General features: G+C 53.8%; 2 protein-coding genes across 2 annotated transcripts; both read left to right on the top strand.

Moving 5' to 3' along the window:
• Positions 1–20,127: 20,127 nt before the first annotated feature.
• Positions 20,128–22,892, top strand: LOC311165887 (low affinity immunoglobulin gamma Fc region receptor III-like; the record flags this gene model as incomplete). Its single annotated transcript, XM_084227381.1, has 6 exons — positions 20,128–20,168; positions 20,531–20,589; positions 20,678–20,908; positions 21,169–21,426; positions 22,666–22,687; positions 22,775–22,892. 6 exons carry the CDS (start codon positions 20,128–20,130, stop codon positions 22,890–22,892), a joined length of 729 nt encoding a protein of 242 aa, XP_084083507.1.
• Positions 22,893–41,018: 18,126 nt separating this feature from the next.
• On the top strand, positions 41,019–41,963 carry LOC311165870 (olfactory receptor 2AP1-like; the record flags this gene model as incomplete). The annotated part of the gene is made up of 1 exon (XM_084227365.1): positions 41,019–41,963. The coding sequence occupies one exon, from the start codon at positions 41,019–41,021 to the stop codon at positions 41,961–41,963; it is 945 nt and encodes a 314-aa protein (XP_084083491.1).
• Positions 41,964–70,583: the final 28,620 nt, after the last annotated feature.

Here is a 70,583-nt window from a genome sequence, read left to right as displayed (position 1 = left end):
TTCCTGATTCTTCCTGGCAGCTGCAAAGGAAAGAGGGGAGGGGTGACTGTGGGGTCCCCAGGCATCTGATCCCTCTTAGGATTCCTGAACACCCATTGGGCCATCGATTTCTCAGAGGACCCCAGGCATCCCTGAAGTCTCCCAGAATTCATGAACCTCCACAGTGCCCCTGACCAACTAGGCCTCAAGGACCCAAAGGCCAGCAGAGACAGAGACCCCCCAAAGGCCCCCAGGGCTTCTGAACGAACCCCCAAAATCCCTGCAGGACCCTACAGCACCCCCAGTCAAGGTCACCATTTTAGGGCTGTGGGAGGCACATTATGGTTCCCCAACTCTGGGGGATTCTACAGCTCCCTAGGACCCCCGTCCCCCCATTGTCACCCACCCACAGGGTGCCACCGGTGCCAGGCCACAATGACACCCACGAGCAGGAGCAGGAACAAAAGGACTCCACCGACCCCTGCAGCCACTGCAAGAAACAGAGAGGGGGCACATCAGGGTCACCCATCACCTCAGTGGTGCTGCAGTCCCTGGTGAACTTGTGTGTCCCCACCTGTGTCTCTGTGTGTCCATGTGTCCCGTATTGTCACCTCCAGTGCCAGCTCTGGGCTGAGTGCCCGGAACACGCGGTGCCCGTCTGCCTGGTTGGTGGCCATGCACTTGTAGGTGCCTGAATGTCCCACATTGGTGGCCCCAAACTGCACGAGGGGAACCTCGGGCCACCTCCTGCCCGTTGTGCAGCCAGGTGAAGGTGACAGGGGCTGAGCCCATCTGCACTGAGCAGTGCAGAGTAACAGGGTCACCTGCATGCACCGGGTGTGACAGGAGACCGGGGGTGATGGTGGCATTGGCCACAGGCACTGTGGGGAGAGAGACAGGGCTGAGGACACAGGGAGGAGCTGGCAGGTGGTGGAGGGGGATAGGGATGGGGCGGATGGATGTGATGAGAAATTTCAGGGATGGGGTCACACCGCAGAGGGGTGAGGGAGCATAGGGCAGAGGAGAGGAGAGCCAAGAAATGTGTCTGGGAGACATGGAGGTTCCCAGGCAGGGGACCCCAGGAGACAATGGGCGCTCCCCGTGCCCATCCCCGCACTCACTGCGCTCTGGGACAGGGAGCCGGGCGCTGCTCTTCTGCACAGCCCCCCCCTTCAGAGGGCACCTCGCAGCTGTAATTGCCTGAGTGGGAGACAACCAAGGCAGGCACCAAAAGCTGCGGTGACCCTTGCGGGCCCCGCCCCCCCCCCCCAACCTGCCCATCCTGATAGAACAGGAGGGGGAGTGCAAGTGGGAGGCTTGGAGCCACAGGGGGTTGGGGGTGCTGAGGCAGCTAAGACTCAAGGGGGATCGCCTGGTGGGCTTGGGGGACCCTCCAGCACCGGCACCAGAAAGAGTTTAGGGAAGGTGATGAGAGGTGAGGAGTGTGACTCAGAGTGCACTGGGAAGTGGCTTTGGGTTGTCAGGAGATGGGAGTTCCAGCCGTGGGGGTGCTCACCGTGCACTGTCACTGTCACTGCTGCTGAGCCTGACAACCAGGACCTCACCCAGCCCTTGCAGTGGTAGCTGCCACTGTGGTTCAGCTGGAGGGGGGACAGGGACAGCTCGGTCGCATTAAGGGTCCTTGTCAGATTATTCTCATCCTTGAAAAATCGCACCTTGGTGACCGGGCTGTTACACCGGGCACGGCAGCGCAGTGTCACCGTGTCCCCCTTCAGCAGCACCCGTGCTGGCACCTGCAGCACCAGCTCATCTGTGAGACAGGAGGGTCCCATCTTACTGAGGGGCTCGAGATAGGTCAGAGGTGGGTGCCCATGGCACTGAGGACATCTGGGTGCACTGGGATGCACTGGGATGTCCCTGTGTGCAGGGCACAGGCTCCTGGCACATGAGCAGTGTGAAGCCACCCAGGGAGTGGAGCCCATCCAGACCTGTCAGGGGCCACCCAGATCATGTAAGATCCCCCCTCACCATCTAAGACTGTCACAGGTGGGCTGAGCCCACTGCCGGGTCTGTCACACGTGTAGGTGCCACTCTCTGTAACATTGAGGCAGTCGTGTTTCACCGGCCACCAGCGCCGCCCGTTCCTGTACCAGGTGGTGTCACCGGTGCTGCCCGAGCCCTGGCAGGTCAGTGTCACCTGGTCCCACAGCACCGCCGGCCTCCAGGGGGGCTCCACAAGGAGCTGGGTAGTCTGGGCACCTGTGGGTTACAGGGGACACCAGGCTGCCAGGGCCAACGTGGGGCTGGGGACAGCGGGGTGAGGACATGGCATTCTCCAAGGACTCACCAGCGAAGCCAAGGGTCTGGGCTGGAAGGGAGAAGGGACATGGCTGGGTGGGTATGGCACCATGGGGACAGAGGCACAGGGCCACGGAATGTGGAGGCTGTGCCCGAAAGGCCTCAGTTGGGGCACTGATGTGGCACAGATGTCTTTAGGACAGTGACACAGCAGCCAACACATGCTCAGGCATGGGGACTGTGCTGGCACAGGTCACCCCCACCAGCCCCACAGCCACAGCCCCATGGCCCAAGCACATTATACTTGTCCCTGTATCTCTGTGTCCCTGTCCCTGTCCCTGCAGCTTCCCCAGACACAAGGTTCCTTCTGTCACATCCTTGTCCCCACATTCCATCCCCCTCTCCCTGTCCCCCCATCCCGGTTCCACTCTTCCTGTCCTCTTTTCCTGTCTCCAGGGCCAGCCCACAACTCTGGTCACACTGGGCTCCATGCCCTGCTGGCCTTGGGGACCTCAAGGAACCCAGCAGCCCCCCTGTGCACCCTCCTATCCCTGGGGTGTCAGGCCCATGCCCAGGGCACTCACCCCACAGGAGCAGCGCCACCTTCCTGGCCATCCCGGTGTCCCCAGCCATGTGCACTGGCTGTCACTCGCTGCTGTGGCCACCGCTCCCCTGGCTGGCGGCTCTTCGGATGAAGGGGAAGGAAGCGAGGTCACGTCTGTCCCCATGTGGAGGTGGCCCTTGGTGGGGGCAGGGTGGCCACAAGCTGTGGACAGGCTGGGGACATGATGGGAGAGTCTGGGGACATGGTGGGGGCTCAGGGGATGTCAGCAACCAAGGATCGGTGTCCAGGAGAAAGGGGGTCCTCGGGAATTGGGGTATCCATGCCTGGGTGGATTCAGGGATGGGGGTGCTGTGGAAACAAGTTTTTCAAGGATTTGGGGTCATGGCATTTGGGTGCCAGGGTTGGGGGTGCAGGGGGAAAAAGGGGACCCTCGGGAATAGGGATTCTGGAGGAAGAAGCAGCCCATGGGATGGGATCAAGGCAACAGTGGTCCTGGGCAATGGCAGTCCTGGGATGGGGGTCCCCAGGGAAGAGAGAACAAGGCAATGGGGGTCCCAGGGGAATGGGGATGCCAGGATGGGCAGTGGCTGGGTGGGAATAGGGGTCACAGCTCCTTCCCTGGCTGCCTCAGATTTTGGGGTGACTCAGAGCCCAGCACAGCACACCCCCCTGGGGAACCCAGGGCTGTCCTGGGATGCTCTGGGTCTGTGCCCCACACACCCCTGGGTCAGTTCCCCCCATTTCCTGGCTCAGCCCTCCCAGGCATCACTTGATGCCAAATTGTTTGAGACAAAATTATACATCCATAGAATAAAAGCAAAAATCTTTCCCACAGATTTTTTCCCCCAGTAAAGGACACTCAGCAAGAATCTAACAGAGAAGGTATAAAACACTCTGGTTTATAGAATCATTTTAACAGTTCCTCTCCCAACAAGTCACTCACAATGAAAACACAAACAAATCACTATGAAATGAGACTTTTTGGTTCCCTTTAGGAGCCCATTGGTGCATCCCACAGCAGCATTTCCTTGTGGATAACAGAGAGCATGGAATCTCCCTGCATGTCCAACATCTCCATGGGATTGTTCCCTGCCTGCTGGGCAGCAACCCAGGCCATGAAAAAGCCTTTTCTTGAGCCATCTTTAGGAACTCTCCCCATTTTGCTCATTCCCATCCTGAAACTTGATTGACTTCCCATGGAGGAAGGGCAGAAGCTCTGTCCATCCTTGGGACAGTGCACAGGAATCTCTGGAAATGGCCGTGTGTGCCTCAGGGTCTGATTCCCTGGTAAATCCACTCCAGCCTGCTCTGAATTCCCCTGCCTGGGCACTCCCTGCTGCTGTTGTGACACCCCTGTTCCCCAGCCCCTTGTGTGCAGCCCCTGCTCAATATTTCCACACTTTTCCCTCTTTTCTGCTGTGCACATCCAGAATCCAAACCTTCCTTCCAGGAGGTTCCAGAAGGCTGCAGGTTTTGTTCAAGAAGGAGGGTTTAGGCCAGGTTGTGAAGCAGATTGTTGTTGTCTTTGCAGTAGTTTTGTGGTTTTCTCAGCCCCTTCATCAAAAGGACAAATGATCAATTCCTGCATTCCTGGGCTGGTTCCCTCGCAGCTGACCTTGCAGGGGGGGTTTCCAGCCAGCCTTGCTCTGTGCTTCTTGCAGGGCTGAGCAAACCACAGGCAGGCCTTTTCCCCCCACAGAATTCTCACCTCTGCAGCAGCTCTAAAGCTGCCAGAATCAAAGCCAAGGGGGCAGGGGGACCCTCAGGCCCTGGCTGGGCCCCCCACCCTTGCATGGCCACTGGCTTCAAGGAGCAGGAGTTTGGGAGCTCCTTCCTGCCCTGGGCGCCATTCCCAAGCTTCTCTTGATGCCTCAGATCCTGCAGAGGACAAGTAAGGATGGAAAAGTCTCGAACAGGATTTCTCCCAAAACCCAGTAAACCCAAATCATCCCAAGCTCCAGGACAGAAATCCCACGAGGGGAATTTTGGGGAGCAGTAGAGGGATGGGGCGGCCTCAAATAGCTCCAGACCCTTGCAATGTCTCAGCCCTGTTGCAGCTATTTTGGGGCCAAGTCAGCCACTTTTCCATTGGTGAAAATCTACAGTTTTCCATCCCAGTGCTGGGGTGGGGGAGGGCAGGATGGTCCTTGGGGTTTTGAACATAGGGGAGGGTGCACAGTCGGGAAGGTCAGCAGTGTTTCATCTGGCTCCCAGTGGTGAGACCCTGAGGAACAGGGTGTGGGGAGATGGAATGTGGGAAAATAGTGCAGCAGGTAATCTCACACCTGAAGAGTTTCTGCAGAGCCAATTACTATAGATTAGAAACAGTCCCAGCTCTTAACAAGCCATACCTGTATCCAATAAGAGCAAGTGCTACAAAAGAGCAGGTTGGCTAGCTGTGAGGAGAGCTGCAGTTTGCTACTTAGCTGTGAGGAGAGAGCTGTAGCTTGCTGGCTAGCTGTGAAGAGAGCTGCAGTTTGCTTGCTAGTTGAGAAGAGAGATGGTGTTTGTTGGCTGCACTGTGAAGCGAGATGGATGTGTTGACTGTGAAGAAGAGGAGTCAGATGACTGCTGCAAGGACCAGGGACAGGCAGTGCATAGAGGAGCTGCGTTGTGAAATAACTTCAAGGAGGTATGAGGCCATGGAGATATAAAATCCCTTGCGCTATAATGACCCTAGAAGTCATGTTAAGGCAACAACAGGGTGGTTGTTGTGAGTTCTTGGGGGGTCTGTGCCCTCCCCAGCTCACATTCACCCCATGTCACCCCCTACTGTCACCACTGTAGGGGCTTCTCACACAGGGAAAGGTCGTGGAGAGCTGCAGGATGGGGGGGTTGGGTTGCACCTAAAAACGTAAACGGGGAATTGAGGGCTCCCAAACTGGGTGGGGCCATCAAGGGTTGTTGTAGAGGGGACAAGGCACATCCCAGGTTACAACACCCCAGAGGTCACTGTGTCCCACCGGGGAGAGGTGGTGGGCATGGCCCCACCCCAGGAAAAGGGTTCACAGGATTTCCCACCCCTGGGACAGTGACATGCCCCACCAGAATGTGTCACCCCTGGGACAGGTTCCCCCCAGGTCATGTCATCCCCAGAACAGAGACCCCAACAAGAAAGGAACTCCCTGGATGAGCTCCCCCAGAACAGAACCACCCCTCCCTCTGACCCTAAGCACAAATGGCCTCTTCCTTCTGCTGCAGGAAAGATGAAGTGAAAGCATTGGGAGGCACAGCTGGGCACCTGCATCCCCCACAGCAGAGACCTGGAACCTTCAGGAAGCCTCTTGTGGTGCACAAACCCCCAACCATGAGCACCCCAGGGGGCCTGCACTGGACCCTGGTGTCCCCCAAATCTGAGGCACCCAGTGAAGGAGCTGTGACCTCCCGTGCCAAGCCAGCCACTGCCTATCCCTGGGAACCCCACCATGGAATCCCAATTCTTTAAGGTCCCTCCTCCCTGGGACACCCATCCCAGAACTGCCATTCCTCAGGATCTCCATGGTCCTGGATCCACCTTCCCTTCATCCCATCCCATGGGTCACCATTCCATTCCCCCAGGATCCCGACTCTGACAGGCCCCAGCCCAACTGACACCACCATCCCTGGGACCTGCATCCCATGACCCAAAGTCCCTGGGAACCCCATTCCTGGGCCCCCACACATGGGGACCCCCGTTCCCAGGCGCCCCGATCCCCTGGGTCCCCCTCCTCAGGATCCCCATTCTCTGAACCCTCATTCTCTCGGGACATCCCTCCCAGGACCCCATTCCTGGGTTACCTCTTTCACTAGGACACCCAACCTTCACTCCCCACATTCCCTGATTGCCCCAGTCCTGCCCCCACCCTGCCCCCACCAAGGGCCACCTCCACGTGGGGACAGGACGTGGCCTCTCTTCCTTCCCCTTTGGCCAAAGAGCCGCCACCCAGGGGACAGGTGGCCCTGGCAGCGAGGGACAGCCAGCCTGGATGGCCGGGGACACCCAGATGGCGGGAAGGTGATGCTGCTCCTGTGAGGTGAGTGCCCCAGGCATGGGCCTGACACCCCGGGGATGGGCCCTGGTGAGGGAGAGACTTGTGGGGAGGGGGCACAGGGGGGCTGTGGGGTCCCCTGAGGTCCCCAAGGCCAGCAGTGCCAGAGCATGGGCATGGACCCCAGTGTGACCAGAGTTGTGGGGTAGCTGTGGGGACAGGAACAGGGGACAGGAATGTGGCAGCTGGGATGTGGGAATGGGATGCAGGGAGAAGAATGGAGGGAAGGGGATGTGAGGAATGGGATGTAGGGACAGGGATATGGCAAGAGGCACCATGGAGCTGGGGCACCTGTGGGGACAGGGACAGACAGACTGCACCATTCAGATGGGCCATGGGGACTGCTACCATCTGAATGGGATCATGGGCACAGGGCCATGGGGACGTGGCCATGGGGACGTGGCCATGGGGACAGGTGCCATGAGGCTAGTGGGGATGACCTGTGCCATCATCAGGTGTCTGTGGTGTCACCACTTCCTGCCTCCACCTGGGGTAACCACACTGTCCCCATCCCCAGGGAATCCATTCCCAACAGATGTGGCTGTGGGCAGCTGTGACACAGACATGTCCCCTGGCCTCTCCAGACCTGTTGGGGACCATTCCTGAGCCCTTTCTCATGAGAACCAGTGTCCCAAAGGGGACAGTTTGGGGGATAGCCCCCACACCCTGCAACCTGTGTGCCACTGTTCCTGCAAGGCCATCCTCACCCAGCGTTGTCCCTTGTCCCTTCCAGCCCAGACCCTCGGCCTCTCTGGTGAGTCCTCGGGGGATGCCATGGCCCCACCCCACTGTCCCCAGCACTGTGCTGGCTGGTGTCCCCTGTCACCTGCAGGCACCCAAACCCTCCAGCTCCTCATGGAGCCCTCCTGGAGGCCCACAGTGCTGTGTGACTGGGTGGCACTGACCTGCCAGGGCTCTGGGCCACCTGGTGCCACCATCTGGTACAAGGATGGGCAGTGCTGGTGGCCAGAAGGACACGAGCCCTGGCTCATCAGCGAGAGTGGCACCTGCACAAGTGTGACAGACCCGGCACCTGGCTCAGACCCTCTGTGCATGTTCTAAATGGTGAGAGCTCTTTGTGCCCCTACCCTGGCACCTGCGGGTACCTGATAGCTCTGGGTGAGCTCAGCTTCATGGCTCACACCCCTCATGTGACAAGAGCTTGCACACAGGGACATCCCAGAGCATCACTGGAGCATCCCCTGTACACACCAGTGCATCCCAGTGTGATGAGAGCACCGTATTGCAATGGGGACCCCTGGTTCCTTCTGTTGCCATCGGGGCCCTCCTGTCCCACAGCCACCCCAGTGCTGCAGGTGCCAGCGCAGGCACTGCTGGAGGGGGACACGGTGACCCTGAGCTGCCCGGGTCAGGCAGAGGGAGTCAGTCCTTGCAGTGCACTTCCACCACGATGGGAAGGCTCTGGGGAGGTACCTCCATAGGACCGAGCTGCTCCTGCTGCCCCTGCAGCTGCGGCACAGCCGTCGCTACCACTGCAATGTCTGGGGAGGCTCCTGGCCGGAATGGTCACTGTGGGCACAGTCAGCACCAGTGACAGTGACAGAGCACGGTGAGCACCCACACCTCATGCCTCAGCACCCCCACAGCCCCTTCACAGCGGACTCGGGGTCACATCCCCCCTGCCCCATCTCCTTCCCAGAGCTCTCCCCTGTGCCAGTGCTGATGGGTCCACCAAGCCCACCGAGGGGTCCCCCATGACTCCCAGCTGCCTCAGCACCCCCAGCCCCCTGTGGCTCTGTGCCCCCCTCCTGCACGTGTTCTACCGAGACAGGCAGGTGGTGGGGGGCCCCACAGGGGTCCCTGCAGCTGCTGGTGCCCATTGTGGGGTCTCCCATTCAGGGAATTACAGCTGCCAGGTGCACTCTGAGTGGGAGGCAGAAGAGCAGCACCCGGCTCCGCGTCATGGTGCGCAGTGAGTGTGGGGATGGGCACGGGGAGACCTCACTGCCTCCTCGGGTCCCTCAGCCCTGCCTGGAGACCCCCACTACTGCCCGGGTCCCCTATTACTGTCACGGGTCCCCAGTCCTTTCCTCCCTGGGTCCCTGGCTGGGTCCCCCACCCCTCACTGGGTCCTTTCACCTGTCCCTGGGTCGACCTGGCCTCTCTCTTCAGTCCCCCCATGCAGGAAAGGCATTTTGTGCTGTTTTTCTGAGCCGGCAAAGGCTTTCTAAAGATAAGGAAATCCCCATATCTCTCCCGAGGAAGACACCAAGGCCATCACCATGGTGACGTGATGAAGGAGAGAAATTTAGGAGATACGGACTCTGGCTGACTCACAGAATGACGTGGCTCCTTGTTCAACTACTGAGAACTTTGTTTCTCTCCTATGACCAATGGGCAGCGAATGTGTCTGTTAAGTAAATGTAAATATCTTGAAAAACTCTAAATCAGCGGGTTGCTATAATAAATCTTTTATACCCTTCTGGTGCAGTTGTGGTGTTCTGCGCTGTGTCGCGCTCTATCGCGACATCTGGTGGCTGCCCACCGTGATTGCAACTGGACTGTAAAAAAGGGAAAGGAAAAAAACTGAGAAAAAAGTTGAAGGGTACCCTAAAAATGAGCGAAGGCAGGAAGGAGGCTGCGGAGGTCCGGATCTCATTCAGACATCTGATTCGAGGTGTGTGATTGGGAAAGAATATGGGGCATAATTTATTAAATGAGGAAAAGTCTGTTTTGTCCACGTGGAAAACTTCATTAAAAAGGAAAAATGTTGAAGCTTCCGATTATGCTCTTCCTAGTTTACTGATATGGTGTAAATCACAGGACTTGGAGGCTGATGCCAACACTGGCTTCAGTGTCAGGGCATGGAAAAAGGTTGGGAAGAGACTATAGGAAGTGATAAAGGGGGATAAGACAGTTATTGATTTGGCTACTACCTGGAGACTGTTGTATGAGGCATTGAAGGAATGAAAAGCAGAACAAGATAGAGGGGAGGAATTGGAGGAGCAGGAATTAGAACAAGCAACTGAAGTAGAGGAACAGGAGGAAGATGAGGCTGAGCCTGTCCATGCATCTCCTCCTGAGGAGGCTCCTGCAGCTGCTGTGGAGGTTCCCCCAGGGTTTGCTGTCGTGAGAATCAAACAGCAGGCTAAGACAGTTGCTCGGTATTTATCTCCAAAAGACGATGTTAAACCTGTGTATACTTTGCCTGCTCAGCAGTTAGGTGAACTGTGTGCTAAACCAAAGTATCTTATGCCTGCACAGCAATTAGCAAAAAGTAAGTCACAGAAGAAACAAAGTGAAAAACAGGCTGGGTCATTGGCCCCTTTTTCTCTCCCTGGGCTGTCTGCTCCCCCCTCACCCTCCCCTTGGTCGGCTGCTCCCCCCTCACCCTCCCACAGATTGGCTGCTCCCCCCAAGCTTTCCCTTGAGCTGTCCGCCCCTCCTCTGCCCTCCTTCGAGTCATCTCCCTCCTCTCCGTGTTCCCTTGAGCCATCCACCTCTTCTCTCCCCCTCCTCGAGTCCTCTGCCTCTGCTCAATCCCCCATTGAGCCATCTACCGCCCTCCTCCCTCCTGAACTGGTTGGACAAATGCTGTCTTTAACATTGTGTCCTTTCCTGTCTAGTGATAGCTCTGATGACGAATTGCCGGTTATAAGTACACCTAAAAAGACACAGGAATCCGTTTCTGTTAGACCTTGTAGCAGACCCAGGCCTGCTGTTTCTTGGACTCTGCCTCCCTGCCAGGTGGCTGTGACTCCTCGACACCCTTTGCAATTTTGGGAGCATGTGAGAATGAAAGCAGCTGAAGTGGGAGATTGGAATTTGTTAGAGAAAAGAGGTCCACCTAAAAGGATGGAGATGGCTACTGCTGCTTCTTCTGGTGAGCCTGTGGTTTTTCCTGTTTTCAAAGCTGCTCCTAATTTGGGACAAGAAGACAGCCATCAGGTTTTTGCATGGAGGGCTGTAAAGGACCTTCAGTCAAAGGTAGATCAGTATGGTGTTAACTCTTCGTAGGTGATGCAAGTGATTTATATTTTAAATGCTGATGTACTTGCACCTTATGATATTGTTCACCTTGCTATGATTCTGTTTCAGCCAGTGCAGTATGGTGTGTTTCAAGCGACCTGGAAAGAAATGGTAGAAAGAGTAGCATTGGACAATATGGAGTTCCCTCAGCAGGATCCACGTCAGGCTGTGGGAGTTGGTGCCTTGCTGGGCAATGGACTGTTCTCTAACCCGGATTTGCAGGCAAGATGGGACCCCTTGGTTCCCCTCCTCCATCCTGTATGAGGCCGCCACGGCCCCTGAGGGGATGGAGCTCGACCGGGGCACCCCCTGGTGGCCAGGAGTGCTCCCTGCAGTGCCCCCTGCTGGCCGGGAGTGCTCCCTGCAGCGCCCCCTGCTGGCCGGGAGTGCTCCCTGCAGCGCCCCCTGCTGGCCGCGGTATAACTGCCACTAAAACCAACAGCACTGAGCAGGAGGGAAAGTTCTGGGTTTGTGTTGTTTGTTCCGTCCTGGTTTATAAATTTCCGAGTAAAGAGCTGGTATTCCTTTTCCTGCACTTCTGCCTGGAAGCTCCATCATCTTTGAAATGAAAAAATGATTTAGGTATGGGTCTTCTTTGCATTCCAGAGACGTTCCCACTTTCCTTGGCAGATATTTCTCATTTCAATGAGTTGCCAAATCCTGGGTTCCAGCCTGGATGGGACAGATAACCCAACAGGAGACAGGGTCAGGGACTTGGCTACCTCATGCTCTGCCTTTGAACCCTGTTGGGCCACCAAGAGCCCTCTCCCCAGCTGGCACCTCTGGTGAATGAAATGTACTGGGGGAAACGTCTGGGGATGGTTTCTTTTTCTGGGCTTTCCAATGAAATTGTTCCTTTTGTGACCCTTTGGACTCTGAACCTTGTTGCTGTTGTTATTGGTTTTATTCTCTCTCGTTGCTGTTGCAGGAAATTGTTCTTCTCTCAGCTCTTTGCGATCTGTGTGCCCTCACGGGGAGGGAGGGGGCAGTTTTGGTGGCAGCACACACACGAATGGGTGCCCATGGGTGGGGACCCCCAGTGCCCCCCAGTGCCCCCTAGTTCCCCCCAGTTCCCCCCAGTGTCAGAGCACATTACCGTAGATGTCACTGGGTTCCCGTGGTTGCCCCTGGAGTCCCTGCAGTTCCATGTAGGTCACCTGGGGATCCTGGAGTCTGGTGGCATGGGGGAACACTGCGAGGGACATGGGCTGTGGGTTCTGAGTGGGGTGACTCATGGGTGACGTGTCCCTCTGTGTGTGTCCCCCCCATACTCATTCTCAGCCCTCTTGGTGACAACGACGTGGGTGTACAGCACCTCCCCCTCATCTGGGGGGGCCAGGGGATCTGGGGGGCCCTGAGGGAAAAAAGGGGATGTGGGGGAAGGAATGGGAGGTCTTGGGAGTTGGGGTAAAAAAAGGGAAAGTGTGGTTTGAGCCCCCCACTCACCTTTCATGATTATTCCAGGCAGCTGCAAAGGAAAGAGAGAAGGGGTGACTGTGGGGTCACCTCAATTTCTCACAGGACCCCCAAGCATCCATGAATGCTTCCAGAATTCATGAACATCCCCAGTGCTCCCAACAAAATCTGCCTCAAGAACCCAAAACCCAGCAGGGACAGAAACCCCCTTAACACCCCCAGAGCCTCAGAAAGTACCCCCAAAATCCCTGCAGGACCCTCCAGCACCTCCCCAAACTCTACAGCACCCCCAGATATGGTCATAGTTTTGGGGCTCTGGGTGCTACCCTAGCACTGCCCAATTCTGGGGGCCTCTACAGCTCCCTAGACTCCCGTCCCCCTGTTGTCACCCACCCACAGGGTGCCACCAGTTCCAGGCCACAATGACACCCGCAAGCGGAAGCAGGAACAGAAGGGCCCCACCGACTCCTGCAGCCACTGCAAGAAACAGAGGGGGACACATCAGGGTCACCCATCACCCCAGGGGTCCTGCACTCCCTGGTAACCCTGTGTGACCCCACATTGGTTTCAGTATCCCCACTGTTTCACAGCCAGGGCCAGCTCTGGGCTGAGTGCCCGGAACACGTGATGCTCGTCTGCCTGGTTGGTGGCCATGCACTGGTAGGTGCCTGAATGTCCCACATTGGTGGCCCCGAACTGCAGGAGGGGACCTCGAGTCACCTCCTGCCTGTTGTGCAGCCAGGTGAGGGTGACAGGGGCTGAGCCCACCTGCACTGAGCAGCACATGATCACGTTGTGACCTGCGCAAATTTGGTGTGACGGGGGGCCGGGGTTGATGGTGGCATTGGCCACAGGCACTGTGGGGACAGAGACAGGGCTGAGGCCACAGGGAGGGGCTGGCAGGTGGTGTGGGGGGATAGGGATGGGGGGATGGGTGTGATGGGGGATTTCAGGGATGGGGTCACACCAGAGAGGGGTGAGGGGGCACAGGACAGAGGAGAGGAGACCCAAGAAATGTGTCAGGGGCACATGGAGGTCCCCAGGCAGGGGACCCCAGGAGGCTGAGGGCGCACCCATCCCATCCCCGCACTCACTGTGCACTGTGACGCAGAGCCAGGTGCTGGTCTTCTGCACAGCCCCCCTGTCAGAGGGCACATCACAGCTGTGTTTCCCTGAGTGGGAGACCCCACGCTGGGCACCAAAAGCTGCGGGGACCTCTGCAGGGCCCCCCACCACCTGCCCATCCTGATGGAACAGGAGGGGGAGTGCAGGAGGGAGGTTTGGAGCCGCAGGGGGCTGGGGATGCTGCAGCAGCTGAGAGTCGGGGGGACCCCTCTGGTGGGCTTGGGGGACCCTTCAGCACCGGCACAGGAAAGAGTTCAGGGAAGGATTGGGGAGGTGAGGACTGTGACTCAGAGGGCACTGGGAAATGTCTTTCAGGTTGTCAGGAGATGGGAGTTCCAGCCGTGGGAGTGCTCATCGTGCGCTGTCACTGTCACTGCTACTGAGCCTGTCGACCAGGACCTCACCCAGCCCTTGCAGCGGTAGCTGCCACTGTGGTTCAGCTGGAGAGGGGACAGGGACAGCTCGGTCGCATTAACGGACCTGGTCAGATTATTCTCATCCTTGAAAAATCGCACCTTGGTGACCAGGCTGTTCCACCGGGCTCGGCAGCACAGTGTCACCATGTCCCCCTCCAGCAGCGCCCGTGCTGGCACCTGCAGCACCAGCTCATCTGTGGGACAGGAGGGTCCCATCTTACTGAGGGGCTCGAGATAGGTAAGGGGTGGGTGCCCATGGCACTGAGGACATCTGGGTGCACTGGGATGCACTGGGATGTCCCACAGACACAGCCCATGCTGGCCCAGGTCACCCCCAGCAGCTCATGATCCCATCCCCATGATCCCATCCCCATGGCCACATCCACACAGTCCTTGTCCCCTTCTATCCCTGCATCCCAGTTCTCTTGTCCCTATCCCCAGAGCTATCTGAGACTAAAGTTGCCAGTCCCCACATTCCTGCCCCCAAATCCTCATCCTCAAATTCCTGCCCCCTGTTCCTGTCCCCAAAGCCACCCTACATCAGTCACAGTCCCACCAAGGTCCACTGTGGGTAACATGGACTGGCTCTGCTGGCACTGGCGACCTCAGGGGACACCCCAGAGCCCCCCTGTGCACCCTCCCCTCCCCATCCCCAGGAATTCAGCCCTGTCCCAGGGCACTCACCCCACAGGAACAGCACCACCTTCTCGGCCATCCGGGTGTCCCCAGCCATGTGCACTGGCTGTCACTCGCTGCAGTGGCCACCGCTCCTCTGGCTGGCGACTTTTTGGATGAAGGGGAAGGAAGCGAGGTCACGTCTGTCCCCACGTGTAGGCGGCCCTTGGTGGGGGCAGGGTGGCCACAAGCTGGGCACAGGATGGGGACAAGGCTGGGTGGGACAAAGTGGGACATGGCGTTCCTAAGATTGGGGGGCTCAGGGGGTTTGGGGAGTCAGGGATGAGTGTCCAGGGAAATGGGGGGATCCTAGGGATGGGGTGCCTGCCAAATGGGGCTGATAAGGAGGGGGAGTCACTGGGAATGGAGGTGCCATGGGAATGGGGGTCCCCAGGGCCTGGGGGACTCAGGGATGGGAATCCCAGGGGAATGTGGACTCTAGGGATTAGGGGTCAGGAGATAGGGAGAAAGGGATACTCGGGATGAGGATGCTGGGGGAATGGGGAGTCCTGGGAGAATAAAGGCTCTGGAGAAAGGGAGATTTCAGGGGATGGAATGAACAGGAGAAGGTTCCTTGGCCTTGGGTGCTGGGCCATGGAGATCCTGGGGAATGGCAGTAATGGGATGGGGGTCCCAGGAAAGGGGGGATATAAGGAATGGGGCTCCCATGTTTGGGTTCCCAGGGGAAGGGGGTACCTGGGATGGGCAGTTGCTGGATGGGCACAGGCATCTCATCTCCTTCCCTGGGTGCCTCAGATTTTGGGGTGACCCAGGGAACAGCACTTCCCCCATGGGGTGCTGGTTTCCTGTGCAGGATTCACATGGGGGTCCTCTGCTTCTGTGCCCTCCCCTGCCCTTGATGTCTCCTCTCTTTATTTCTCTTTTTCCCTTATTTTCCTCACTCTTGTGCCAGGTCCCCTCCCCCCCGGTTCCTGGCTCAGCAATCCCTGGGAGCACCTGAGCAGGAAAGGGGTTGGGGGGGCCAAGGGGAATGGGAAAATGGGGAGCGGGGAGTGCAGTGAAGGGTGGGGTGGCTGTGGGAGATAGAGGTGTGGGGCTTTGCCCCCTCAACACTTTCACTATCTTTTTCCTGGACAAGAAGGAAGAGGACATTTGTGCTCAGTTTCAGATGGGAAAGGGGGGAGGGAGAGGGGGGGGTCTGTCCTGGAGGGGCACATCCAGGGGGCTCCTGTTCTGGGAGGATCCTGTCCCAGGGGGTGACTCATCCTGGAATGGGGGAACCTTTACCAGAGGGTGGCAGTTCCAGAAATGTCCCTGCACATTCCTGGCTGGGAGCCTGTCCCAGGGGTGGCACATCCTGGGGACCCATCTCAATCCAAGGGTGGGGCCCAGCCATGGCCCAGCCCCACTGCACAGGGATGGCCATTGCCCAGCCCTGCTCTGGCCAGCCCCAGGTGGCAGCCAGGACCTGAGGGGCCCCCCTGCCCCCTTGGCTTTGATTCTTTAGAGCTGCTGCAGAGATGAGAATTCTGTGGGGGTAATGGCCTGCCTGTGGTTTGCTCAGCCCTGCCTGTGGTTTGCTCAGCCCTGCTGAGCAAACCGATGGGAACCCAAGCAGTGACTCTGCAAGGGCCTTTGATGGTTTTCAGTGCAGGGCTGGATGGAAACCGCCCTGCAAGGGCAGCTGGGTGGGAACCAGCCCGGAAATGCATCATTTGATCATTTTGTCCCTGTCCCCAAGGGACTGACAGACCTCCAGAACTACTGCAAATCCCACACCAATCTGCTCAGTAACCTGACCCGGACCCTCCTCCTCCTTCCTGCCTTGCCGTGGGTGGACAGTGGCCGGATGCCCCGCACCCACCACAGCCGCTCCCTCACTGCCCTCCGCACCTGGATGGGGAGAGAAAATTGAGCAAAGGGTTCCTGGGCTGAGACAAGCAACAGGAGAGATCAGTGTCATGGGCCAAACTGCCTCGGATTTAGAGATATGAATTGAATTTATTGCTGTCAAAATCAGAGCAGCATAAGGAGAAACCAAATAAACCTTCAATACATCTTCTCCCTGTTATTCATAACTATGTAGTCATTGGCTTTCTCTATTATGTCGCTTTTTGCAAATGATTTTGATACAATACAGTTTGTAATCACTTATTTATAGTTTTTGATACACTACAGTTTGTCAGCCTTTCTACCCTAATCACTGTGTAGAATATATATTTCAGTGTGATAAATATATTATAGTTTAGGCTCTCACAAAATATCAAGATAGAGACATTGTGTTGTGTATTACAGTATGAACTGTTGCAGAAGCAGCTAATGCCTTTATTTGTGTAACTAAGTGACAATGGTGAGAATAACTCAGATAATTTTGTGAAATAGCTAATGTTGATTGAATGTACTGGTGGAGTATCTCATCTGTATGATAAGAACACACTGAAAAATATCAAGTAAAAAAACATCAAAAGAAAGACTGCAAAGAGGAATTTACCACTGACCCTTTGTTTATCAAGAACTGTTAAACCACAAAACAGGGGGGGCCTTGTGAGAACATAAAAGATATAAATTTACTCTGCAGAATGGCATGTACATTATGAAAATGAATGAAGGGTCAAACCAAGCAAAAGAATTCCTGGGACATGTAAACTGGAAAGAATATTTGAATGTGTGTAACCCTGCTGAGTATGAATTTAACCAATACAATGAAAAGGTGTGTAAGACAAATTGTTGTACTTAACGGTGTGCCTCTGGTAGTTGCCAAGCACCCAGCATGCTGTTTACTGATCCTTTTATCTCTTATTAATAATTTACAAATGTCAAAGAGTGAGCCTTGTTTCTCACATGGTTTAATCAAAAGCTGCATTTTGTGTACAATAAGGGTTAAAAGGGTCGTGTGCCCCCGGCACTGGGAGGGGGAATGAGGAGCCCCATGGGGTGCTGTGAAGAGCAAGAAGAGACCCCTGAGGGGAATTGATGCCCCCCAGTGCCCCAGTGCCCCCCAGTGGCCCCAATTTCACAGCACGTCAACGTAGTGACGGGGGTCCCGCTGTCTCTTGTAGGTTCCCAACAGCTCCACGTTGGTCACATGTGGATCCTGAGGTGGGGCAGGGCCAGGGGACACCTGTGGGGGCCAAGAGAGTGACACCAGTTATGGGGACCTGAGTGGGGGGTGACACGCGTGGGTGATGTGTCTCTGTCCCCTCCCTGAATTCTCCCACTGCCTGCCTGGTGCCAACATTCACTTTCTTTTTCCTGCAGCAGAAAGAAGAGGTCATTTGTCTGGTTTATAGAATCCTTCCAACCACTGCTCTCCCAACAATTCCCTCACAAGAAAAACACAAACTAATCCCAAAGAACTGAGACTTTTTGATTCCCTTTAGGATTCCGCTGGTGCATCCCACACAGCGTTTTCTTTTGTATAACAGAGAGTGTGGAATATCCCTGAGTGTGCAACAGCTCCATGGGATTGTTCCCTGCCTGCTGGGCAGCAACCCAGCCCATAAGGAAGCCTTTTCTTGGACCATCTTTAGGAACTCTCCCCATTTTGCTCATTCCCACCCTGAAACTTGATTGACTTCCCATGGAGGAAGGGGAGAAGCTCTGTCCATCCTTGGAACAGTGCACAGGAATCTGTGGAAATGCCCGTGTGTGCCTCAGGGTCTGATTCTCTGGTAAATCCACTCCAGCCTGCCCTGAATTCCCCTGCCTGGGCACTCCCTGCTCCTGCTGTGACACCCCTGTTCCCCAGCCCCTCATGTGCAGCCCCTGCTCAATATTTCCACACTTTTCCCTCTCTTCTGGCATGCACATCCAGAACCCAAACATTCTTTCTGGAAGGTTGGGAAGGGCTGTAGGTCTTGTTTAGGAAGGAGGGTCCAGGACAGGTCCAGGAGCAGATTGCTGTTTTCTTTGCAGGAGATTTGGTGTTTTCTCTGTCCCCTGGGCAAAGGGACAAATGATCAATTCCTGAATTTCCGGGCTGGTTCCCTCCCAGCTGCCCCTGCAGGGGGGGTTTCCATCCAGCCCTGCTCTGAAAACCATCAAAGGCCCTTGCAGAGACACTGCTTGGGCTCCCTTTGGGTTTTGTGCTTCTTGCAGGGCTGAGCAAGCTATAGGCAGGCCTTCTGCCTCCATAGAATTCTCACCTCTGCAGCAGCTCTAAAGCTGTCAGAATCAAAGCCAAGGGGGTGGGGGGAACCCTTAAGTCCTGGCTGCCACCTGGGGCTGGCCAGAGCAGGGCTGGGCAATGGTCATCCCTGTGCAGTGGGGCTGGGCCATGGCTGGGCCCCATCCTTGGATGGCCACTGGCTTCAAGGACCAGGAGTTTGGGAGCCCCTTCCTGCTCTGGGCTCTATTTCTGAGCTGCTCTTGCTGGCTCAGATCCAGCAGGAGACAAGGAAGAATGGAGAAGTCTGGCCACACTCCAAAGCTGCCAAGCTGCAGGACAGGACCCCCTTGGGCAGCATGTGTCCCCCCTGGGACAGGATCCCCCCAGGAAAGAACGGGCCCCCAGTGTAACAAACGTGTCAAAAAGCCTCTTACTTCTTCTGCAGGAAAGTGAAAATGTTGGGGGGGGGGGGAAGCTGGACACCCCCATCCCCCACAGCCTCCCCAGCCCTCCCTGCAGACCCCTCACCCCTGCTTTCCCCACCCTGGGCTTCCCCCAACCCGTTTCTGCTCAGGGCCTCAGCAGGATCATCAAGGCACAAACTGAGGGTTGCGAAATTGAGGGGTAAAATAATGGGAGTGGAAATAAAGAGGAGAAAAAGCCCCTGGGGGCTATAGGGACCCAGGCCCAGAACTTCTTGGAACCTACCTGGAATGACCCTCCCAAAAAACAAGCACCCTGGGGGGAATTTGCTGGGCCCTGGGTCACCCCAAAATCTGAGGCACCCAGGGAAGAAGCTTTGACCCACGGGCTCACCAAGCCACTGCCCATGCCTGGCGCCCCCATTCCCCAGGGATCCCAATCATAGGAGCCCCATTCCTTCTATCCTCCCTTTCCTGGGACCTGCATCCCAGTACGGCCATTCCCCAGGATCTCCATGGCCCAGGACTGCATTCCCAAGGACCCCTCTCCTGTTTATTCCATCCCCTGAAATGTTCCTTCCCCCAGGACCTGGATTCTCCCAGGACCCCCATTCCCACAGGAGCTGCCATTCCCCCAGCATCTCCATCCCATGACTTCAAATCCCTGGAGGCCACATTCCCCTGAGATTCCCATCCCTGGGTCCCTCTCAGGTCTGGGGACCCCCATTTCAATGGCACCTCCATTCCCAGTGACTCCCCCTCTTCAGCACCCCCATTCCCCAGGGACCCCGTCCCTGGGACCCCCCATTCTCCTGGACACCCAGCTCCGGGTCCAAAAACCCACTGAGCCCCTACTCCTGGGAACCCCATGTCCCACTTTGTCCCACCCAGCCTTGTCCCCAGCCTGTGCCCAGCTTGTGGCCACCCTGCCCCCACCAAGGGCCACCTCCACGTGGGGACAGGCGTGACCTCGCTTCCTTCCTCTTCATCCAAAGAGCCACCAGGCAGGGGAGTGGTGGCCACAGCAGCAAGTGACAGCCAGTCCACATGGCTGGGGACACTGGGATGGCTGGGAAGGTGGTGCTGCTCCTGTGGGGTGAGTGCCCTGGGCACAGGCCTGACAGCCCGGGGATGGGGAGGGGAGAGGGCACAGGGGGGCTGCTGGGGTCCCCAGAGGACCCCAATGCCAGCAGAGCCAGTCTATGTTACCCAAAGTGGACCTTGGTGGGACTGGGGATATAGGCTGCCTTTGGGGACAGGAATTTGGGGATGGTGATGTGGGGGCAGGAATTTAGGGACTGGCACCTTTGGGCTCAGGTAGCTCTGGACATAAAGGAGGGGACAAAGGAAAAGCATGCAGGGACAGAAAGAGATAAAAACCGTGAGGATGTGGCCAAGTGGATGGGATCATGGGAATGGGATCATGAGCTGGTGGGGGTGATCACTGCCAGCACAGGGTCCCCATGCCTGAGCATGTGTTGACTGCTGTGTCCCTGTCCTGGAGACCTCATTGCCACAGCAATGTCCCCACTGAGATGTTTTGGAGAAACCCCACAACCCGTGCCCTTGTGCCACTGTTCCTGCAGTGCCACTCCCTCCCAGCCCTGTCCCTTCTCCCTTTCAGCACAGACCCTCGGCCTCGCTGGTGAGTCCTTGGTGAATGCCATGTCCCCACCCTGCTGTCCCCAGGCGCCTGTTGGCCCTGGCAGCCTGGTGTTCCGTGTAACCCGCAGGTGCCCAGACCACCCAGCTCCTCGTGGAGCCCCCCTGGACACCGCCAGTGCTGTGGGACCGGGTGACACTGACCTGCCAGGGCTCGGGGAGCGCCGGTGACACCACCTGGTACAAGGACGGGCGGCGCTGGTGGCAACAAGGATGCGACCGCCTCTATGTCACAGAGAGCGGCACCTATGAGTGTGACAGACCCAGCAGTGGGCTCAGCCCCACCATGAATGTCTCACATGGTGAGGGCGGTTTGGTTGTCCCCAGCCTGGCTCCCACGGGGACCCCAAGGGCTCTGGGTGGGCTCTGCTCCATGGGTCCCCTCCTGGTGTGACCAGAGCCTGTCCCCTGCTCTGGGGATATCCCAGAGCATCCCAGTGTGGACAAAAATATATTGGTACTGGGTACCACTTGTGCACTGGGTGTGATCCAGTGGGGGGGTTCTGGTGACATGGGGACCTTCCAGATCCCTGAGATGTGACAGGACCCCCCTGTCCCCCAGACTGGCTGGTGCTGCAGGTGCCGGCACGGGCACTGCTGGAGGGGGACACGGTGACACTGCGCTGCCGGAGCTGGCAGGACAACCCGATCACATCGGTGTCCTTCTACCACGAGAAGAAGGAACTGGGGGTGTTGCCCAATGGCACCCAGCTGTCCCTGTCCCCTCTGCAGCTGAACCACAGCGGCCACTACAGCTGCAAGGGCCAGGTGGGATCCTGGGGGTGGCAGGAGTCAGCGCCAGTGACAGTGACAGTGCACGGTAAGGACCCAACAGATGCTATGCCAACACCCCCACAGCCCTTCCCCAGAGACTCGGGGCCACAAATGCCCCTCCCTGCTCCTGCCCTGAGCTCTCCCCTGTGCCGGTCCTGGAGGGTCCCTCCAAGCCCACCGAGGGGTCCCCCCTCACTCTCAGCTGCCTCAGCACCCCCAGACCGCTGTGGCCCCGAGCCCCCCTCTTGCATTTGTTCTATCAGGATGGGCAGGTGGTGGGGGGCCCACAGGGGTCCCCACAGCTGCTGGTGCCTGCTGTGGGTGTCTCCCACTGAGGGAATTACAGCTGCCAGGTGCGCTCTGGGGTTGGAGGGGGGCGCCTTGCGTAAGAGCCGCACCAGGCTCCGCGTCACGGTGCACAGTGGGTGCGGAGATGGGGAGGGGAAGCCCCCACTGTCTTCTCAGGTCACCTGTTTGGGTACCTCTTTGTCCCCCATCACACCTTTCTCGTGTCCTTCCACTTCTCCCCTTGTCCCCTCACCCCTCTTTGGTGTGACCCCAATTCTGACATCCTCCATCACACCCATTCCCACCCGTCCCTATCCGCCCACACCGGCTGCCAGCCCCTCCCTGTGGCCTCAGCCCTGTCTCTGTCCCTGCAGTGCCTGTGGCCAATGCCACCATCACCCCTGGTGTCCTGGAGGTGACACCGCACTACACAGGTACACACATGAACACAGGTGGGTCACACGTGGTCACCAGGGAGTGCAGGACCCCTGGGGTGATGGGCGATCCTGATGTGTCCCACTCTGTTTCTTGCAGTGGCTGCAGGGGTCAGTGGGGCCCTTTTGTTCCTGCTCCTGCTCATGGGTGTCATTGTGGCCTGGCACCGGTGGCACTGTGTGGGTGGGTGACAATGGGGGGACGGGGGTCATGGAGAAAGGAGAGAATGGCCCCAGAGATGGAGGGCTGCAGGGCAACACCCACAGCCCCTGACTTGTGAGGGGCTGAGCCCCCAGTGACCATGGCTCAGAGCCCTGGGGAGGTGTTGGAGGGTTGTGCAGGGACTTTGGGGGTTCTGTCAGGGGTTCCCCTCCCTGCCAGGCCCAGGGTTCTGGGGGCTCAGGGTGTTGGTGCAAGTGGGGTGGTTCAGGGATACTTGGGGGGCATCAGGGATACTGGGGGGGCCTGGGGAGAATTGTGTGTCTGGTGGTGGTTCAGCATTCCCAAGGGTGGATGGGGGCCCCTGGGTCTCCAAAGTCACCCCTCCAGTTTTCCTTTGCAGATGCCAGGAAGCACCAGGAAAGGTGAGTGCAGGTGCCAGCCATGATACACCTTTTATCCAAACCCCCAGGACCTCCCATCCCCTTCCACACAGCCCCTTATTCCCACAGGGCCCCCCCAGACCCCCTGACAACCCCGGTGGAGGATCCTCAGGAGATGTACATGAAGCTGCAATGGCAACCATGGGAACCCAGTGACATCTATGACAGCCTACACCAAAAGTTGTGACGCTCTGGGAAGCGGGAGGCACTGGGTGACACTGGGGGTGCTCTCTCCATGGCTCCTGTGGTTGCCCATCCTTCCAAGGGAGGAGGTCATGGGTCCAGGGGCGTCCACACAGGGCAACCTCTGTTCCCCATTTCCTCTCCTTGTACCCCCAAGGGCTCCCCCATCCCTTTGCTCGTACTTGCAGAGGCTCCCAGTCCCATCCAAGTGCCCAAGTACTCTCAGTGACTGCCCCATTCTCTCCCCACAGTGCTTGCAGTACACCCAGGTTTTCCCCATTCCCCCTCCCACTACCCCTGTCCCATCCCTCTGTAAAATGGGGAGTCAGGAAGGATTCTTGCTGAAAGGTTTCTCAGATGAAAATGAAGCACAAACACAGCAATATTATATCTGAGAACTGTTTATTGACAAAGGAGGGTAAGTGTTCTTACCGAAGGGGGAGAGAAGACAGTAGAAAGGGAAAAGGAAAGAGAGAGAAACAGAAGACAGGGACAGCGTTACCACAAGAAGCCCGGGTGCTCTGTGAGCATCATCTCGGCAGAAGGAGTGTGTGTGCTGCGAGCCACGGCGAGCCCACAGGGCTTTTGTGAGTGGCCGGGCAGGATTTCCAAGCGAGGCACCTGCGTGTCTCTGGCATCAGCCAGCGATGGCTGCAGGCTGGCTGCTGCGGGCTGGCTGCGGGCCGGGGCTGCGGCACTGGTGGCTCTGGGCTGGCTGCCGCGGGCTGGTGCTGCGGTGGGCAGGTGCAGCAGGCTCGGTGCTGTGGGCAGCGTGGGAAACACAGCACAGGCAGTGGGTGGGTGCAGGCAGCATCCTCTCTGACAGGGAAGCAATGCAGGAGGGCAGGACGAACAGGAATGAGCTGCCTGGTGGAAGCAGCCAAGCAGGGAAGAACAGGTGCGGACAAGAAAGAAGGACCACCGGGAGGAAAAGGTGGGGGAAGTATCGGTGATATTTTTGTCCGAAGTTCAGGAGGAATGATGCATCTGACTCCATCTGTTCAGAAGGTTAATTAAGTACTTTATTCTACTATAATATTCTATATTATATTACATTACATCTGAACTGAATCTGCCAAGCACTCAACTGCACTTCACACTGCACAGAATCTCATGACTGTCAGCCCAGAGTCCCAACACACACATACCTGGATTCAATGGGTCAGTGAATCAAAGCACTCACAATAGAATCCAATAACCAATTCCCTTCAGGTAAACAATCTTCCACAGTGCATTCCACTTTTGAACAACACACCAGCATTAAATGAGATGAGCATTGTTTGGATCATTTTTGCTTCTCTCACTGCTTCTCCCATGTTCAGAGAATGTGAATCCCACAGGGGAGGAGGGCCAAACTGAGCCTCCAAGGAATCCCCTGATCCCTCCAAGAAACCCAAGGCAAAAGGCTCCTGTTGTGTCACACTTTGCTGCTTTTATTTGTAAAGGCTCCTCCCACAGCCCGATTTCCTGGGCATTTTTTCACACACATTTTTCCTGAGCATCTGTCTCACCAGCCAGTGGGGGTCACTCACAGCCCCATCACGGAAGCTTTCTCTCCCCTGATCGTCTGTTGCGTGAAGCCTCACTGGGGACAGGGTTCCCAGGATATGTACAACCCACAGAGTCATTTTTCACCTCATGTGTAGGATGTGTTGAGACATGAATCAAAATCAGATTTGTTCCTCTTAACCCCCATGTGCTTAGTGGCTCTGCAATCCCCTTCCCAGCGCTCCCAGTGAGGTGGCTTACTGGTGCCTGTCCCAGTTGCAAGGGGGCAAAGGACCTGGTTCACTGCTCCTGGCAAAAAAGGCAGCTCTTTGGTTAAACTGGCAGGAATGGTGTTTCTTTGTTCAGCTCTGTAAAGGTAGCTGAACAAGGTGGGAACCTCCCATGGAATGGAAAATACGACCCCCTTCTCTCTGAACTATCATACCTTATAAATTACGGGGCTTTTAGGCAAAGATGTGGGAACAGGAATAATTGTCCCTTACTGCTATATATTGTGAGAAACAAGTTAATGGAAGTTGGCTTTTGCCAGATATTATATGGATTTTTATTACATTATTGATTATATTGTTGATAAAATATTGTGATGTTGTTAGTGTTGGGACAGTGATATGAATTGTGGAGTGATTGATGTTGTGTTGGTGGCCTTCCAAGGGTAGGGCCCAGCCATGGCCCAGCCCCACTGCACAGGAATGGCCATTGCCCAGCCCTGCTCTGGCCAGCCCCAGGTGGCAGCCAGGACTTAAGGGTTCCCCCCACCCCCTTGGCTTTGATTCTGGCAGCTTTAGAGCTGCTGCAGAGGTGAGAATTCTGTGGGGGTAAAAGGCCCTGCCTGTGGTTTGCTCAGCCCTGCAAGAAAGCACAAAACCCAAAGGGAGCCCAAGCAGTGGCTCTGCGAGGGCCTTTGATGGTTTTCAGAGCAGGGCTGGCTGGAAAGCCCCCTGCAAGGGCAGCTGGGAGGGAACCAGCCCGGAAATGCAAGAATTGATCATTTTGTCCCTGTCCCCAAGGGACTGAGAGAGCCCCTGAACTACTGCAAAGACAACAACAATCTGCTCAACAACCTGACCTGGACCTTCCTTCTTAAACAAAACTTGCAGCATGCAGGAACCTCCTGAAGGAAGGTTTGGGTTCTGGATGTGCACACCAGAAAAGAGGGAAAAGTGTGGAAATATTGAGCAGAGGCTGCACACGAGGGGCTGGGGAACAGGGGTGTCACAGCAGGAGCAGGGAGTGCCCAGGCAGGGGAATTCAGGGCAGGCTGGAGTGGATTTACCAGAGAATCAGACCCTGAGGCACACACGGGCATTTCCACAGATTCCTATGCACTGTTCCAGGAGCTTCTGCCCTTCCTCCATGGGAAATCAATCAAGTTTCAGGATGGGAATGAGCAAAATGGGGAGAGTTCATAAAGATGGTCCAAGAAAAGGCTTCATAATGGGCTGGGTTGCTGCCCAGCAGGCAGGGAACAATCCCATGCAGCTGTTGCACACTCAGGGAGATTCCACACTTTCTGTATCCACAAGCAAACGCTGCTGTGGGATGCACCAATGGGCTCCTAAAGGGAACCAAAAAGTGTCATTTCATAGTGATTTGTTTGTGTTTTCATTGTGAGTGACTTGTTGGGAGAGGAACTGTTGAAAGTATTCTATAAACCAGAGCATTTTATACTTTGTCGATTTGATTCTTGTTGAGTATGTCCTTTATTAGGGAAAAAATTCTGTGGGAAAGATTTTATTCTATGGATGTATAATTTTGTCTCAAGCAATTGGGCATCAGTGTTGCCTGGGATGGCTGAGCCAGGAAATGGGGGGACCTGACCCAGGGGTGTGTGGGGCACAGACCCAGAGCATCCCAGGAGAGCCCTGGGTTCCCCAGGGAGGATGCTGTGCTGGGCTCTGAATCACCCCAAAATCTGAGGCAGCCAGGGAAGGAGCTGTGACCCCTATTCCCACCCAGCCACTGCCCATCCTGGCATCCCCATTCCCCTGGGACCCCATTGCCTTGGTCTCTCTTCCCTCGTGAACCCCATCCCCGGACTGCCATTGCCCAGGATCACCGTTGCCTTGATCCCATCCCAGGACTGCTTTTTCCCCCAGAATCGCTATTCCTGAGGGTCCCCTTTTTTGCCTTGCACCCCCAACCCAGGCACCCAAATGCCATGACCCCAAATCCTTGAAAACCATGTTTCCACAGCACCCCCATCCCTGAATCCACCCAGGCATGGATCCCCTTTCTCTTGGAGATCCATCCTTGGTTGCTGATATCCCCTGAGACCCCCACTCCTTAAAACACCATGTCCCCAGACTCTCCCATCATGTCCCCAGCCTGTCCACAGCTTGTGGCCACCCTGCCCCCACCAAGGGCCACCTCCACGTGGGGACAGACGTGACCTCGCTTCCTTCCCCTTCATCCGAAGAGCCGCCAGCAAGGGGAGCGGTGGCCACAGCAGCGAGTGACAGCCAGTGCACATGGCTGGGGACACTGGGATGGCCGGGAAGGTGGCACTGCTCCTGTGGGGTGATTGCCCTGGGCATGGGCCTGACACCCTGGGGATGGAGGGGAGGGTGCACAGGGGGGCTGCAGGGTCCCCTGAGGTCCCCAATGCCAGCAGGGCATGGAGCCCAGTGTGACCAGAGTTGTGGGGTGGCCCTGGGAACATGAAGAGAGGAAAGGAAGAGTGGAACTGGGATGGGGGGACAGGGAGACGGGAATGGAAATGTGGGGACAAGGATGTGGCAGAAGGAACATTGTGGCTGGGGCTGCTGCAGGGACAGGGACAGGGACACAGAGATGCAGGGACAGGGACAAGGAGATAAGTACAATGTGCTTGGGCCATGGGGACAGGTGCCATGGGAATGGAACCACGGATACAAGGTAATGGGGCTGTGGCTGAGAGGCTGGTGGGGGTGACCTGTGCCAGCACTGGGTCGCCATGCCTGAGCATGTGTTGACTGCTGTCTCCCTGTCCTTGAGACATCTGTGCCACATCAGTGCCCCAACTGAGGCCTTTTGGGCACAGCCCCCACATTCTGTGCCCCTGTGCCTCTGTCCCCATGGTGCCATACCCACCCATCCATGTCCCTTCTCCCTTCCAGCCCAGACCCTCAGCTTCACTGGTGAGTCCTTGGCAAATGGCATGTCCCCACCCCGCTGTCCCAACCCCACGCTGGCCTTGGCAGCCTGGTGTCCCCTGTCACCCGCAGGTGCCCAGACCACCCAGCTCCTTTTGGAGCCCCCCTGGACGCTGCCGGTGTTGTGGGACCAGGTGACACTGACCTGCCAGGGCTCGGGGAGTGCTGGTGACACCACCAGGTACAGGAACGGGCAGCGCTGGTGGCAGGAGAGACAGGACAACCTCAGTGTCACAGAGAGTGGCACCTACACGTGCGACAGACCCGGCAGTGGGCTCAGCCCCCCTGTGACAGTCTTAGATGGTGAGGGGGTATCTTAAATGATCTGGGTGGCCCCTGACAGGTCTGGGTGGGCTCCACTCCGTAGGTGGCTTCACACCGTTCGTGTGGCAGGAGCCTGTCCCTTGCACACAGGGACATCCCAGTGCATCCCAGTGCACCCAGATGTCCTCAGTGCCATGGGGACACACCTCTGACCTATCTCGAGCCCCTCAGTAAGATGGGACCCTCCTGTCCCACAGATGAGCTCGTGCTGCAGGTGCCAGCACGGGCGCTGCTGAAGGGGGACACAGTGACACTGCGCTGCCATGCCCGGTGTAACAGCCCGGTCACCAAGGTGCGATTTTTCAAGGATGAGAATAATCTGACGAGGTCCCTTAATGGCACCGAGGTGTCTCTGTCCCCTCTCCAGCTGAACCACAGTGGCAGTTACCGCTGCAAGGGCTAGGTGAGGTCCTGGTCGACAGGCTCAGCAGCAGTGACAGTGACAGTGCACGGTGAGCACTCCCACGGCTGGAACTCGCATCTTCTGACAACCCCAAAGCTCTTTGCCAGTGCACTCTGAATCACACTCCTCACCTTCCCTCTCCATCCCTGCACTCTTTCTGGTGACAGTCCTGAAAGGTCCCCTAAGCCCACCACGGGGGTCCCCTCTGAGTCTTAGTTGCCTCAGCATTCCCAGCCCCCCTGTGACTCCAAGTCTCCCACTTTCACTCCCCCTACTTTTCTATCAGGATGGGCATGTGGTGGGGGGCAGGGGTTCCTGTAGCTGTTGGTGCCTGCCATGGTGGTCTCCCACTCTGGGAAGTTCAGCTTTGGGGTGCCTCTGAGGGGGAGCTGTGCAGAAGAGCAGTGCCCAGCTCCACATCACGGTGTGCAGTGAGTGCGGGGATGGGCACAGGGAGTGCCCACAGCCTCCTCGGGTTCCCTGCCTGGGGACCTCCATGTCCCTCTGACACATTTCTTGGGTCTCCTCTCCTCTGCCCTGTGCCCCCTCACCCCTCTGCGGTGTGACCCCATCCCTGAAATCCCCCATCACACCCATCCACCCCATCCCTATCTCCCCCACTCCTCCTGCCAGCTCCTCCCTGTGTCCTCAGCCCTGTCTCTGTCCCCACAGTGCCTGTGGCCAATGCCACCATCACCCCCGGCCCCCTGTCACACCAGGTGCGTGCAGGTGGCCCTGTGACCCTGCGCTGCTCGGTGCAGGTGGGCTCAGCCCCTGTCACCTTCACCTGGCTGACCAACGGGAGGGAGGTGGCCCGAGGTCCCCTTCTGGAGTTCGGGGCCACCAATGTGGGACATTCAGGCACCTACCAGTGCATGGCCACCAACCAGGCAGATGGGCACCGCGTGTTCCAGGCACTCAGCCCAGAGCTGGCACTGGAGGTGACACCACGGGACACAGGGACACACAGAGACACAGGTGGGGACACACAAGTTCACCAGGGACTGCAGCATCACTGAGGTGATGGGTGACCCTGATGTGCCCCCTCTCTGTTTCTTGCAGTGGTTGCAGGGGTCGGTGGGGTTCTTTTGTTCCTGCTCCTGCTCTTGGGTGTCATTGTGGCCTGGCACCGGTGGCACCCTGCGGGTGGGTGACAATATGGGGACGGTGGTCCCAAGGAGCTGTAGAGGCCCCCAGAGTTGGGGAACCATAATGTGCCTCCCACAGCCCTAAAATGGTGACCTTGACTGGGGGTGCTGTAGGGTCCTGCAGGGATTTTGGGGGTTCGTTCAGAAGCCCTGGGGGCGTTTGGGGGGGGTCTCTGTCTCTGCTGGCCTTTGGGTCCTTGAGGCTGAGTTGGTCAGGGGCACTGTGGAGGTTCATGAATTCTGGGAGACTTCAGGGATGCCTGGGGTCTTCTGAGAAATCGAGGGTCCCATGGGTGTTTGGAAATCCTGAGAGGGATCAGATTCCTGGGGACCCCACAGTCACCCCTCCCCTCTTTCCTTTGCAGCTGCCAGGAAGAATCAAGAAAGGTGAGTGGGGGGCTCAAACCACACTCTCCCATTTTACCCCAACCCTCAAGACCTCCCATTCTCTCCCCCAAATCCCCTTCATTCCCTCAGGGCCCCCCCGGATCCCTCGGTCCCCCCAGGGGAGGGGGAGGTGCTGTACACCCAGGTCGTGGTCACCAAGAGGGCAGCAGGTGAGTATGGGGGGGACACACGCAGAGGGACACGTCACCCATGAGTGTCACCCCACCCAGATCCCACAGTCTGTGTGTCTCGCAGTGTCCCCCTGTGACACCACACTTCAGGAACCCCAGGGGCGACTGCAGGAACCCGGTGACATCTACAGGAATGTGCTGTGACACTGGGGGGAACTGGGGGGCACTGGGGGTCCCCACCCATGGGCACCCACTCGTTTGTGTGCTGTCACCAAAACTGCCCCTCTCTGCCCGATGGAGGCACAAAGATCCCAATGGGCTGAGAGAAGAACAAATTCCTGAAACAGCAATGAGACAGAATAAAACCAACAGCAACAGCAACATGGTTCTGAGTCCAAAGGGTCACAAAAAGGAACAATTTTCAGGGAAAGCCCCCAAAAATGAAGAACCCCAGACATTTCCCACAGCATGTTTCTTCCACCAGAGGAACCTGGCAGAGTTCTGGACCTTCCTTGCTCTGATGGTCAAAGTGGCCTTCAGGAGGCTGTAGATTGTCTTCTCCCCTGTCCCAAACCCCTCCTCTGCCGTGTTCCCCACACAAGGATGTCACAAAGGCCCTGTGGGGGTTCCAGAGCCTCCCCCTTTGCCAGGGCAGTCAGGATCAGGCAATGGCACAGGACAGGGTTCCAGAGACAGGAAAAGTTATATGTCTGGAGACATTTTGGAACACCAGTGTGTGGCAGGGTTGGGTCAGGCCTTGCTTTTAGTGAGACTGGGCCCCGTCTGTCCATCAGTCTTTCAGCTGTGGCACACTGGGGACAGTGTAACACTTTGCCAAAGTCAGCTCCTGAGTGGCCAGGTGACCAGTAGTGCCAGCTGGGGAGAGGGCCCTTGGTGGCCGAACAGAGTTCAAAGGCAGAGCATGAGGTGGCGAAGTCACTGACCCTGTCTCCTGTTGGTGTGTCTGTCCCATCCACACTGGAACCCAGGATTTGGCAACTCTTTTGAATGAGAAATATCTGCCAAGGAAAGTGGGAACGTCTCTGGAATGGAAAGAAGACCCATGCTTAAAACATTTTTTCATTTCAAAGATTATGGGGGTTCCAGGTGGAAGTGCAAGAAAAGGAATAACAGCTCTTTCCTGGGAAATTTATAAACCAGGACGGAACAAACAACACAAAACCAGAACTTTGCCTCCCGCTAAGTGCTGTTGTTTTTGTGGCAGTTAGAACCACGGCCAGCAGGGGGCGCTGCAAGGAGCACTCCTGGCCAGCAGGGGGCGCCCCGGTTGAGCTCCATCCCCTTAGGGGCCATGGTGGCCTCGGACAGGAGGGAGGAGGGGAAATCGCTCCTTTTGCAAACTCACGGGCACCAATCGGTCCTGGCACCACCACCGGCAGCGGGCAGAAGCCACCAAGGCAGCAGGTTGGATTCCAGTGCCCAGTGGAAGCGTAGCAGTGTTCCGGGGTCAGGCACATGCCTAAGGCAATACCTGCGACCACTGTCCATGATCCCGAATGGAAGGAAGGCAGCGCCTGACCCCAGGCAGGTCTCGGGTCCACAACAGCGCCTCTGGTGGCTTTATACCACAATTCCTGCAACCCTTCAGCCTTTCACTCCCTTTTCCTCCTTCAGTCCTGGCACAGCAGTTCTGGCAATGTTGAATTGCCCTGGGATGTGAAGGAAAGCGGGTGCACGGTGCTGATTCTGCTGGGGCTCCTCATGGGGCTTCCAGAGCACGTTTGGATTTCCTGCCCTTCCTGAGCCACTGCTGGTCCCAACAGAGAAGCAACAGGGGTGGGAGGAGGAGGAGGAGGAGAGCAGAGCTACAGTGCCGAGGGGTCTGCGTCCTCAATTGGAGCACAGGGACAGCCAAGGCTGGGGGCATTGCCTTGGGAGGGGAAAATGGGGAGAAACTGGAGCTGGTTGGGACAATGCCCCTGTTCTGCTCTGGCAGCTGCAGGCCCTTAAGGAGATGCTGTAATTAGGGCTGGGGCTCCTGAAGTTCAGCCATGCTCCTAAAGTGTCCCTGTGCACAAACACGTGGTTCCACTGCCTCTCACAGGGATTTTGGGGGACACAAGGAAGCATTGGATACCATTTGGGGGCACGATGCCCCCACCTCTGCCCGCAAGGAGCTTTCTTTACTGCCGGGAAGGTTTTGCTGGTGCTGGGGATGATTCAGTACCTGTGCCATGTGGCTGCTGCTTCCCGCTGGCTGGCCAGGAAGGCCAAGCTGGAGCAGCAGCTGAGGCGGGAGTGGCTGGAGCAGGGGGCCCATGGGAACAGCACCTGGGCATGGAGGTGGAGCAGGAGTGCTGGGAATTCCACAGAATGCTCAGGTGAGGCCCAGGGGGCTGGGCCATGGTGGGGCACAGCTTGTCATTCCTGCTCCCCCAGATTTTGGGACAGAGCAGTGACACCCATTGGGCTCCCAAACCCCTCAGGGCTCAGGCTCAGCCTCACAGGAGGTCCCGGCCCAGGCTTTTGGGATGATTCGGGTGCTCCTGGGCTTGTTCCCGACACAGAGCAGCTCTCCGGGAGCAGTCGGCACATCCCGAAGGACCTGCCCGGGGCTGCTGGAGCCCGAGTGCTGTGGGGAAGGACGGTGTGAAGGAGCCAGGCCCCGCTCAGCTGGCGCTGCCCCAGGAACGTCTCATCCTGCAGGAGCTTGGCAGCCTCAGCCAGCGCCGGCCCCGGGGCTGTTGGGGGGCAGCGGGTGGGAGGGGCTGGGATGGAGGGACCGGGACCCTACTGGGCAGAGTCCCTGCCCACTATTACCATACTTTTCCCTCTTGTCTGGCAGCCAAGCCAGAACTCAAAGATTCTTCCTGGGCCATTCCAAAGGGCTGCAGGTTTGAGACAGGAAGTAGGAGGGACCCAGTCAGGTTGTTGTGCAAAGCGTTATTGTCTTTGCAGGGTTTTGGGAGTTTCTCAGACCCTTGCTCCAAGTGACAAAATTGTTGATTGAGGCCTTTCATGACTGTTTCCCTCACAGCTGCCCTTGCAGGGGGTGTTTCCAGCCAGCCTGGCTCTGAAAACCCTCAAAGGCCCTTGCAGAGACACTTCTTGGGCTCACTCTGGGTTTTGTGCTTCTTGCAGGGCTGAGCAAACCACAGCCAAGTAATTTTTTCCCACATAATTCTCACCTTTGCAGCAGCTCCACAGACGCAGAGCCCCACAGAATCTGTCTGGGGTGACCCAAAGGCTGCAGGCACCTTGTGGGGGCTGTGCTGGCTCTGGGTCTCCCCAAAACCTGAAGCACCCAGGGAAGCAGCTGAGACCCATGGGTCCATCCAGCCCCTGCCCATCCCTGGGACCTCTATTCCCCTGGAAATCAAATCATGGGACCCTCATTCCTTAGGTTCTCCCCTCTCTGGAACACCTATCCCTGTACTGATATTCCCCAGCATCTCCATTGTGTAACGCCACTGGGCCTCTTCTAGTCGGATAGCGAGACAGGACCAGGGTTCCTCTGGCGAGCAGTCTCGGGCCAGGCAGCTCAGCCTTCCGCAGGCCGAGTGTCCGAGCCCTAAGAGCTGTCTTAGCCTGGCACCTTTAGCAAGCTTAGTGATTATCAGCTCTTAATGATTTTCAGCTCTTTTATAATTTCAGCTCTTTGCTCGCTAAGATGCTGACCACAGTGGCATCCACAGAGCAGATGGAGAGAGAGGAGAAGGCAGCCTCAGAGATTCCATGATGGTTTATTTGCAGGGGGTTCGCGAAGGGTTCCAACGGCAGCTCTTCTACCAGAATGGGCCAGGATGGCTACTTATATAGGGTTAGGAGGGATTGAAAACTGACCAATTGTAAGGGTTAGGGAAAACTAGCCTATAGGGTCACAGAGCGATAAGCTAGGCCAGAGGACCTAAGTGAGGACTCCAGGCTTAGCTATTCTGACTCAGCAATTCCGTATCTCTAGGCTTATATCCTCCATGGGGCCTCAGCCATCTCAGTATCCACTACACTCCATGGCCCAGTACCCCATTCCCAAAGAACCCTCTGAGCCCCCAGAACCCTAGGCCTGGCAGGGAGGGGCACCACCAAACTCCCCTAGGACCCCAAGAAGACCCCCAACATCACTGTACAGCCCTCCAGGAGCTCCCCAAACCCTCCGGGAGCTCCCAGTGCCACCCCAATGTTCCTCAAATCCCGCCCGGGATGGCCCTGGAGCCCAACCAAGACCCTCCATATTCTCCCAGGACCCCCAGCTGAGGTCACTGTGGGCTCAGTTTCCCCCCAGCTCAGGGGCCCTGGGTGCTGCCAATCTCTGTCCTCACTCTGGGGGCTGCCACTGACTCCAGGGCTCCCATCCCCCCCATTGTCACCAACCCTGGCGGTGCCAGCAGTTACAGCCCCCAATGAGAGCCAGGAGCAGGACAAGGAACAGGAGGGTCCTGCCGACAGTCACAGCAAATTCTGAGGACAGAGGGGGACACACCGGGGTCACCCTGAACCCCAAGGGTCCTGAACACCCTGGAGACCCTGCGTGACCCCACCTGTGACCCTGGGTGAGCCAGGGGTTGCCAACAGGGCCAGCTCTGGGCTGAGTGCCTGGAACACACAGTGCCGGTCCAGCTGGTTCGTGTCCACACACTGGTACGTGCCTGAATGTCCCACATAGATGTCCCTGTGCTTCAGGAGGGGACCCTGGGCCACTTCCTGCCCATTGTGCAGCCAGGTGAAGGTGACAGGGGTTGAGCCCACCTGCACCAAGCAGCGCAGGGCCACGGGGTCACCTGCACTGACCTGGTGTGCTGGGTGACTGCGGGTGATGGTGGCATTGGCCACAGCACTGCGGGGACAGAGACAGGGCTGGCATATGGCCAGGAGGGATGGGGGTGCTGTGGGTGGGTTCACCCACAGCCCAAGGGTCCTGATCTCCCAGGATGGTGACATTCAGGGGGACACTCTTAGCCATGCAGTCCTGACACCAGTAGTAGCCACTGTCATTGTCCCCCATGTGGCACAGCTCCATGCAGGGGCCAGTGCCCAGTGGTGCTCCTGAGCCCTCCCAGTGCCAGGAGAAGGACAGGGGACCTGTCCCTGTGGCTACCACACAGGTCAGGACCAGGCAGTCCCCAAGTGCCACATGTCCCCTGGGGGGCTGCGCCCAAAGGGTCACCCCCAAGGGCAGGACTTCTGCAGGATGGGGGGACACCAGGGGACAGTGAGGGACCTGTGGGGTGTCAGGGAGGGGCAGGGGAACCCCAGTGAGGGCGAGGGGCACAGAGATGAGGGGCTTGGAAAAGAACCCTGAGGAAGGATGGGGGGTTCAGGAAGGGGACACTTAGAGAGGAAGATGCGGGACCGCAGGAAGGGATTGGTGTGGGGGACTGTGGGGGTGTCGCTATCGAGCGTGACACAGCACAAAACAACCCAACTCCATCAGAAGAGTGTAAAAGAGAGATTTATTATAGCAAAATGCTGCTTTTATAGTTTTTCAAGATATTTACATTTACTTAACAGACACATTCACTGCCTATTGGTCATAAGAGAGAAACAAAGTTCTTAGTAGGTGATCAGGGAGCCACGTCATTCTGTGAGCCAGCCAGAGTCAATATCTTTTACCTTTCTCTCCTTCATCACATCTCCATGGTGACAACCTTGGTGTCTTCCTCAGGAGAGATATGGGGCTTTCCTTATCTTCAGGAGGCCTTTGCTGGCTCACAAGTACAGCACAAAATGCCTTTCCTACAATTCTTTCTTTTTGTATTTGACCCGCAGATACAACTGCTAAGGACTGCTGTAGGGCCCTTGCAAAAATCCAAGCAGATGGAGGATCCATTCTTCATTCACTTACAGATAACCAACTTCTACCAACTCCACAACACACACCCTCACAATCTTGAGGTTCATATACAAACAAGGCACATAAAAACAGATCTCCAAATACCACTACAGACCTTGCAATTTCCAGATGACACATTTGGAGCAGAATGACACCTTCACCTCTAATCAAATAACTTTCTCCCACACAGAATCAGAGACCAAGTCATCTGCCTAGTCACCACTTAGAAACAAGTAGCATCCACTTAACCTTGCAACTGGTTGCTGTTCTCATAACGGGCAACCAACCTCGGTGCTCGAAGTGTGGACTTCAGCTACTAATCCAACCCCTGTGCAAAGGCAACACTTCTCCCTTAGGTACATCAAATTCCCCTATTTTTGGAACTGTGGGTGCCCTGCAAAAGGAAATGGTACAAGACACATTTCTCAGTACTACCAACCTCTCTATAAGAGAATTCAAAGAAAAGAAGGAAAAGTAACATCCAATAACCTAAATTTTGCATTTTCAGCGTAAGCCTATAACTCCCTTTACTCTGTCTCAAATTACCATTTTACTACACATTCCTTGAGGGTCTATGCTTCAATCCACCTAATAACCAATGCAATTACCTACTCATTTTGCTTCCATTGTAGAACCACCCATCCTGTCCTTTTCTGTGTGCTCCAAACAAGGTTTAACACAACAGGCAGAGACCCATCGAGGGCCATTTTCTGTTAAATCACATGCATATCCTCTTCCCCATGTTACTGACACCACTGGGCCAGTCTACTTTCCCATGATTAAATCTTTTACCCATACCTTAATACCTTTCTTAGTTTGGCTGTTTTGAATTCAAAGACAAAAAATGATAGAATATAGGAGATACTTGTATATCAGGCAAAGGACCCAGAAAGTTTAACACATGAATGGCTTTGTGTAATCTCACTTGAGGTGACTCCCTCTGCATTCCCCCTTTTTGTACCTGGCGCTTCAACACACCATGAGCACATTCAATAATTGCTTGGCCTGTTGAAGCATGAGGGATACCAGTAGAATGACCAACACCCCAGGCACGAAAAAACACTTGCAATTTCTTTGAAACATACGCCAGGCTGTTATCCATCTTTACATGTGATCGAAAAGGCATGGCAGAAATAACGAATAAATCCCAAGCTATTTCACCTGCCAACACTGAGGCAACCATGGCATGAGAAAAGGTGTCAATTGTGATGTGAACATACTTTAGATGGCCAAATTCAGGCATTTTTGAAATATCTGCTCCCCAGTCTTGCAAAGGGAGTAAGCCTCTAGGATTAGTGCCATAATATTGTGAAACATGAGACATATGACAATCAGGGCAAGAAGAAATAATTGACTTTGCTTCACTATGTGATAATTTAAATTGTTGCTGTAGTGCCTGAGCACCCTGATGAAAAAATTGATGAGATAGAACAGCTTGCTGTAACACATTAGGCATTTTACTGCTGAGGCAGCCACAAGGGAATCCACATAGGCATTACCTTCAACAAAGAATCCAGGTAGCGATGTATGGCAATGAATATGCATAATAAAATAAGAATGCTTTCAATTACGAATAACGGTCCACAATTTCAACAACATAACAAATAATGGTTTCTCCTTTACTTATACAACACAGCTTGATTCAAGTGTTTCACTAAATTAGCAACATAAACAGAATCAGTAACTATATTTACGGAACTAGGAAACAAGGTAAAGGCCAAGAGTATGGCACAAAGTTCAATTAACTGAGGAGACCCTTGTTGAACCATTACTTCATGTTCCCAGCAGTCATCTTTCTTCCAGGCTACAGCAGCTTTTCCAGTTCTTCCTGATCCATCTGTAAAACTGTTGCACCTTCCACTGGCACAGAAGAGCAAAGTTGTTTCCCATGAAAGGAATCCTCTTGCTATGCTATTTGACCTGTAAGGAAGGTAAAGTAGATTGCAACTCAAATACCATTGTTGTACTGGTATGACAATAGTTACAGGATCATGGCCTAAGATCTGCGACCTTTGATAACAATATCTGCAAAAAGCTCATACAGACCTGAAACTGTTTTTCGGGACCTGAAAGATGAAAATATCCACTCCAAAATTTGCAATTTATCTTTCCATTTATCATTCCATTGACACAACAATCCACATGGTATTTCATAATCTCTCAAAATAAACAATTGCACACACAGAGAAACATCTATCCTGCTAAAAAATTCGGATGTCAAGGGCAATTCAACTTCTTCTACAGTCTTTTTTTCTGCAGCGGTCAAATGTCTCTCATCAGTAGAGGAAGTAATCCCTGACAAGAGGTCATACAAAGGTTGCAGTTGATGATTGGTTATCCCCAAATATGGCCTAAGCCAACCTATTGCACCAACCAATTTCTATACATCAGCAACATTTTTAATTTCAATGTCCAATTTTACAGGTTGAAGCACAATTTGCATATTGGTGATTATCAACCTCAAATATTTCCAAGGCATCTGTCTCTGAACATTCTCTGGGGCAATAACCAAACCAAAGGCTCCTAATTTTGTCATAGTGCATTGTTCAAGAGCTGATAATTGTTGTTTTTTTTCAGATGCCAACAAGATATTATCCATATAATGATAGCATTAACAATTGCTAAATTGCTCTCAGACCTTCGATAAAGCCTGTGCCACAAAACATTGACAAATACTTGGAGAATTTCTCATTCCTTGAGGCAAAACCAAAAACTTTGGCCTGGTTCCTCGTGATTTAAAGAAGGCACAGCAAAGGCAAAGTTTTCTTTATCCTGATCAGCCAATGGAATTGTAAAAAAGCAATATTTCAAACCAATGATAATTATTTCTCATCCCTGTGAAATCCTTGTAGGTGTTGGAAGATCTGATTGTAAAGCACCCAATGCTGTGGCCATCACAGCATTTATCTGCCACAAATTGTGCAAAAGTCTCCATTTACCCCATTTCTTTTTTATTACAAACACAGGAGTATTCCATGGGCTAAATGATTTTTCAATATGTCCAGCTTGCAATTGTTCTACCACTAAGCCTGGCAGGGCAAGAAGCTTTTCAGTAGGCAGGGGCCACTGATCCATCCAGGCAGGCTTCTCTGTCAGCCACGTCAAGGATACAACTGGATGTTTAAGGTCCTGCATCCCAGTGGCCCCCACTAAAAATCCATGGTAATTTTAACACCCCGCTGGGTTAAGCAATCACATCCCCATAAATTAGATGGAGCACTGGTAACATAAGGTCTGATGTTAGCTTGTTGGCCTTCCGGATGTGTTACAGTGATTGTGATCGCAGATAAAGCACCAGCACCCACCTAACCCAACAACTCCAAAGGTTGATTGAGTGAGGGGCCATGTTGGAGGCCAAACAAACTGTGAAATTATAGTTACATCTGCTCCTGTGTCAAGTGAACCTGATATTGCTGTAGTTTCTGGATGACATCCCTTAGCAGTGACCAAACATTGTATTTCCAGACGCTCATCTGTCACCTTCTGAGTCCAGAGAACCTGAGGTGGTCCTGTAGATCCAAAACCTCCAGTGCCACGACTCCGATCCACTACAGCTGGAACAGAACTCATTGTAAGAGCCTGAATGAGAGGTGTGGGACTCCAGGCAGCTCTTCAAAATGCAGTTTATTACACCCAAGACCTTACAGCAGTCCAGGCTTGTGGGCGACAGAGCCCGTGCCTACAGCTGTCAGCTCCAGCTGCAGGCAGGCCTGGACACCCTTAGTTTATGTTACATTGCGTTATATACTTTTCTTGCTGAGCATCTTAATACAGTAGAACCTATCTATACCTTAACTTTTATCTATAGCCTATCATAACTGCTATCATTACCATATTCATGTTACTGTTCTCCAATCCCTAAAAGTTAGTACATTACAGTTTAAGCTAGAAGTTGTTTTTCAGTTTTCTTGCAGTGGAAATTTGGAGACCTTTTTCAGTCCCACACTTAATTTCGAAGGTGATTCATTTTTGCTCATTTTGGAGTTGGTTCATTTTGAGGGCTCTTGACTGAACTCAGTCACTTGGTTTCAAGTTGATGGCCTGTCTCAGACCAGTCTGTCCTCTGCTTTGTGTGGACAATGAGATGGGAGAGTCCTTGGGCCACCCAGGGGACCGGTGACTTCAGTGCTCTCGTTGCACATCAACAGAGCTTTGTTTCACTGCTTCAGACCCTCCCTCTCCTCAAGCATTTTAAATAATTCTATTTTCAAAGTCATCTTCTCTGCTCTTCTCCATGTCTAAAGGCAAACCAAAAAAACCTGAAAGGGAATATACCAGTCTTTATTGCCTATCTTTTTCTCATGTATCTTTTCTTAGCTGTGTGTTTTGGTTTCAAAACAGAATAACTTAATTACTTCATTAATCAGGGATTTGAGAGTAAGGGATTTTGAGACTTGAAAAGTAAGTTTCACCTACTCCCCTGCAGACACCCAGGAGAATTTGTTTTCTCAAGGCTCCCTCTGTAGCCAGTGGAGACAAGAGAACATTTGGAGGCTGGGTGCTCCCAACTGGCACACAAAACAGAAGTTACAAATCTCTTCTTGGCACTTTTCTCTAGATCTGCACTTGGGTTATTTGATATCAACAGCAATGAAGGACTGCATGGGAACAGGTGCATTTTGGTGCAGACAGGTGACAGCTCAGATTGTGACACTCTGTGTAGATCCATAATAAATTCCAGTCTTCATTTAGAGTACTAAAAAACAAGTTTTACCCTGTCCCTATTCTGCTCTCACCATTCCTTTCCTGAAGAGCCAGAGAGGGAAAAACTGTGGAAGAAAGCAGAGGGTTGCAAAAGAGATACTTGGGATTGCTTATTTTGGAATCAACAGATCCTCAGGGACTCCTGATCCAAAGGCAAGTACTGAAAAGTAGAAACAAGGAAGTTCAATGCACAGATTGGATGTAACTTCACAGTTTAGTGTTTGTGCTGTAGATGAGAGGTGTTTGGCACATGGGTGTGACAGATTTTGCAGTAGGTCTGAGTGAGCTGGGAATTTCCCAGGAATGGGGGGAAATTGCCACTAGCTCTTTAGAATCCTCTGCTCTGGTGAAAGAATTCTTTGGGAGTGTTTGGAAAATGTAGAAAGAACACCATAAAATCCCTAGGGTCTCTACCTGAAATGGGAAACAGAGCAATCAGGGTGTGAGAATTGTTTGAAGCACCATCTCTGTGTTCTATAGCAAGACTGCAGGAAAAAAAAAAGAAGCAGAGAAGGAAGGATAGAAATGTTTGTCCAGACTGTGAAATTATCCCACTTGTTTTTGCCAAGTTCCTGTCTCAGCAGGGTGAGCTGGAATTCAGCATGGGACCAGAAAATGAAACAGCAGTTACTGAGTTCATCCTAGAGGGTTTCCCAGAGCTTGATCCAAGACTGCAGGTATTTTTCTCTCGAGTCCTTCTGCTCATGTACCTGACAACAGTGATGGGGAATGCAACCATCATTTTCCTCGTCTGTGTGGATCACCACCTGCAAACCCCCATGTACTTTTTCATCAGCAACCTGGCCTTCCTGGAAATCTGGTTTACATCCTCCACAAGCATCAAACTGTTTGTGATGCTGAGTTCTGGTCAGAACACTCTCTCACTAAGCAGCTGCTTTGCCCAAAACTATTTCTATTTTGCCCTGGGCTGCACAGAGTTCATCCTGCTCGTTGTCATGTCCTTTGACCGCTATGTTGCCATCTGCAAACCTTTGCTCTACGCTGCCATCATGAAGCCTCAGCTCTGTGTCCACCTGACTGTTGCTGCTTGGGTCCTCAGCTTTGCCCTGCTGAGCTACCGCCTGCTCTTCCTTTCCAAGCTGTCTTTCTGTGGCTCCAAGATCCCCCATTTCTTTTGTGACAACTCCCCCTTGTTCAAACTGTCCTGCTCTGACACCAGCCTGCTCTGGAAAATAGACTCTGTCTTCATATCCTGTGTCGTGCTGGGTTCCTTATGTTTGACTCTGGCATTTTACATCTGCATCCTCTTCTGTGTTCTGCAACTTCCAGCAGCCTCTGGGAGGAAGAAAGCTTTGACTACGTGTTCTTCCCATCTCATCACCTTATCCATTGCCTATGGGAGCTGCCTTGCTCTCTACACGCGTCCTGCAGGAGCTGTTTCCTTGAGCACCAACAGAACTGTGGCTCTGCTGAACACAGTCCTGTACCCACTCTTAAATCCATTCATCTACAGCCTTCGGAACAAATCTGCGATCCTGGCCCTGAGCAAATCCATTGCCAGGGCAAGAACAAAGCTTTTCCCCTAACCATGGTGCATTTCTGGAAAGCCATCTCAAGAATCTGGTGTCACCTGTTACACAGTACCAGTGCCTGTGAGCGCAGCCCCCAAACAGGGCTGCCTCAGGAGACCGATGCTCCTGCAGGCTTGTGTCCTGCAGGTTAAGAGATAAGAGACTCATCTGCACACCCAGACACGGCAACAACAATGGCAGGAGGAGAAACTCAGTTCATTCTGTGCCCTGGCTGCTTCCAGGGCCATTTACTGGAGAGCCACCAGCTCATTAAGGGCACATCTCCATAACAGAGAAGAGCTCAGAGGAACAAGTGACAATCCCAATTACAGTTCCTGGGCAATGGACACCTTGTCCAGCTCCTTCCCTGGGACAGCCATCAGCACCAGTGTCCAGGTTTGAAACCCCAAAGTCACTGAGAGCAGGTGGGGAAGACTGGGGGGAACTGGAAGGGACTGGGAATGAGCTCAGGTGTATTGGAGGGATTGGGCTGTCCTGGGAGGGACTGGAGGGGCACTGGGGTTGTACTGGGATCTACTTGGGATGAACTGGGCTGTACTGGGAATTAACTGGGCTGTACTGGGAGGGACTGGAGAGGTTGAATGGGCTGTTCCTGCCTGCGACGCCTCCTATTTGCCGAGGTTCCCGTCCATCACCGACCACAGCCAATAAGAACCGGGACCCGGGGCATCGGAGGCGATGCCAAAAGTCGACGTCATCTTTCCGTTTTGCCTACAACTCCCGTCATGCCACACGGCCCGATTGAGCCATATTGGAGCCGGGACTACAAGGCCCGTCATGCCCGCGCGCCAAAGACCCCCCCCCCCCCCCGGGATCCGCCCCCCATCTGTCCCATCAGTGTCCCCCAGACCCCTTCGGCGCCCTTTCGGGATCCCCCAAAATCGCCCCCGGACCCCCTGAGTGCTCCCAACCCCACAGATGCTCGGCACAGACACCTCTGGGAATTCATCTCCTCTCATCTCCCGCGGCCCCAGAGCCCCTCAGAACACAGACACACGCCTAAAACTCCTGCCGTGCCCCGAGCCCTTAAGACCCCGGTTAGAGCTCCGCGATCTCCCCGAAAGGGCTCCCGAACCGTTTACGTTCCCCCGAGGACCTCAAGTCGCGGCTAAGACGCAAAAGTGTCCCGCAAGAGCCTTCCCGGACCCCCAAACACCGCGTTCCCACAACTTCCGGGACTACACTTCCCGTCATGCTCCGCGGCTAGCGTCCCACGCTATTCAGCCTAGACTACAGCTGCTGTCATGCCCCGCGCCCCGCCGAGACCAAGTGCAGCTGCGCCTGGAACTCCCGTGATGCTCCGCGGCCCCGTTCAACCGTATGATACCCGCGCCTACAACTCCCATCACCCCCCGCGCCCCAGAGAGCCCCTTTAGAGCACCCCAAGGGCCCGCCCGGACCCCGAAGGGCCCCAAATTCCCCTCCCTGAGCTCCAAGGGCCCCCCTGCACCCCCAAGTGCTGCCCCGGACCCCGAACTGTCCCTCAGAATCCCTGAGTGCCCCTCCAAGTGCCCACCCAGCTGCCCCAAGTGTCCTCCAGAGCCTCAAGTTCTCTCTGAATTCCCTCCCCAGACCCAAAACTGCCCCAAATGTGCCCCAGAAATGTCTCCAGGGACCCCAGAGTGGCCCCTTTTGCACTGTTTGAAAATACTATGAAAAAGATTACAAAAGGACATAAAGTAGGACTAATTAGCATAAAGAGGGAAAAATAAATAGGCAATAGTGGTCAATAAATTCATTAAGGGAATTATGTAACTTAGAATCAATGACCAATGATTTTTTTAGTTGCTAAAAATTTGTCAATTTTAAAATATAAATATAAATAATGTAATAAAATAGAGAGAAACATTATCATAAATTAGAAAAATGGAATTTAATTTTTATTATTTAAACAAGTTTATTAATAAGAAAAAAGATGATTTTGGTTTATTTTTTGGCATGTCAGTCCCAGGTGGGCGATGTCAGACACGGTGGGGCTGGGGGTGAGGAGCAGCTTGTCCAAACAGGCTCAGCCTGCAAGGGGCTCATTCTTCTCCCTGCCCAGACCTCCTCAGGAGACATTCAGCATCAAGATCACCTGGGGAATGCTTCTGTCACCTCTTCTCTGAAATGAAAAATAAAAAAAAATTTCCTTGACTAAAACCAGATATCATGATGTGCACTTTGGAATCTCCCTCCTGAAGAGAACTCCAAGCTGACTCCAATTGCTGCACAAGCCCTGGAGACTCACAGACAATGGAAGGGAGACAAAGAGCTCCTGAGGGCTTTCTGTATTTTAATCAGCCCCACGGTGGCTTTGGGGCTGGCTCCAGGAGCCTCAGGCAGCGAGAGAAGGATGAAGAAGCTGCTCAAGGAGTCAGCAGCCAAACTCCAAGTGCCTTGGAGCACGGCTGGGCCCCAGGGAGGGCAGGGAGTGCCCAAGGCTGCCCAGGCAGTGCTGAGAGCAGATCCTTGAGGCCAGGAGTGCAGGGAGCCCAAGGCTCTGGGCAGGGCACTGCAATGCTGAGCAAGGCCTGGCTTGGCTGCAGGGAGCAGAAAGGCCAAGCCCTGAGCCCAGCCTGGGCCAGCAGGGCCTGTCCCTCCCGGCTGGCTCGGGGCTCTTTGTGGGCCAGGGGATGTGAGGGGCAGCAAGGACAAACGCCATCAGCCTGCAGCCCCTGCCAGCCTCCCCAGGGAGGCCGAGGCAGAACCAAAGTGCAGCCCCTGCCAGGAAAGTTCCTCCTGTGGGGCTCCAGAGGCACTGCCCGAGCCCAGGGCACAAAGGCCTGGGTGCCTGTGGCCCTGCCAGCCCTGCCCAGCCCTCGGCCATCTGTCCTGCAGGCTGTGCCCCCTGGGCGTGCTGCTCCTCTGCCCTGGCCGGCTGCACTCGCCCATCTCGCTGTGCCCCAGCATTTCTCACCCAGCGTTTCTGGGCCCTCCCTGGGCTCCCTGCACCCAGCGCTGCCGGCTCCTGGCACACAGAGCCCGGCCATGGCCCAGCCTCACGCTGGGACACCTCCAGCACCAACATTCTGCCCTGCCAGGGACTTTGCTTTCTCCTCAGCTCCAGGCTGAACCTTCCAAGCTGCACTTGGAGGAGGTTTCCTGCAATTCCCACTGCTGAGGAAAGCTCTGTCTCTTGCTGCTCACAAACAGAGAAGGGCTGGAGGGAGATGTGCTGGTCAGAGGCTGTTTGGGGCACAGTTACCATGAAATTATTAAGGTTTCTAAATATTCTCTGAAAGGTGGGGCATCAACAAATCTTTTACACTGGAGTTACAGAGAGCAGACTTCGGCCTATTGATGATGGAGATTTGGAGAATACAAAATCAGGTACTGATTTTTTAAAGGCAATCAGCACTTAAAAGCAAAGGGATCCAAGAAGGATGGACACATCTCAAGAAAGAAATTTTGGAGGAGTATCAACAGCCTGTGCTGCTGGTCCAAAAAGTGAGCTAGCAAGGAAAATGACTGGCCTGGATGGGCATGGAGCTTTTTCCAGGAACTCATAGAAAAAAAGTGGATGCATCATCTTTGGTCAGAGGGGCAGGGAACTCATGAAATGTTTAAGGATGTTGTTAGGTCATTCAAAAAGAAAATTATAGAGATGAAAGGTCCATTAGAGCTTAACTTGACCACTTCTGTGAAGGATAATAATGTTTTCATAAATACATTAATGACAAAAGGAGGGACAAGTACAACCTCCATTCTTTATTGGATATGAGGAGGAATACAGTAACTAAAGCTGAGGAATAGGCTGAGGTACTGAACCCCTTCCTTGCCTCAGTTTTCAACAAAACGTCAAGTTGTCCTCAGGACAAGTGTTCTCCCAAGCTGTAGATGGGGGCAGGGAGCAGAAGAGCCTCCCTGTAATCCAGGAGGAAGCAGCTGGGAACCTGCTGAGCCACTCAGATGCTCACAGGTGTCTCTGGGAGCAGATGGGATCCATTGCAGGCGGATGAGGGAGCTGATGGATGAGCTCCCCAAGCTGCTCTCCATCATTTACTGTGGGCGAAAATAGCAGGATGCAGGGGTTCAGGGACATCACACCATAACCAATATGATCCAGTCAAGCCCAATTTATTATCCCTAAAAAGATTATATTTATAAAATTCTCTACTGTCCCCGCATCTCTAACTAATACATGATTGGTTATCCTAACTGTTGATGTGTCTAAGATAGGATGCTGACTGGATCATCTAATTTTCCATGTGTCTGGTTGTGGTTTTCTGTCCCACCCAAGAACTTTCTTCTTTCTTACTTTCCCAAGCTCACTGACAAAATTGCTGAGTCCGGATGACTCTTCTTCTTGTATCTTTTTCAAAGATATACCAACCCCATTTTCTGAATATGCCCATTATTGTTTGTGAACGTGTCCATTGTCCATTATCCCAAGCAGGCTGGATTGTGCATTGGCTGAATATGGCCTTTGTCCTGCAAAAACTCCTCAATCTTCAAGAAATCCTCGACACCTCTGCACACAGCCCAGGGAAGGTGCTCTGGCCGCCTGCACAGAGCCACAAGTGTCAGACACAGTTACAGAGCTTTGCCCAGAGCTGAAAGGGGGAATTCATTTAAGGAAAAAAAAAAAAAACAAACCAGCAGAAGACCCCCAAATAACCATCAAAACCCAAAGAAAACCAAATTAAAAACAAACAAAAAACCCAAAAACTACCACCCAACAAAAACAAACAAAAACAACAACAAAAACAAATGAACCAAAACCAAAAAGTGAAAAAAAAACCAAAACACCAAACAATAAAAAAAAAAAAAAAACCAACAAAAAAACAAGAAAAAGAGAACTCCCACACAGCAGAGATGATACATCCTTCAGTTGTCACACCTGCACTCACACAAGACCTGGGGCTGCAAAAAAATTAGAATTCATTGGGTACATATGCAGGAAAGCAGGTTTAGGACAGGCTTTCAGCAGAACTGTTCTCAGCTGAGCCAAAAAGGCCCCTTTGGCAGCTGCAGGGCCATTGGAAATGCAGAGCCTCAACCCACAGGGCAGAAAAGGGCTCTGAGTTCCTCTCCCCTGACCCTAAACCCTGTTCCCAGGCTGCTTCACACACAGGATTCTGCTGGAGGATGGCACAAAGCTGAGAGGGGGCTCTGGCTTCTCCATGTTTTGTGTCCTAAAGCTTCCTGGGAGAAGGAATTTCGGGTCAGCTCCTCTGGCACAATCCCTGCTGGCCTGGGGAAGGGCTTTGCTGCCGAGGCTTTGCTGCAGGCAAGGAAAGCTCCTGGCTCAGGGTCACCTTTGCTGCTCAGCCAGAGCCCCGAGTGCCACAGCAGCAGCAGCAGAGAATGGCAGCGGCACCACGGGCTGGCCCACGAGGGGGAGATTTCCCCCTCGAGAGAGGCTCATATCCCTTTCTGCATTCAGGCAGCTGCGGATCCCTCAGCTTTGGCTGCACAGCAGCTGGAAATGCAAGTCCAGGAGCTCTGTCCATGGCCAGCCCCAGCAGGTGACAGCAAGGACGGGGCCCTGGCAGCATCGGGACATTTGCAGGGAGCGCCTTCAGCAAGCGCTGGGGGCTGGGACTGTGTGCAGAAAACGCCCTGGGGGTCTCTGCAGCGAGGGAAAGGGAACAAAGTTTCAGTTGTGGCCTCGCTAGGGAGCACCAAAATCGATTGTTTTCCATTGCTGGCTGTTCCAGGAGCCCCAGAGGAGAGCCCGGGGGCCCAGGAATGGAGAGCGGGACTGTGCAGGAGCCGGGAGCAGCGAGAGAGGCCGGGCTGAAGGTGCGGGGCGGGCACGGGCTGGGAGGGGGCCCAGCCCGGGGGTCCCGCAGAGCCTCCCTGCTCCAGAGCCGCAGCTGCGAGCGCGGGGCAGCTGCCGGGATCGGAGTGCCAGGGACGGGCCGCAGGTGGGGGCTCCAAGGGGCTCGGCCGGAGCAGCTTTTTGTCCCGGGGCACCGGGGGCATTGCCGCGGGCTTGGGGTGCCTGGGAAGGCGCAGCAGGACAGGGTGGCAGTGGTTGGTTTGTGGATTTGTTTTGGGATGTTTTGCTGGCGGCCCCGGGCGGGCTGTGGGAGCCGGGAGCGGCCGGGCGGGCCCGGAGCCGCCCCTCGGGCCGGGAGCCCCGGGCAGAGCTCTGTGCTCGGGGCCGAGGCCCGGGCGGCCCGGGCAGCGCTCGGCGGCCCGTGGGCCCCCGGCGCAGGCGGGTCCGTGTGGCCGGGCCGGCCCAGCCGTGTTCGCAGCGGGCTCCGAGGGGAGCGGCCCGGCCCGGCCGTGGCCGTGCGGGGCCTGCCGGGGCTCGGGGGGCCGGGCCGGGCAAAGGCTGAGCGAGAGCGGGGGAAGCGCTGGCACAGAGGCCCCGGGCTCGCCGTGCCCCCCTGGCCACGCAGCCGGGCTCGGGGGCCGCCTCGCTCGGAGCCGGCCCCGGCTGCGGGGGTCCCCGGGGCTCCCTGGGCAGGGGGCGGCGGGGGCTGCCGGAGCTCTGTGCCCGGGGCTGGGCGCGGCTGCCGAGACAGCGGAGGATGCAGGGTCCCCCCGTGCTGGGGCTGCCTCTGCCCGGCCCAGGGGCTGCACTGTCAGCCCAGAGCCACGTGGGGATCGCCCGGCACCAGCAGGGCTGGCAGGGAAACCGGCAATGGGGGAGCAGAAACGGGAAATACGAGAGCTCCAGAAGCCTGGACATGTTGGGAGCATGGGCAAGGGGGACCCATGGATACCCCAGGACCCTGAAACGGGGACTGCAGACAGTGCTGACCCCTGGAACGCCTGGAATGCCAAAGTGGTGAGCCCAGAGAAGGGGAACCTGCGGGATTGCCAGTAGCCCCAGCAGTCCAGAGAGGTGAACACCAATACAAACTTGGCTCGGAGGAACCCAGACAGGGGCATCTCCAGGAGCCCAAAGTGGAGAGACCAGAGAGGGGAAACTCAGGCTTGGGTGGTTTTGCTGCATCTTGGTCATTTGTGTATTTTGGGGGCTGAATCTTGGTGTTTTGGAGGTATATATGGGTGGCAGATTCCTGGTGACTCCTAGAGATGGACTTGGGCAGTAGGAACCCGCTAAGCCAATGTGCTCATACAGTGTATTTTTCCCCAGAGCAGGATTTCTCTTTCCCAAACCTTGGCTGGATGGAGAAGGAGGCTGCAAGGAAGAGGAAGATGTCCTGGGACACCGAGGCAGGTGAGGAGGAAGTCACTGCCCCTTTGCCCCTCTCTCCTGCTCCATCTCCCAGCCCAGCATGGCCCCTGGCTGCAGGACAATCCTGCTGCCAATGCCGTCCTGCCGGGGACACACTGGGAGGATCTCCTTTCCTGTGGCATGGAGTCAAAGCCATCCTCTCCTTGTCCTTCCTCCCCAGACTAGGAGCTGAGGATGGAGACCAGGCAGGACAAATCCCCATGGTATAATCTCATGGAAGAGGCTGTTTTGAGCAACTCAACAGCACAGGAATTGAACAGGGAGGAAAATACCCAGAGACCCCACAGGAGGAGGGGCTGCAAACCCAGCCCAGGGTGCCCTGAGGAGCAGGGAAGGAAAGATCCACCCTGTGCCAGGAAGGTGGACAGAGCTTCAGGCAGAGCTCAGAGCTGGTGATCTGTGGAGCAGCTTCAAGCTGGGGAGAAGCCCTGCAAGTACTTGGAGAGTGGGAAGAGCTTCAGGCAGAGCAACAGCCTGATCTGCCACCAGATGATCCACTTTGGAATGGCCCTAAGAGTGTGGGGAGTGTGGTAAGGGCTTCAGCTGCAGCTGCACCCTCATCATCCACCAAATGATCCATGCTGGGGAGAGGCCCTACGAGTGTCCTGAGTGTCAGAAGAGGTTTCAGACCAGCTCCACTCTCCTCCTGCACCAGCAGATTCACAGGGAGGAGAGACCCTCCTGCTGCCCCAGCTGCAGGAATGGCTTCAAGCACAACTCCACCCTTGTCATCCACCAGGGCATCCACACTGGGGAGAGGCCCTGTGAGTGTCCCCAGTGTGGGAAGAGCTTCTCAGACAGCTCTAACTTCAGTAATCATCAATGGAGGCAGCGGTAAGGGAAGCCCTGCAAGTGCCCCAGCTGCAGGAAGAGCTTCATGCACTGCTCCAACTCCATCCTCCACTGGAGGACCCATGTTGGTCAGAGCCCTTCAGACCCACGTTCCCAGTGATCTGAGTTGGGAAGACACTTGGCTACTTATCCTTTTGTTTTGGCCCTAATTTTCTTTTGAGTTATCGTCATCCCTTAAAACAGACAAAACTGGGGGAAAACTCAACAAATTCATTGAGGGCATCTAAAGCCTCACTTTTTCCTAGTGTTTCAGGGGAATCTGGGATTCAGGGAGAAACCTGGGGAGTTTGGGGATATATGATGTAGTTGTCTCCCTTTGTTGGCACTGAAAGAGATGAGAGGGTTCAATGCCACTGAAAACTACTCAATCCCAGCCCAAAATTCCTCAATTCCACAGCTCCTCAGGATGGAATGGGGTTGGAAGGGGATTTGGTGAATTGTGCTGCAAATCAGGAGGGGTGAGATGGGCATGGGGTGGGGCAGGATGGGTGGGATGGGGTTGGGGTGGTGGGAAATGGAGGAAATAGGTCTTGGGAAGGGGGTCTTGATGTCCAGCAGAGTTAGGATGGGTTGGGGTTGGGACTGGGGAGGTGGGGTGGGGTCTGAACCGAGACAGTCAAACTTTGGGGATGATGAAGGGAGGAGGAGCCCATTACTGAATAAGTTTTTGGGTATGAAGATGATGATGTGTCCCACAGCCCCGGAGCTCAGAGCAGCTGAGATGGTGCTGGATCCAAGGCCAACTGTGGATCTCTCCCTCTCACTCTTCTGATTGCCTCTTCTCAAAATCCACACCTTCTCTGGGAAAACTGTTCCAGGACAGTCTTTTTTCTGAATCCCTACCTAAACCTACTCTCTCCATTTGGATCCATTCTCCCTTGTCCTGTCCCTGCCTGCCCTCATACAAAGTCCCTGTCCTGCTTTCTTGTAGGTTGCCCTCAGGTACTGGAAGGCTACAGTTGAATCAAGTCTCTTTCCCATGCTGAAGAAGCCGAGCTGTGTCAGCCATTCCTTGCAGGAGAGGAGCTGCAGCCCTCACATCATCTCAGTGTCCCTCCTGGGCCCTGGTGCTGCGTGTCCACGTCCTTGCCGTCCGTGCTGAGGAGCCCGGCAGAGCCGGAGGCAGCACTGCAGGTGCAGGGTCAGCAGCGGGGAGGAGCCACGGCCCTGGCAGCAGCTCCAGGAGCAGCGATTGGCGATGGGCTGCCCGCGCTGCAGAGAGCCGGGGCCCTTGTGCCTGCCCTTGTGCTCGGGGCGCCTTTCCCCGCCGCTCGCCCGCCCGCCTGGGGAAAATGCCCCCTGTGCCGCCCCTCAGTGCCGCCCCTCGCCGCTGCCCCAGGGGCTCCCCGGCCCCAGCTGGAGAGCCCCAGGCTTCAGCCTCACCCCGCTCAGCCCAAGGCCCTGGAAAAGCAGATTAAAGCACCCAGCCAGAAAGTGCCCTAGGATTCCAAGGTCAGTCTTTTCTCTACAGTGTGGGTTTGGTATCAGAGCCTGCATGGGATTATAAAATCTTTAGGAGAAAAGAGCATGAACAAGTTGTGCTTTGGCAGTACATCAAGGCTTTGAGGGAGAGGGTTTGTTTACTCACTCACAGGGATGCACAGAAAGTTTTGAAATGGTAACAATAATCCAAACCCGTTAGAAATTGGAAAGTAAAACCTGAGGCACTGGCAGCTAGCGCCTCAGAAACAGGTGGCTTTTGCTCCAATCTTCCACCTGAGAGCTTCCTGGGCAGGGGCAATTCTACCAATTGCATCAGCATGGCCATGGCTAGGAAGGGCAGTGAGCAGATGGATTTAGCTTCTCCTGCCAGCCCCTGAAATGCCAGTTGTCATTTGCGTGTACTGAGGATTCTGTTTCAGACTCTGAACTGGCGCAGCTGCTCCTTGGTGCTGCTTGTACGCACGTACAGTGGTGCTGCAGCAGCTGTCCCGCACACAGGGAGGGCTCTGGAGCCTCCCCGGGGCCACCAAGGAGCAGAGGAGGGAACGTGCCTGGGATCTGCCTCTCTGTGCCGAGCGCTGGCGACTGGAGTCACCCGACCTTGTTCTAAGGCTGGGACCAAGTTCCCGTCACTGTCTGCTCTGAGAGCGTTCCCAAATTCAAACCCAGACTCTTCTGCCAGGCAGAAGCACGGGTTCAAACATGGATTTTACCAGAAAAGGAAAGACCCCTGAAGGAAAAGGTGAAGATAGAAAGATGCTGAAAGGCTGAAGCCAAATGGAAAATAACCCCCCCAGATTTCAGAGAAAACTGGTCCATGGTGGTCAGTGCTGGCTCTGTGTCAGAGTAGGTGGCTGACAGCTACAGGTGATCCCGCAAGGACACCCATGGCATCACAACATTCTATCATTAGTTTACTCTGCTTTCTCCCTTTTGACAGTAGCCAGATCACTCATACTGTCAGCCAGGACAGGGACTGTGGCCACAGCTGACTGCAGATTAGACCTGGTCATGAGATGCAAGTCCTGTTGCTTTCTTTGCCATCAATGTTGGGTCTCACTACAGATAAATTTCCCATTCTTCCTTTGCTTTCTGATCGGGTCTGACCCTGAGGATGGTATTATAATGCTACAGACACACCAATAAGGCCTGCCTGCTTCCTGAGAGGTCTTTGTGGTTTCCAGAAATAACAAACAGCTGTGTGGCTTTTTCCAGTGGATTCACAGGCCAGCCTCAAGAGGGAATCTTTTTGTCCCCTCTGGTCATTAGAGCCTTCCACCTTTCAGCCTTGCTAACTCAATCCTACTCAGAGGAATTAAATGCAGGCTAGTTCCATGACAAATAAAAACAAATAATTTTTTTTAATAATTAAAAATTATTCCCCTTGAGTGCCACACCCAATATATGTGTTAATGATAAAGCGGGAGTTCACCTAATCCCTTCTTTCCTTGTGAGCACGGCTCAGCCTCACACAGAGGTGTGGTGGGAGCTGGGCCAATCTCTGGTGGGAGGAAGGGTCTTGTGGCAGCCCACAGAGCCTGTGCACATTGCCAGGGAACAGCTGTGCCCTGCATGTGCCCCTGCAATGAGCTGTGCTGCTGCCAGTGCCCTGTGGAGCTGTGGGGCTGCTGAGCTGTGGGGCAGGGAGAGGAGCAGGAGGGTGCATGTGCAGCTGAGCCATTCCTGGAGAGCACAGGGCTCTGGGCTCCCTGCTGTCCCAGGGCAGCCCAGAGGCCAGGCTGTTCCTGTGGTAGCTCTGTGGAAATGGATCAGGGTTTTGCCCTGGCCTGCCTCCAGGTGTCTGCCAGCAGGAGCATGTTTCCCTGTGCAGCTCTTTAGAAGTTTGCAGGAAATGTATCCCATGAAAAATGGAGTTTCAGATGCTTTAGGTTTGCATTGTGGCCTCTGTTAAACTTTGTGTCTCCACTTTGCAGGCCTGACTGGCTACCCTCTTGCCAAGAGGTTTTCCCTGGCAAGTCCCTCCACGCTCCTTCCCTCCAAGCCGTTGCCTCCCATCCCGAAGAGCTCTCCTTCTACCAAGCCAAGCCCAACATGCAGCGGAGAGCAGGAGAATGGGAAAAATGGCAGCGGCTACTGTGAGGAGAGTAGAAAAAACCAGGAGCTGGGTTCAGAGGGAAAAGGATGTAAGGTAAGGAGACCAAGCTAAGTCCAGCATTGTAAATGTTCAGTTTATGTGCTCTTGGCAGAGCTCTGAGACCTTTTCCATGATAGGAACTGACTTTGTCACTGAAGTTTGAACAGGTCCTGATCTGGATCTTTAGCTGGGCCAGAAATGACGAGATATGAAGGAAGGGTGTGCATCTGCCCCTGCTGCCTCCAGCCCCATTCCTGGCCATGGCATGAGGGCCCTGGAGGAACTTGGGCAGGCAGAGACCTTGCAGAGAGCAGCAGGGCAGGGAGCTCTGCTGAACTTCCTAAATGCCAGTGAGCCTGAGATGATGGATGTGTGGGAGCTGGAGAGCAGCCAGCATCCTGAGAGCTCAGCAGCCTCTGGGCTCAAAGGCTGCTGGGGAACTGTAGGAGGGAAAGGCAGCAGCAGAAGAAATGAGGGGCTTGAGAAAAGCAGGTTTGACATCCTGCAGAATAGTTTTGTGGGGACTTGGCTGGAGATCTGCACTGGCAGTTAGGCACCTTAGGGGCAGGGTGAGAATAGTGATCTAAAGCCACTGCCATGCCATCCAAAAGTCCAGTGGAGGCAGTGGCACCTCAGAACATCTTGATGTCAAACATGTGAATGCCAGCTGGGAATGTAGCTAGTCTTGGAAAAAACTGAGCACAAGGGCAGAGGTGGCAAATGTGTGACATGGGCTGTCCCTCTCCACTTCCCTTTCCTAGGTCACCTTTCCTGTCCTAGGCCAAGCTGCTCCATAAGTTTGACTATTCCTGCCATGGCCCATCTAAATGTCTTGAGGTATGAATCGGGGCAAGGCTTGATGCTTGATCTGAGCTCTGTTCTACTCTTTCCAGACTTCCTTGCTCAATTCCAGTGGTGGGGATATGAAGAAGGGGTCACTGGGACCACCTTTGATCCCCCCATACGCAGGGCAGTGAGTCCCCCTCTTGGCAGTGCTGCAGGGTCTCTGCAAAGCTCTCCACAGCTGGAATTCCAGGAGTCCCAGGAGATGAGGTAAGCCAAGGTTTCTGCTGCTGCAGTGTGCTGTTCACCTCTCTCTTCCCATCTTGTGTGGTTATTTTGCCCAGTCAGGTGTCCCATGTATTTAGGCAAACCTTTGTGCCTTCACCATTTTGGCCATCTGTGGTGATCCAGCACAAAGTCAAAGCCAACGCCAATGTCCCAAGAGCAGAGGTCGTGGTGGGGAAGAAGACGCAGGGCTTCAAAGCACCTCAAGATAGGGCCTCTGCTGGACATGGCTATTGTTTGACACAGAGCTTGGCCAGCTCTCTGTGACTTCAGCAAGTGAAAGCTTAAGGGTGATGAATCAGCTCTGCATCCTGGGTTGGGTTTATGTGTTGCATTTCCTCCTTCATCAGAGTGACCATGCTAAGAAGGTTTGCCTCCTTTCGTGGTACACCCATTCCCTCCCTTCTCTTTCTATGTCCTCATATGTTCTTTTTTCCTCCATTTTCTCCAGGCTAACATCCAGCAACAGAGGCAAGGAGAAGAACTCTGAACATGCAGGTAGGTACAGGGCATGTCTGTCCTAAAATGACCATTGTAGTCTTGACTCAGAGGTGACTTTTGGAAAGCTTTGTTACAACCCATTCTTTTAAAAATTTCTTTAAATTCCCTTCAGTTCTTTGATGGGCTCAGTGGACTCTCTGAGAGCCCAGTCAGTGGGACTGTGCTGCAGTGGTGCAGTGAAAATTCCTCCAGTGTGAAGTGTTGAGTGGTAGGAACTGGAGTGGTACCTTGGGGCCCTGGAAATGCAGTGCAGGCCAAGGAAACATTCCTCTCCATCTTGCACATGCCTTTTATCTCCCTGCAGCCTTTCTAGTGTCACATTTAGTAGGGAAAAAGAAGGCATTTAGCATGAAATGAGAAATATTCCCATTCCTTCCTCCTGCTTTTGAAGCAGAAAACCTTTCCTTGGGGCAGTTTCTGAGCCAAACCCTTTGAGATCTGAAGGAGATTGATGGACATTGCCTGGTTTTGTATTGGCAGAAATAGGGAAACCTCTGACAGAATGTCCTTATCAATTTCCCAGTTAGGGAGAAAGAGCCTTCCCGATGGATGCATCCTGTGCAGGGTCTGAGTTTGTCATCCTGTGACAGCACAAAGCCAAAGCCACCTGTGGCAGGTTCACGGTGACAAATCTCTTGCCCGGCTTTCTCTGCCTGTGTCAGTGCTGCAGGCTGAGGCTGGGGGAGGAGATGCCTTCTGCCTTGTCCTCCCTCCCTGCCTTGCCTGATCCCTGACAAGTGGAGTTGTGCCAGGCAAAATGCAGTCTCTGGTGCATCTGGGTCAGCCAATGCTTTCAAGTTGAAAGCCTCAATGACACTTCTGTTGTTCCTTTGCCATCTCTGGGTGTGTAATGATAGGAGAGATGAGATTTGAAGAAATATTTCTGCTGATGCAGAGAAAGGGATCAGATCCTCTGGTTCCTTTGCTCAGGGTTAGTTCTGCTAAATCCTGGGTACAGCCCCTTTGGGATGACTCCTTCATTGCTGATGTGCAGGTGGAATGCCTAATGCAGCTAGGGAGAAGTATTGCTCAGTAAGTGAGGTGACTTTTTTTCTGGACTAATTCTGGACTAGAAATTACCTAGCTCATTATTCCTTAGCTGTCTCTCTTTTATTACTTCCCAAGCATTCTACAGGGTGAAGGAATCTAGTTTTAAGATAGGTGTTTCTCTCAAACTGCTTGGCTGCCATATGAATTTATCCTCTGTGAAGCCATGTAAAGAATTAGTTCTCTTAGTTCTAACAGCTCTGTTGGACAGTATTTCAGAATGAGCTCCATTATTCTTCTTGCAATTAGAAAATCAGCCTTTGGTCTAGCCCAAAAGTGGCCCAGTCTCATACAGTTGAGAAGGAAAATCCTTGGCGAAAACCAATTTTCTAGTGTCAAGAACACAGTTCATGTTTGGGTAATACTCCTGCAACGCTAAGCTCTTCTTTGAATGTCCTCTAAAATATTCCAACTTAGAGAAGAAAATGTTGATCTAAATGCATCCAGGTATTAGAACCTGGGACTTCTAGGAACCAAAAGATGATGTTTACTACAATCAGCATGAATAAGGGCAGATAAGAATCTCTGTCAAGAGCAATCTCCATCTCTGCCCTTCTCTATCAGACACAGAGGCTCTCCAGCATCCAGGGGCTGAGGCCTTCATCATGCAGCAGGTTTCAGTCTTCTGGCCAACAGAGTCATGTCATGTCTGCTGCCAGTAGCCCATCCCTTGGGAGAGGGTCTAGGCATTGTACCTTGCTGCTCTCAATCACAATGTCTGTGTCTTGAGAGCTCTGCAATCTGGAACCAGTCTTGCCTGTTGCCCAGCATTGTGTTTTTGGGGGCTTGAAGTCTGCCAGAGATTTACACAAACCTTTGCTTCCATTGCCAGGCCTCCCACTGAGCCAGGCCAAGGAGATGGATCATCCCACCAGTCCTGGTTGTGCAAGTGACAAAGAGCTGAGGGACGGCTTTGGAAAGGTGAGGGATAAGGACAGGGATGAGCAGACTTCCTTTCCAGTGGCTGTTTAGTGCTTGGCCCAAAATGTCACTGAAAATCATCATCTTCCACTCTTGGGGGATGGAGATTCCCTTGAGAATATATTGGACAGCTACAGAGCAATTGCTTGGCTATTTCCAGTGGTGCCAAGGTCTCTGGTTTGGAGATGGTGCTAAGGTCATGCCAGAAGCATTCTTTATGTGCAAAGGCTGTTTTAGAGAAGTTCTGAATGACAGAGCAAGCTGCACCTCAGTGAACGTGGGCAAAGTGCATCCTCGGAAGCAGAGAAGCAAAGATTGTAAATGTTGGGTGTAAGGAAGGCTGCAAAAGAAAATGGGAGAGTTTTATTTTTCCTGGTTACCTTTGTGGCTGTATTTCACAGCCCTCTCATTCTTAAGTTTTCTGCTCATTACCATCAGTGTTTCTGCTACTTGTTTTCACATGACTCCTCCTTTTGGTGTCATGGTGTCAGAGACCAAGTCCTTCCGAGTCCTTCAGAGCTGAGTCCTTCAGAAGCCAGGAAGTGAGAAACTGCTGCAATTCGTGGCCATGAGTGTTAAGCAACAGCTCATTACCCCTCCTTGCTGGCAATTGCACATGGTTTTTACTCTCCTGCCATGGCCTGTAGGAACTGAACTGCCTGCTCACTGGCCATGCCAGCTCTTCCTCTGTCTTGGAGCACTCCTATGACTTTCATGCTTCAAGCAGGGCTTCCTGACATAGGTTGCAGTTGCAGCAGTGGAAGGTTGTGGCACTGAAGTGTTCCACCTCCCTGTGTGTAATTGCCAGGGTGAGGATGGGAGACATTCCTCTGAAACCATTGGAATGTGGATGGAGCTGCATTGAAGCCTATGGCACTCTGTGGACTCTGTGCTCCTGATGAGATGTTGTGTGTGGTTTGTGTGTCTGTGCTTACAGTCTGTGATGTATTTCCATTGCACCTAGATCCGTGCTGCATTGTGCATGTTGGCCCAAAAGAACTTAGGGCAGAAGGAGGCAGAGCTTTTGGAGAGAGAGATGAAGAGAAGGAGACAAAGGAAAACATCCTTGCAAGTTATTCCTGAGACAGTGGAGCCTGGGGATGCAGCTGAAGCAAGTAAGTGGTGGCTACACTTGTGGTGGTCCTTTTTGAGCACTTGCTTGCCCTTTGCACAGTGTTGCAATCAGACTGGAGAGCTGTTCAGTGGAAGGTTGTTTGGGATTTAATTCTGTTTCCCAAAGAAAAATACAGAGGCATGAAGTGTCTTGCCCATTGCCTCAGTGAGTCAGTAACAGAATATCAGCTTCCCCCCTTCACCTCTAAAGTGTTTCAGAGTAGAAAATTCTGTCTTGCAAAGTACACTGGAGCTTCAGACTCTCTCCTGGAGAGCAGCCTCCAGGGAAGGGGAGTCCAAAGGAATGCTTTTCAACCAGGGTGCAACCTGGAAGAAACAAACTTCAGCTCCTTCTAATGAAAACACCAGAGATCCTTCTCCTGCCACTCCCTGCTGAGGAGCTGGCAGTGTAGAGCTGTGCTGAAGCCCCAGGCAGGGCTTCTTTTGTAGCCCCAGGAGCAAGCAGCGTTCCCACTGGATCCTGGCTGAGGGGCTCTGCCTGCAGGGCTGTGAGCGCTGCCCGAGGGCGGCAGCAGGGCCCTGAGGAGGCAGCACTCAGCCCGAGGGCATCACACAAGGTTATCTGCACTTTCCTTTGGGAACTGCCCCTGCCAGCCTCTGGAACAGGAAAACAAAAGCAAAGCAATTCTGGGTTTCCTTGTTCCTTAGGGGAAGCACCACTGCAATGTGGGTTTAAGCTAGAAGAGGGTAAATTTAGATTAGATATAAGTGATTTTTTTGTTTACAATGAAGGGGAGGAAAAGCTGGCAGGATTTGCCCAGAGAAGCTGTTGTTGGTCCATCCTTGAAGGTGTTCAAGGCCAGTTTACATGGGGCTCTGAGGAACCTGATCAGGAGGAAGATGTCCCTGCTCACAGGGGTTGGACTAGATGGTGCTTAAAGGTGCCTTCCAACCCAAACTCTTCTAGGATTCTGTGATTCTGTGCTCATTGTCCCATGTTAGTGTTATACTTGGTATAAAGTGGTATACCATTGTTATACTTGAAGTTCTTTGGGATAACAAAGAGATGTTCCCCAGCTCTGGCAAGTTTTCTGGCCCTTTCCATCATCACCCTGTCCAGCACTCTCCACTTACAAGCTCCTCTTTGGTCCCTGCAGTCTTTAGCCTAGCACCTGTCGATGGCACAGCTTCTAGAGAGCACAGAAAACACCCTGGTAGTGCCTTGAAGAAGAAGGTCTTCAGGAAGCAGGACAACGTGCCCTTACTGCCCAATACAGACATCATCCATGGGGATGGGAGCTTCCCACACAGCTCCTCAGGTAAGCCAGCTCTGGGGCAGCTTTTTCCCACGGGTTTTTCCTTGCACAAGGAGCACAAATTGCCCTCTGCCTCATCCAGCAGAGCTGGGATCTTGGCTCCATAGTCTGTCCTGAGAATCAGCAGCAAATCTACTGTTGAGTTACTCCAGCTTGGTAGTACTGGAGCAGTTGGTTCTTAGAAATCCATTGGAAAGTTGAACTGAATAAAGTCGTGGTAAAGGCCTGAGATCTGGCTTTTGCCCATCCTGATAGTCCAAACTACAGCAGTGGTGTCAGGAGGCAGCTGGGACTGCAGGGATGAGCTGCAGGGCAGTCTGCCAGGCTGTGCTCACCGTGCACCTACGAGAACCACCACAATCAGTTGTTCACTCCCTGTCTGGGCCCTCTGCCTGTGCTGCTGTCCAGTTCTGCAGCCAGCTGTTCTGCTACCCAGCAAGGGTTGTCTCTGCAGGGCAGTCAGTGGCTTGGTGCAGTCGTGCTGCTGCTGCTCCCAGAAGTGCCCGATGGCTCCTGGCTGCCGCCATCCCACAGCCTGCAGTGCCAAGAGGGAACAAGCAGTGCCTCCTGTGCCACCCAGCAAATACAGCACCCCTGTGCAGCAGATGACAGCCAGGAGGGGCTGCCTGCTGCTCCCAGGCTGTTTGCTGCCTGCAGCAAATAGACAGCAGATAGTCCCCAGTGGCTCTTGCCTCTCCTTTGTGGGTAGCCTGCCTGTGCTGTGATCCCAGGTAGGGTGAGATGAGAAGAAGGGAGCTAGGAATGATACTTGAATGCTCTTTTCTAGTGATGCTACTTCCATGTTCAGAATTGACCAGAACTAACCTGGCATGGGTCTCCATTCATAGTGAATCTAGATGTGTATGTCTGCATACTTCTGCAGTGACATCACTGGTGTCAGCGGCTGGGGTACCTCAGTGACACCCAGCTTAGCTCAGTCTGAATATTTTTGATGTTATGGTTCCTCCATACTTTGTGAGAGCATGCAAGGTAGCACAAAAACCCTCCAGAGTCTAGAGCAGTTCATCTAGATTCTGTGCAATATTTATACTCCATCATTTTAGACAGCGCAAATGTTTTCATCTACATATTAGAAAATGAGCTTTTGAGTGCATGACATGAAAATTTTGATTGACAGTGCTTTTGATGACAAATGGATTTCATAAGGAATGCATTCATCATCAGATTTTTCTCATACCTTGTAAATTTTTTTCCTTACCAAAAAATTCAATTGAGGCAAACCCAGATCAACCAATTAACAAGAGAGTGCGTCTGCCAACAACGTGGATGTGTATTTGCATATTTTTATCCTCAGAGTGCATTTGGAAGGCTTTTTTATCGACTGTCTAGTCTGCAAACTGCATTTTTCCACAAGAGAAAGCTTAGAAGTTGCTGAGTTTGCAAACATGTCCATTAGATGGCAAATAAATTTCACCTCAGTATCCTTGAAATACAACCAGTGTAGAGCTCTGAAAGAGGAAAGATTCATGATGCTTGGAAAGAACAAAATCCATCAAGTACTCCCTTCCCAATAGTAGCCTAAAATGGATGTGCACTCAGCTGCCTGCTGTCTAGAATATTTGCAGTCAATGGGAACAGAGGCGCTGTCAGGTGGGAAGGGTCAGGTGTGGCTGTTCCCTGGTAGCTGCTCCGAGGGGATTGAGCCGGGCCCAGCAGGGCTGGGTTGGTCAGGCTTGGCTTGGTGCTGTCTCCAGGCAGCTGCAGGTCTCTCCTCAGGGAGTTGCAGAGTGCCCCTGTCCTCAGGGCTGGGGGAAATCAGGGCGCTGAGACAAGAGGGGCTCCTGAGGGGTTCCCTCCTGGGTAGCAAGTGCTGCTGTCAGCGCTGTCTGGCAGGGAGCGGGAGCTCTGCGGCCGCAGGAACCTGCCGCTGGCTGCGGCACCTGTGGCACTCGGGAGCTGGCGCTGTGGGGACAATTGTCAGGTTTAGGCTGGAGCTGGGCCCAGCTGGGGGAGGCTGGGAGCAAGCAAGGAGCCCCAGGAGCTGGACAGCAGGGAAGCCTCTGAGCCGGTGTCAGTGTGTGCCACAGGGAGCCCTGGCTGGGAGATGGGGCTGCAGGCCGCTCCATGGCGGGGCCTTGCCCGGGGCTGCAGCGCCCATGGCCGACCCTCTCCTTACAGTGACCTCGCAGACAGCCACTGGTGCCAAGCGCCGAGAGGAGCCACTCCGTGGGCATGGGCAGAAGGACAGAGCCTCTTCAGACCCACAGCAGTCCTTGCAGGAGGCACTCTCCATGCTGGGCAGCGATGACTGGTAAGAAAGGCCCTGTTCCCTCTGTGTCCCTCTTAGCGTTAAGGTGGATCAGAAGCGTGTCTTGCTCGTGCCTCTGAGCCCCGAGAGCCCAGAGGGCCAAAGGGCAGTGGTGAAACCACTGCAGAGCAGGGAGAGGATGAAGATTTGAGAGCAGCCTTTTCTTGGCCTTGCTCTGCAGCAGTGCTGCAGCTGCAGCAGGTCCATGCTGTTTCCTTGCTTTGCCTGCTGCTCCATGGAGCTGCAAAGGAAACACTGAGAGAAGAGACAAGGCTCTGGGAGGAGATGATTTGCTGGCTGAAGGCAGAAGCAGGATGGCAGAAGTTTTGAGTGTAGAGATTTGGCTGCCTTGGGCCCCTGGCCCAGTGGGACTGAGTAAGATTCCTCCCTGCTCCCACTGCTGACAGCAATGGAAGGTGACAGGGTCTCCCTGTGACCTCCTGCATGGGAGTCCCAGAAGCAGCTCCAGGGAGTTCCTTTTTCTGAGAAATGGACTGAGTGGTGCTTTCAAGTCCCTCAGCCTGTCATTACTCCTAAAGGGCTCATGGCAGAAGAGAAGGAAAATGAAAGAAAGTCCTTTAGGAATCATGCACTTTTGGAATTCAACTTTTTCCTTCTCATTGCTTCATATGGGCCTGAGATGCTTTGTCAATACTCACCATGTGTCCCAAAATTATACACAGGCAGAAGGAGGCCCAGAGGTGATAACCTTACAAATGTTAGGTGATATTGCTTTTCTTTTTGATGTCTTTTTGATCACTCCCTGCTGGATTCTTCATTCACACAGGGGTAAGGACTCCATTCACACTGGGATAAGCATGAAAAATCTGCCACGACGCACCTCCTTGTGCAGTCACCTTTGTTTTGCCCTTTCTCTTCTGCTTTCTCTTCCCCATTTCTTTTGGTGCCCTGTGAGGTGCAGAGAGCTTCTGCAGGTGTGGGGGGTCCGGATGACACTCAGGGGTGCCCGTGGGATGGGTCACCAGCCCTGTGCTCAGCCCTGATTCCTCACATACCTTCCTGAGGCTGAGGGCCTGCACAAAGCAAGTGCTCAGAGACAGAGTTGTTTGCACCTTTCAAATAACATGTTGCTGTTGTGGGGGTTCTTTTAGGCAGGGGGTTTTGGGAAAAGCCAGAGTTTCAACAGTTCTTGCCCAGGGGGGGAATCTCCTGAGACATCCTGCTGCTTTGTTGGGGAATGTGTGAGGTGGAGTGGAGGGGGTGACAGAGAGGCCTAGATCATAGAGTGGAAACTCAGCTCCAGAGTGGCAGTGCAGACTCTCCGTGCTGAACTGCCTGCTGGGGCTGACAAAGAAGGAAAATGCCCCAATAACAGCCCAGTGGCACTGTGTCTCAGGGACAGGTACAGGGAGGTGACAAGAAAGAGCAGCATGGTCTCACAGCTTCTAGAATGCAGTGACAGAGGGGCCTCATGTGCCAGAGATTTCAGAAAGGCTGTCTTCTTAAATGACCACTGAAACCCTTCTCTTTGCCTCTTGGGTTTGTGTATGCTTTTGACAGCCACAGCATCCTGGGTCAATGTGTTCCATGATTTCATTAAGTACTCCTTGAAAAGCACCTCCCATTGTTCGACTGAGCTGCCAGCCTGGTAATTGCTGAGGGTGCTGCCTTGGTGGAGAGAAAAATCAATCTTCTGCCTTTCAGGGAGCTGAAGGAGAAGGGACTCTTCAGCATCAACCACCTGGCTGGGTCCCATTCAGAGGTCCTGCTTTGTAGACTTCATGAGATTTGCTTGGCAGTTACCAGCGAGGTGAGCACATTGTTCTGAATTGTCCCCCATACTTCATACATGGTGTGTAGAGTAGGTATGTGCTTGTTCATCTCCATGTGTGCTCAGGGACTGCCTTCATTTCTGGTTTTAGACCTCCTATTTCTAATGTCTGTCAGCTGTCTGTAGGATCTGTGGGTACATGTAGCTGTATTTACTGGCAGGTCAGGTATCTGACACCCATCTGTCAGTGTGGTGTCTTGATGATGCAATGTGCAAATGCACAAACTAAGACACTAATGACGTTAATTGTCAGAGTCCCAATCTCTGCCCAAGCTGTAATTCAACACTGAAATTAGTCTGTAGACCTGAGCCTGTGTTTTCTGTTTCCTGGCTGAGTGCTTCAATTGTTGGTGTTGCTTTTTTGAACAGGAACTTGAGCCTTTATGATTTGAAAGCAGCTCTTGCTTTAATTTTCTAGAAAAAGGGCCTAAAATCAAAGCTGTGGACATTTTAGAAGGGTTAAGTAGAATGCTTTAGTGAAATATTTTTTTTTTATTCCTGCAGTAAGCAGGTCTGAGGCCAGAAATTGGTGCCAGAATAAGTGCCTTTCTGTGCTTGCACTGTCCTGCTCTTCTTGTACTTGTATGTTCCTCTGGACACAGTGGGACGTGTTGTCATTTCCTGGGACTTCTGTTGAAGGCAACTGGTTGTCTTTTCCAGGTTCTTATGTTTTCCCTCATGACTTCCCCAGGTGACCAACCTCCGTTCCAAGGTGTCCCACTCTGCAATCGTCACTCTGGGAGAGCTCTTTGTGAGCTTGAAGAAGGACATGGACTCTGAGGTGGATGAGGTTGCTCGGGTCCTTCTCCAGATGGTGTCCAACTCCCCAGAATTTGTTCAGAAAGCAGCCAGTCAGAGCCTGGGGCTCATGGTGGAGAATGTGACTCCTGCACGAGCAATGAGTGCCCTCATGGACATGGGAGTCAAGTAGGTTTTTCTTCTTTTAGTGATATTCTTCACCTTCTAGTGTGGGAGGGAGATGGGATGAGAGAGAGAATGGGAATGGTGGGAGGGAAGGGTCCTGTATCCTGCATCTTGTGTGGACTCAGGGACTTGATTCTCCAACCAACCTCATTTCTTTCCTCTTGTCACCTATTTCTGCCCTCCTGCAGCCCATTAGTTCTCAGAATCACAGAACTGTAGAATATGGGGTGTGTGAAGGGGCCCATCAGGACCATTGAGTCCAGGTCCTGGCCTTGCACAGAACAGCCCAAGGGTCACACCAAGTGCCTGAGATTGTTGTCCAAATGCTTCTTCAACCGTGTCAGGCTTGGTGCTGTGACCACTGCCCAGGGGAACTTGTTCCAGTGCCCAAGCACCCTCTGGGTGAAAAACCTTTCCCTGATATCCAAACTAAAGCTCCTCTGACTCAGCTTCCTGCCGCTTCCTGGAGTTCTCCCAGTCTGGCAGATTTTCCTAGGTGTGGTGACCAGTGGGGAAGTGAAAGTGCCTGCAAAGGCTGAGGATAGAGCCTTGTGCTTTTGTGGGAAGAGGGACAATTGCAATTGGAGCTCTGAGCAGTGTTTGGTATTTCACAGCACTAACCACAGAGGCCCTGGGAAAACCACGTCTCCTCATGATGCCATTAACCTGAGAAATGAGGAGGGTCCTTGCTGGGGCGTGGAGCACATGGGGGGCAATCTGCTGGCTGTGGCACAGCCTGCACAGAAGGTGCAGCTCCTGCCAAAAGGAGTCCTGTATGACTGTCCTGGCCACTGAACTCTACTGCTTTACTTACCTCAGTTATTATTAGAATTTGCAGTCGTCCCATGGTTGGTGTCCCCACAAATCGCAACAAATACACACATTTCCTTTCTGTGCCAGACACGAAACACCGCTTTGTATTTCAAAGGAGCCCTTGCAGGGAGATCAGGAAGCTCTACCCGGGCTCTTTAGGGCGCGGGCCACAGCAGGAGTTTCAGGCGCGGGACTGTGTTCTGAGGGGCTCTGGGGCTGCGGGGGATGAGAGGAGATGAATTCCCAGAAGTGGCTGTGCCGGGCATCTGTGGAGTTGGGAGCACTCAGGGGATCCGGGGACGCTTTTGGGGGCTCCCTAATGGGCGCTGAGGGGGCACTGAGGGATCCTGGAGGGTCTGGGGGACACTCATGGGACAGATGGGGGCGGATCCCGGGGTTCTGTGGAGCGCAGGGCATGACGGGCGTTGTAGTCCCGCCTCCAATGGGGCTCAATCTGGCCGCGGGGCATGACGGGAGTTGTAGGCAAAAAGAAAAGATGGCGCTGACCCTAGGCACCGCCTCCAAGTCTCCGGTCTCCAGCGTTAATTGGCTGCGGGCAGTGATGGGCGGGGCATCAGCAAATGGGAGGTGCTGGAGGTGAGAACAGCCCATTCAACCTGTCCAGTCACTCCCAGTACAACCCAGTTCATCCCCAGTACAGACCAGTACAAACCCAGTACAGCCCAGTTCATCCCAAGTGGAACCCAATTACAACCCCAGTGCCCCTCCAATCCTTCCCAGTACGGCCCAGTCCCTCCCAGTACACCTGAGTTCATTCCCAGTTCCCCCCCAATGTCATCCACAGGGTGTCCCAGTGTCCCCAGCCTTCTCCGCAATGTCCCCAGTGTCCCCATTGTCCCCAGTTTGTCCCAGTATCCCCCAGTATCACTCATGGCTGAGGTTTTGCAGGCCCAGGCAGGCTCAGCCCTGCTCCACCATGGGATCCCATGGGACAGGGCACGCTGGGATTTGCCCCTACAGCTACCAAGTGTGTCCAGGGAAACTGCAAGGAGAGGGTGACCTCTGTCAGTGGGACCCCTCTGTGCACAGGTACCCCCACTCCTGGGGTGGCTGTGCCACCTTCCCCAGGTACCCCCAGCCCTGGGAACCTGGAGCAAGTGGAAACCACAAATTTGCAAATGGTGCCTGTGCCCGTAATGCAAAGAGAACTGCAGTGTGAAAAAGGAATATTGTTTATTTTCAGAAGAACAGCAACAGGAATGCAGAACATTTTTACATTGTAAGAATATTTGTAACAACAACAATCCATAGAACATATATACATTTTGTAACAACAACAATCCAGAGAACCTATATACGTAAGAACATATCTAGCAAAAATATATGAAATATATTTGCAGAAGTTGAAAAAAAGCCCTAAATCCTATATCCTGAAGAAGACAAAAAACTGTAAAACATATGTACAAAAGGGTGGCATCTCTATCCGGGATGTCCATCGGTCCTGGAAGAAAAGCAAGTGCCACGGTCACGGCAGTCAGGCACAGAGGGCTCTTCCATGTGTCCCCAGGCTGGCACAGGCTGGCCCAGCAGGACTCTGCTACCAGAACTGAGCCTGGCTGGGTCTGGGATGGAGCTTGTGCGGCCCAAAGCGAGCACAGGACCAGCTGGGGATGGCCTCCAGAATCCAGTGCACAGGGTGCCATGTCCCTGAGCAGGGACCAGCCCAGCCCCAGCCTGGCAGCAGGGGACCCACTCTGCCTCTGGGGACCACATGCCTGTCCTGCTGTGGCATTGGTCTCTATCCCAAGATCATGGCTTCTTCCTCATGTTTTTCATCAATGTCCATGTCCTCTATGTAGTCTTCCATTTCCACTTCCATCTCTTCTTCCACATCCACATTGACCTCCATCTCCTCCTCTCCAGTCTCTTCTTCCTCCATTACCACATCTTCCACTGTATAAGTTTGCATATCCACTTCCATTTCCTCCTCTCCAGTCTCTTCTTCCTCCATTTCCACGTCCTCCACTGTATAAGTCTGCATTTCCACCTCCATCTCCTCCTCTCCGTCGGTGACAGCCTGCAGAGGTGGCAGAACCTCAGAGTGGAGTCCCTGTCCCACACCAGGCCCACAGAGCTCCAGCCCACCCGGGCAGTTGGGGGCCTCCACCTCCATGCAATGGCACCTTACCTTCCTCTGGACAAATGGGAGCATCCTGTAGGGATGGGTGTCAAAATCCAGGCACTAGTGAGCTTTCAGGACTGATGGGGGTGGCAGGGGCAGGTGACAAGGAGGGTGACAGCAGTGGGCAGGAGCAGAGCGAAGGGTGCGCTGACACAACGGCCAAGGGCTGTCTTGTGCTCTTTGCCGGGTGCTGGCAGTTCCACTTGGAACGGGGGAGGTGACATCACAGTTCCCAGGAGTCCAGGGCCAACCTGAAGTGGACAATGGAGATCATAGAATGATGGGATCCCTGAATGGTTGGGCTTGGAAGGGACTCTGAAGACCATCTTGTTCCAAGCTGAGCAATCTTTCCCCAGAGCTTGGGGGAGCCCTGTTCCCAAGGATGGGGCATCCACAGCCTCTGTGCACAGCCTGGGCCACTGCCTCCCCAGCCTCAGTGTCAAACAGCAGCTTCCTTAGATCCAGCTTCAATCAACCTCCTGCAGTTGAAAGCCATCCCCCTTGTCCTGTCCCCACAGGCCCTGTTGAACACTCTGTCCCCTTCTTCCCTGTGGGACCCTTCCAGTCCTGCAGAGCCACAGTGAGGCCCCCCCAGTGTCTCCTCTTTCCAGGCTGAGCATCCCCAGCCCCACTTGGACAGCAGTCAGTTATATCAGGGGCAGTCAAGGCTGAAGGGTAGCAAACAGCATCAGGAACTGAGAGATGGAAGCTTTAGGCCCAGGTTTGCCTCTAAATGTACAAAATTAATAACAGTGGACGGGGAAGATGCTGAGACACTGGCTCTGTTCTAACTGGGGATTTTTTTCTTTTTCTTCTTGTCTGTCGTGCTGACCCAGGTTTTTCTGTTTGAAAGGAAGCTTGGCACAATGTCCACTGTCTTCTCCATTTGTGAAACACTGAGCAGAGTCTGGGCAGGCTGATGATGCAGAACAAAACCTGCAAATATACTGGTGATCCTGGGCCTAAGGATGCAGCTAAACCCAGCCAAAAGTAATTTCTGGAAAGTCAAGCCTGGTTTACATTTTCTTCAGTTTGGCTATGCCATCTTAACCAGTCATTTATATAAAAGCAAATAAAAAGCTCAAACAAAACAGACAAAATCCCAAGCAAACAAACCCACGCAAACCAATCAAACTGATCAAAAATCACAAATCCCAAATAAAAACCAAAGGGAATGAGGAATTAGTAGAGTTGTGAGGATATCACAGCAGGCAAATGGCTGCTTCCCACAGGATCACCACAAAAAGCCACATATAACAGCTGCTCCAAAATATACCCAGCAGGAGAGCTATAAAAAGTGATACATGGCACCTTTGGGGGCAGCTCCACATGAAGGTGAAGGATGAGCAGTGGTACAGACCCAGCATTCCCCACCCTCCAGGCTGCTGTTTGCTCCTGATGAAAGACCCTTGCAGGACTGTGGCCCCTCTCAGTGCTGTGTAATTTGCACAAGGATTTGCAGGACTGTTCCCAATAAACCATGCTTCTCCTGACCTTAACTTTTCTGGATTTCTACCATATGATACAAGAAACTTTGAAAAAACCAAAACACCTTGTGGGGAGGCATTTTTTCCTTTCTTCAGAGTGCCTCTTCCTTTTGTTCCCTCCAGAGCTCTCACTTCATTTCTGCTGTTTTTTGGAGCATGTGCTTACCTCTTTCCTGACCCCCTGGGCTTGTTTTGGCTCTGGCTGTCATGGACACTAATAATTGTGGGGTTTTTTCCCTCCATCTATTTCTGTCTCTTCAAGTGGTTTACCTTCATTTACCTGTTGGAGTGATGGATTTTTCTCACCTTTTATTACTTAGTGCTTTTTCTTCATTCTCTAAAACCAACTTCTCACTTGCCCCATGGCTGTTAGATGCCATTATTAGGAGCATTAATTCTTTCTCTCCTGCTTGTCTGAGCTCTCACAGGGAGCTGAGAGCTCTTTGGGGTTAAACCTGACTCACTTCAGCGCCTTCCTTGGTGCTGCCTGTGTATTTGGACACTTGAAGGGAATAAAGTCTCGGTGTGGAGATTACAGCTGGGAAATGATGGCTCTTTTGAAGAAGACAAGAATGCTGTTGCCAATCTTTTCCAGGATAATGTGAGCACCTTGTTTTGGGGAGAAACAGGCTCTGATCAGCAAAGAGGTGGCTGTTGCAGGTACCCAGGTTTGGAGGGAAGGGTGCAGCTCCTGGGAGTGTGTTTGTGGGGGGCTATAAGGTTTGTGTGGGCTCCCTGGAGCAGTGGGAACACCCCACTGGGAAATGCACATCAGGTAATGGGTGCACAAAGGGCCTGAAGTGTGACCAGCTTTGGTGAAGGTTTCCATAGGAAAAAATATTTTTAGTGGGATTTTGGACAATTTGATGTTCATTCTCCTCTCCTTTGCCTGATGAACATTTCCCCCTTTGCAAGAGCATGGGGAATCCTGAGCTCACACAATAAAAATCCCTGATAATGATTTTTTTTTTTATTTTTCAGTGTTGTCATCTCAGCAGGAGTCACTGTAAGAGAAGATGTGTGACCTGGCTGTTTTTAACTTTGTGACAGGATCAATGCCATGGGGAAGCTGGTGAGAGGAGCATCACTGCTCTGTCCTTAATTTTCCAGCACAACTGAGGATGATTTAAGAACCCAGGCACAGCCAAGACCTTTCCTCCTGCTGTGCTCATCAAGCAATCACTGCCTCATCACACCTCAGCTTCAAACACCTGGTTTGCATCTGGCTGACCTTGACTGCCCTCCCTGGATGGGAAGATGAAGAGGTGGAAGTGTAAAAGATTGGGATTTGATGGGTGAGCTGTGAAATAGTGGCTGGTGCAGGCTGGTTTTGGGTAAACATTGTGTGCTGTGCCATGGAGGATGAGAGTAAATGGATTAAAGAGGAGATAAAAAGGGCAAGGCACCTGGTTAGCTCCTGTTAAAGAAAATGTTGGAAAAATAGACATGTAAGAAATATGTCAGAGATGGTCATTAACTGCACTGCAGGGTCAGAGCTCCTTTCATAATTGGCCATGTAGTGAATACCAGAAATGATTAAAAAAGTTCTTAAGGGCTGAGGGCTTTTACTGAATGATTGGGAGAAACAAAGGAATACTGTTTCTGGAAGAACTTATATTATAATTTAAGCATGATCCTCTTTCTGACATAACAGCTGCTTTGAATAAACTGAAGTATCTTCTCCATTAGCGCTGGCAGGAGCTGGATAAAGCTTTCATTCAGGTAAACTTT

Source organism: Fringilla coelebs (genome assembly GCF_963513975.1).
Source record: "Fringilla coelebs genome assembly, contig: SCAFFOLD_30, whole genome shotgun sequence".
Lineage (NCBI taxonomy): Eukaryota > Metazoa > Chordata > Aves > Passeriformes > Fringillidae > Fringilla > Fringilla coelebs.
This window is presented reverse-complemented; position numbering and strand designations above follow the sequence as displayed.